This window comes from Typopeltis vanoorti, chromosome 21, assembly GCF_054136105.1.
Source record: "Typopeltis vanoorti isolate ZY-2024b chromosome 21, IOZ_Tvanoo_1.0, whole genome shotgun sequence".
Lineage (NCBI taxonomy): Eukaryota > Metazoa > Arthropoda > Arachnida > Uropygi > Thelyphonidae > Typopeltis > Typopeltis vanoorti.
Genome location: NC_143569.1, coordinates 102,657,314 through 102,729,402, shown reverse-complemented (window position 1 = coordinate 102,729,402; position 72,089 = coordinate 102,657,314). Strand labels below are relative to the sequence as shown.

General features: G+C 37.3%; 2 protein-coding genes across 5 annotated transcripts in view; both read left to right on the top strand.

Annotated features, from left to right (window-relative positions):
* Positions 1 to 18,003: 18,003 nt before the first annotated feature.
* LOC150095164 (uncharacterized) lies at positions 18,004 to 31,225 on the top strand. 2 transcript variants are annotated; one of them, XM_090411477.1, is made up of 3 exons: positions 18,007 to 18,118; positions 18,741 to 18,888; positions 29,533 to 31,225. In XM_090411477.1, exon 3 carries the CDS (start codon positions 30,037 to 30,039, stop codon positions 31,090 to 31,092), a length of 1,056 nt encoding a protein of 351 aa, XP_090267603.1. In that variant the 5' UTR covers positions 18,007 to 18,118; positions 18,741 to 18,888; positions 29,533 to 30,036; the 3' UTR covers positions 31,093 to 31,225. The 2 variants fall into 2 exon arrangements, with proteins under 2 accessions (XP_090267602.1, XP_090267603.1); XM_090411476.1 differs by lacking the exon at positions 18,741 to 18,888 and having other exon boundaries at positions 18,004 to 18,118.
* Positions 31,226 to 65,948: 34,723 nt separating this feature from the next.
* Positions 65,949 to 72,089, top strand: part of LOC150095163 (uncharacterized) — a 20,941-nt gene continuing 14,800 nt past the window's right edge. For 2 of the 3 annotated variants that reach the window (XM_090411117.1, XM_090411114.1), the window contains exon 1: positions 65,949 to 66,033. The gene's annotated coding sequence lies outside the window, so the exon portion shown is untranslated. Of the gene's footprint in view, positions 66,034 to 69,520; positions 69,608 to 72,089 lie in introns of those variants that run through there. The other variant, XM_090411115.1, reaches the window with a different exon arrangement.

Here is a 72,089-nt window from a genome sequence, read left to right as displayed (position 1 = left end):
GAATTTCTATGCCTGTCTCCTCGAGGTTAGATGTATTAGTCTTCTTAATCTCATTATAGCGGATGTTTCTTCTGACAAAGATGGCAGTGCCTCCACCTTTGGCATTGAATCTGTCATTTCTAAGTAATGAGTAGTTTCTGAGTTTGGGATTATCTCAGGGACGTAGGTGAGTCTCATTAATGAGGAGAATATCAATTTGTAAGTGATCTATAAGTTCCTGTAATTCCAAAATTTTGTTGTTGAGACCGTTTGCATTCCAGAATATTATCTGTATAGAATTTGATGTTGAAGCTGGATTAGTCATTAATCATGGAGAAGATGACTTGAGTATTCCTAAGGAATTTGTTGGTATCGGCCTGGCTTGGATTTGTTTTGCTGAAGGCCATTAGCATCTCCCCTAGTGAGGCAACGAGAATTGCTGAGGAATTTTGACTGCTAGCTGCAGGGAGTACCTCTGTGTTATGTGAGGAAACCACAGAAGCATAAGATTTATCTGGTGTAACTTTTCGTGCTTTGATTTCAGGCACAGATCTCACAATATTTTTCTGTGTGGGCTGAATTAACTCCTGTCTAGGTTTTTGAAGGTTGGATGGGTGGAGAGAACAACCCTTGTAATTAGCAGGATGTGGGCCACTGCAGTTCGCACATTTAGCAGGTGTGGACTTTGGCTTGACGCAAGTGTGCGAGGGATGGTTGCCACCGCACTTCACACACTTGTAGTCTGCTCTGCATAACATTTGTGCATGCCCAAATTTTTGGCAGCGATGGCATTGACCAGCCGACGCCTTTCTTCTCAGTGGCTCGGTCTTGATGACCAAGTTGCAGACTATTTTAAGATCATAAATTTCTCTCTTATCTTTACTGGTCTCTACTAAGACCAGAGGCATGGGGCGCTTGTCTGCTCGATACATTCGAGAAATCTTGATTGGTTCCAAGCCTTGTAATCTGAGATCAGTAGCTATCTCCTCTGATGTTATGTTTTCCACCAAACCTCTGATCACTACCTTAAGGTTCTTTTCACTTTTTAGTTGGTAAGTATGATAAGGGAATTTATGATCATCCATAAGTCTGGTGAGCTGGCGGTAGTCCGTTGTTCCTTCGGGCTGTATGCAGACTCCATCATCTGTGTTTTTGGCTGATGAGAACTTGATGTTATTGTTCTTCATCGTCTCTGCAAGCAACGACCATTTTTACTTAGATCGCAAGACAATTGGTGGAATCCTCTCTTTTGGCCGTGTCGATATATTTGTCTCTGTTCTTGCACTAGATAGTGCTGATGTGTCCATTTGAGGTGCAAATTCAGGTTCATCAGCAAGAGACTCTTTCTTTCTCTTCTTTCTGCTGACTTCCTGATAATCATTGGAATCTATGTCAGTTGTTGTGACGTTGTCATGTGTACTGTGAGGAGAAATTTCGGAGGTTTGAGGGTCTTCTGTCTCGACCTCCATAATCTGATGAACTTCAACTCTTCCTGGCCATTTCGTGTGCAAAATGTTACCAATTTGCCGAAAAATAGCTAGAAGTTCTTTGAAAGAGAGATCCTCATATGGTGAATCCATAATTAAATCTAGACTTGAAGTGGGGGGGAAGGATCTGCCTTGTCCCTTCAACCACCAAGTGCTGCACAGGGCAGGGAACAGGAGAGGGCCTGAAAAATGTTTTTGAAGATGAAATAAAAGTCTTACCTGCTCTGATGATCGAGCACTCTGTTGACTCTGGATAATGCACTGACGAAAATTAAGCGACTGTTTATAACAGCAAGCTATTAACTACTATTACAATGAATAAACATAAAAAATCGCTAAAACATATCAATTAAATTCACAATTCATCATCAATAATACACGATATTATTGATGATGAATAACGATATTATTGATGATGACGAAACACTAACCGAATTCACTAATTGATAATCGAATTCGACTCATAATTAGCATGAAAACGTTATAATTAATTAATAATTAATAATTCCAGCGTTCGTCGCTTATATATCTGTTTTTTTCCCTAAATTGCTCACGTCATCCTTTCTAAAACTCTTTTCAATAAACCTCACGTGGTGTTCCAAAACGTGCTCGCTCACTTGCATACGTTTCCATGACAACAAAACAAAATATAATAAAATTGAGCTATTACATAACGTTAAACTTTACAAACAGGAATAAATAGAGAATATTTACATTTCAAATAATGCACAGTTAAATTATCAAATACAAGTTCTTATAATATTAACATAATAATAATTAAAATAGCTTAATAATAATTAAAATAGCTTAATAATAATTAAAATAGCTTAATAATAATTAAAATAGCTTAATAATATTTAATACAGTCTTATCACTATTAATACATATATCTTTGATTAAATAATTAGATATTAGACAAAATTAAAGTAGTTATATGAATATTAAATTGTAAAATAAGTTGTTTACATTAAACATTATTTACAAGTCTAGTCTTTGTGATGGAAGATCATGTTGGATTCTGAAGCAAATAATAATTACTCTAATCTCTACATAATCAGAATCCAACACAAGTATAATATGCCTGAAAAGAAAAAAGACTTCGAGAATATTCGTTTGTCGAGACGTGCTGTTGTCCGACGGATAGAAATTATGGCTGATGATATCAGAAAAACTTTAAAAGAGAAGATCGCTAGATTGGATGACAGCACCAATGCCTCCGATACAGCACAACAAGCAATATTTATTCGAGGAGTTGATGCGGATTTCAACATCACAGAAGAATTATTGGCGCTTCTGCCGTTAAAAGGAACAACTACAGGTGAAGATATATTTGAAACAGTCAACACAGTCTTCGAGAGATTTGGGCCTTAAATGGAGTTCACTATCTGGCATATGCACTGATGGAGCCCCTGCAATGGTGCACAGAAGGGATTTATTGGAATAGTTCATGAAAGAGCAATAGAACTACAGATCGATCCGGAAAATTTAACAAATTTTCACTGCATTATCCTCCAACAAAATCTGTGTGTGCAAAATCGCCGCCAATTTAAAGAGTATTTGGCAGACCTATTTTCGGATTATGAAGATATGTCTTATTATTGTGAAGTGAGGTGTTTTAGTAAAGGTAAAATGTTAAAACGATTTTATGATCTGAGACAAGACATTGCAGATTTTATGGACATAAAAGGAAACACAATTAACCAAGTGAAAGATGACGAGCGGGTGTGTGATTTAGCATTCTTTGTAGATGTCACTGGATACCTAAACGAACTGAATCTTAAATTGCAAAAACAAGGGCAATTGGTTCATATACTGCATAGACATGTTAAAGCTTTTTGTAATAAACTAAGATTGTTGGAAAGCCAGATAAGAGCTAAAAATTGTTATAATTTTCCTACTCTAGCAACTCATAAAAATATCCCTTATAATTGCTATGGAGATGAACTGAAGGCACTAATAGACTCCACATTCGGTATATTTGCTCGTCCTATGGATGCTGATGTAAATAATGTGCCAGAAAACTTACAGATGGAACTTATTGAGCTTCAGGTGGATTTAGTGCTAAAATCACAATTTAACAACATTGCTTTGACGGATTTTTATAAATTTTATTTGGTGGAAGAAAAATATACAAATTTACTAGCCTTTTCAATAAAAATCATTTGTCTTTTCGGCAGCAAGTATATGTGTGAACAGTTTCTTCGAGGATGAAATACAAAAATTCAAAAATTTGGACAAGAATAACGGACGAAAACCTCGAAAATTCTATTCGATTATCCTTAAGTAATATTAACGTCAATATTGATAGTCTCGTAGTTGTGCAAGGCCAATCTCCACATTAAATTGTTATGTCGTTCATTATATTATAAAATTTATGTAGAGCTTTATACTAAAGCATTATATTATAAATAAATGAAATATGAAGTAGCAACTTGTTTTAAATCATTTAATATTAATTTATTTTATTTAATAATTTGGTCCGGCCCTTGACTCGGAGACAGAATAATAATTTGCCCCCAGAACTAGGAAAGGTTGCCCATGCCTGATTTATAGGGACAGTGAAAAGGCAGAGGCTCTTGCAGATGCATTAGAACTTCAGTGCAGTCCGAACGTACGTATATGCGGACTTGCCCATCATTGAGAAAATCCACCGACGCGTTCGTATTGCGCTTTGTTAACCCTGCAACCGTGAAAATATTTGTGATACCTCGCCTAAAGAAGTTTACTCAATAATTAGAAAACTTAATAATAAAAAGGCCCCCGGTCCTGATGAGATTACTAACAAGACTATTAAGGCCCTTCCGCACAAAGCTGTTATGCATTTGGTGACCATTATAAATGCAATACTCAAATTAAATTATTTGCCCGTCCAATGGAAACAAGCAGACATAATCCTCATTCATAAGCCAGGAAAAGCGCGTCAATTACCACAAAGTTACAGACCCATCAGTCTCCTTTCATGTTTGGCGAAAATTGCGGAAAACGTCATCCTCAATCGGCTTCAAGATGTGGTGAACAAAAACAACATAATTCCAAAAAAACAGTTTGGGTTTCGAACCGGGCACAGTACTATACAACAGATTCACGGATTGACGGAATTCATCACAACCGGTTTTAACTGGCGACAACATACAGCAGCTATCTTTTTAGATGTTCTAAAAGCCTTTAATAAAAGTTTGGCACAAAGGCCTCATCTATAAATTGTTTACAGCCAACGTTCCACTATACCTTACTAAGCTTATTGGCTCCTTTCTAAAAAACCGGAAATTTCAGGTCAAGTTAAGATGACCCAAATCCTCTTCGAAAAGAATCACTGCAGGTGTTTCCCAAGGTTCGTTGCTCTCGCCGCTGCTTTTTAACAACTTTGTTGCTGACGTCCCTAGCACGACATCAACCACCATAGCTTGCTATGGGACGGCATAGCAATTCTGAGCAGATCTCTCAGACTGTACTTAGCTATGCAGCTCTTACAAACCGCAGCAACAAACCTAGAAAAATGGCTCAGGAAATGGAGAATAGCTGTGAATGCTGACAAAAGCACTGCCATTCTCTTCACAAGAATGGCAGTGCATCCCACTACAGAGAAGTCAAACTTGTCAACACAGCTATCCCATGTAAATCCAGCACCAAATATCTAGGTATTCAACTAGATAACCGTCTCAACTTTAACTCTCACAATGATTATGCCTGCAGCGAGTCAAACTCCGCAATTATGCAACTTTACTCTCTTCTCAACCGAAGAAGCCGTGTCAGCACCGAAAACAAACTACAGATCTACAAAGCAATCATTAGACCCGCATTAATTTACGGATCTCCGACTTGGGGTCACACCTCCCCTAGCAACATCAAAAAGCTACAGGTCATCCAGAACAAATGTCTTCGTATGATATTCAATGCTCCGTGGTTTGTCAGGAATATTTTCCTCCACCGAGACGCTGACATTCCGGATATTCTCATGTTTCTCCGTGATACTGCCATTACATATTTCACCAAAGCAGCTGTTCATTCGAATCAACTCATTCGAGAGTCATCTAACTACGATGAAAAGGATAGGTGGAAACACATGCGCCCTAAATCGGCCCTGCTCATCGGTACAGACGCTCCTACACTGCCCTAAAATGGGTGAGCCAAGTGCTCGATAAACTCTCATTAATTTATGCCATTTTTCATAGAGATGAAGGGATTATAATCCATGGGATTGGGGTCTATCCAGCCACAAAAGTTATGTTTAAAATTGTCAGGAAGAGAAGAAAATTGAATAGATGGCGTTATTAGCGTATACGTGTATTTATTATTAGTCTCGCGTTTTGATTAGCATGATATTTTCGGGGATTTCCGAATGATATTTAGAGATAAACTTTCTTCATTTTGTAGCTATTTTTGCGATTATATATTGTTTAGCTGGTAGATTCTTGCGTGAGTCTATGGAATTTCCCAGTATACCCTCCAAGGTAGACAGGAATATTCAAAGATATTGGAATATTCCTTGATTACAAACGGTGTGCAACGATAGAGAACATAAAAGACATTAAGGATGCCATTCAAAATTTAAACAAAGATATGTCACTTGACATTCTTAAATTCGTCCTAAAGAAATTTGAAAAGGAATATCCTGGTTGTCTGAATCTTTTCCCTCAAATTAATGACACGGAAGAAGATGATGTGTACATGGAAGGGGACTTTACACCTGTTCCGCCTACAAAGACTCTCAGACAGTTCGATTGCTCTAAGGAAGAGCAATCTAATAAAAGACGAAGAACATCTGTAGATGAAATGGAAGAGGAAGCAACAACACTCGACACTCAAGTCACCCAAGATAGAAAAGAATAGGTCCCTCCACTTATCCTTCGAGATAAAGAAAAATGGACCACATTCTAAAGATCTCTAGGGGAACAAAATATCAATTTCTCTTAGGCAAGAAATACCGACAAGGGTGTAAAGATTCATCTTACCGCTGTTTTAGATTACCGCATGATGACGAAAATGCTGGACCACTCCAAGTTACCCTTCTACACCTTCGCGCTAGCTAGTGAGAAAAATGTAAAAATGGTTCTAAGAGGGGTTGCAGAGTGCATCTCAACTGATGAGATCACAGCTGACCTCATCAGTTAAGGACTGACCTCAATCAAAGTCATCAGGATGCTGAGGTCAGATAAAAGGCCAATGCCGCTGGTATTGGTCGAAATCAGTAACACACACAAAAGAATTTATGAAATAACTGATATTTGTAAACTCAAAATTACAACCAAACCTCTAATGAAGACAGTATAAGCAGGGCAGTGTCACAGATGCCAGAGGGTCGGGCAAGCCCAAAAGCTGTGCAGAGCTGCCTACAGATGCCAACTCCTGCACCAAGTCCTGATCCACACCTGCCTGTTGTGCCAACTGTAGAGGACCACATCCCGCAAATTACAAGGGATGCTTTTCCATCCAAAAAACCGTGGATCAGCAAGAACGAACCACGCTCCTCCAAGCAATGACACCATAAACAACCAAGCAGGTCGCCCTCCAAATCATAACACCTTACACTGCAGCACAGGAAGGCACTCGAACTTCATCCATGTCCAAATCATATGCGGAGGCGGTACGAATTGAGACTCCTTCATCGCAAGAGCAATCAAGCTCCAAACTCACATCAGCTCTAACCTCTTCACTTGCAACAATGCTTCAAAAATTCAGCGAAGCAAGCACCTCGCCATCTTCAAGAAAGAGATTTTATCTAGAAACCCAATCCATATTAACAGCTCTCTATAATGTTTAAAAAATTCAAACCGAATTCCCTCATGATAACACATGGAATGCCAACGGCTTAACAAATAAAATTCTTGAGCTTCAAGAATTTGCAAAGAGATACAATCCAGACATAATATTGATCAGTGAATCCCACCTCAGAGCATCAAACAACCCAAGACTAAGAGGTTATATTCTATATAGAACAGAGAGACTTAACTCTAGTGGTGGTGGCGGCACAGCTATTTTTATTAAAAATTATTTGATCCACAATGCATTGACTAACAATCAAACTGTAAACTTTGAAGTAACAGGTGTAGAGGTCCACACAAATAACGTAGGCAAACTCAAAATCTACGCAGGATACAATCCTCCCAGCATTCCTCTATTGACAGCAGACTTAGATTCCATTCCCGGCTCCACGGATTCCATAATTATAGCAGGAGACCTCAACTTCATAGTTATCCTCAGGAACATCAGATATCAATACCAGCTGGAGGCATTAGAAGAGCTTAACTCAGATCATAATCCCATCCTTCTCAAGCTAGGACTTCAGGAGCAGCTCTGTCCCGATTATTCTTTCTTAGCATGGGACAATCTCTAAGGTTATCCCAGGCGACATCGGCCCACCTCCTGTCATTCGCAAAAAAAGAACACATAGACCTAGCTGTAAGCACTTTATCTAGGCAAATCAGCACAGCAATTGCATGAGCTACTCAAACCACTGTTTTCCATGCATCCAACTGAATTCCAGAAGAGATAATGGACCTGATTAGGGCCAAAAACAAACCCAGAAAGCGATATCACAACACTAGAGCCTGCAGGACAAAACAACATTAAACAACCTGAACAGACAGGTTCGAGAAGCCTGCCAGATACACAGGATTTCCAAATAGAAATCCAAACTCAACGAAATCAACCCAGAAGATAACTCCATGTGGAAATTTGTAAAATCTCTTCGTACCAAAAGACAACCCCTTCCTCTCTATGAAGACCAAACTTGGAATTGCACACTCAGATGAAGAAAAAGTAGAAGCCCTAATTGACAATCAAGAAAATCAATGCAGCCCATCTTATGAAAACTTGAATATTAATCTCATTTGCAAGTTCATCGTAAAGTTAGAAAAGCATTAACACAGCCTTAGGATGATTCATATATCATCACCCCCACATCTCCAACAGAAATAATCAATATTATATCCCATCTGAAGAACAAAAAGGCTCCCGGCTCCGACGGCATTACCAATAGATTAATAAAGCTACTCCCAAGGAAAGCCATAATTCATCTAGTTAATATTACCAATTCCATTTTAACAATCCAGTACTTTCCCACAGATTGGAAAATCGCTGACTTTATACCTCTGAAAACGCCTGGTAATAACCCACAACTTTTCCAAAGCTACAGGCCCATCACTCTTCTTTCCTGCCTTTGCAAAGTAACAGAAAATGTCATCCTATCAAGACTACAATCAGCAGTGAACAAACAGAAAATAATTCCAAATGAGCAATTTGGGTTTCGCAAAGCTCACAACACAGTGCAACAAATTCATCGACTAACAGAACATATCACCCATGGTTTTAACTAGCACCTTCACACTGCTGCTTTATTTTTGGATGTTGCCAAGGCCTTTGATAAAGTCTGGCATCAAGGCCTTATCTTCAAACTAATTGAAAACAATATCCCAATTAAACTAGTGAAACTCATATACTCATACATTAGTGAAAGATACATGCAAGTAAATCTCAACGGAATTGTCTCATCAAGGCGCAAAATCCTGGCTGAAGTACCTCAGGGTTCTCTTCTGGCCCCCGTACGTTTCACAACTTAAGTATCAGCCATCCCTTTTAACTTAAGAACAACCATTACGGCCCTTTATGCCGATGACACCGCTATTCTAGGAAGGTCGCTCAGCCCTCGCCTAGCAATCACTAGACTCCAAGAAAGTATCAATGCACTAGAAAACTGGTTCACTAACTGGAGGATTCAGGTGAGCCCCTCAAAAGTTCAGCTATGCTTTTCACCAGAAGAAAGGACCTCATTAAAGAAGATATATTGCTCTCTGGTCAAAGGATTCCGTGGCAATCTGAGACCAAATACCTTGAGTATTATTGGACAAGAAACGCCTTTTTAGATACTGCGAAAGTCATTGCGCAGCTCTACCCAATGATCAACCACAAGAGCAAATTAAACTTGCAAAATAAATTACTACTTTACCGTATGGTCATATATCCTGTCATTACCTACGCCTCACCAGCATGTCCCACTTCACGATCAAATATTTCAAAACTATAAAGAATCCAAATTAGATCCTGGACGCCCCGTGGTTCATCAGAAATTCACAGATTCATCGAGAATCCGACATTCCATACATTTCCTCCCTTTTCCGCGTCACGCAGAAAAATCCTTCGTCAAGTCAAGTTTACATTCAAATCCGATGATCGTACAAGCTGTCAATTATAACGAAACAGATTACCACAAATATAAAAGACCAAAGGCTATTCTACTCCCATCTGATCATACCTAATACAATTTCTCCCAGAGAACGAGCTTAATTGCTCACAAAACTTCCTTTCTCAATTATCTCTCATTACAGACAAAGGGAAATATTAAAAGCACTTGTGCTTCACCCATCCTAACAGTAGCGTTAATGGTAATGGTAATTGTCGGGAAGTGATTGATGAGGGGAATCTCGATGCGAATAGACGTATTTTATTTGCTGTGCTTGAAAACCGCACTCTTTTAGGCTGTACTACACAATTTACGGAGTTATTCCGTGAATCTTGTATTGCACTGGCTCTAACGTTCCCCGAATTCCGACTATCTCACCTATACATAGAAACGTGTATGAGGTCAATGGCCACATAGGCCCCACCCGCAATTGATGACAAGTGGTGGATGTATGGTTTTAGGGAGGTAGGAAATCCGAGCTGAGCCAAGTAGTTTCACGGTCTCTTCCCACAACACAACACAACACCGCTTCTCGATCTTTGCTAGTTGACTGTTCCAGTCAACAAGATTGTGCTGGCAGGTCCTTAGGCCTGCGGGAATTAATTGTAGGCTCACCATCCAACTTTATTATCAAGTCTTTCACAGCCATCAAATAACTCCAGGAGACCCGATTGGCATATAGGGCATCAAGGAACAGATCCGGACTCTAAACAAGGGGGTGTCACTAGAAGTGCTAAAGTTCATCATGACAAAGTTTGAGACTGACTGGCTGGGTTATTTGAACCTGTACGCCCAAACAAACGATCCAAAAGGAGAGGATGAGGAATCTCAAGGGGAATTCATTACTGTTCAGCCAACTCACAGGGGAGCATTCAAACAAATGGCGAAGAACAACAGATCTTATGAAGAAGGACTCACCCACACAGGACGCTCCGAAAAATTAGGTGAAAGTCACCCAGTCATATTACGGGATAAGGAGAAATGGACTTCTGTCACATCAGCCCTCAGAGAGCACAATATCACATACTCCTGGGCGAAAATCTCAGATGAGGGAGTCAAAATCCAGCCAGGTTCTGTTACTGACTATAGGCAGATGACAAGGCTAATGGGTATCAAAAATCTCCCCTACCATACCTTTGCTTTACCAAGCGAAAATACCCTAAAGGTGGTGATAGGCGGTGTCTCAGAAGAAATCATCCCAAAGAAATCTAAGCAACTAGAGTCTGACCCCATTCAAAGTGAATAGGTTGCTCAGGTCTGACAAAAGGCCGATGCCTTTAGTACTTGTAGAGATTGATAACACTCAGAAGAAGATAGATGTACTGACTTCTATTTGTGGCCTCAAAATTACCACGGAACCTCTAAGGAAAAGTGCGTCAGCAGGCAGTGCCACAGATGTCAGCGGTTTGGGCATGCCCAAAAACTATGCCAGGCCAACAAATTTCAGGTGCTTAAAGTGCGGCGAAGACCATCACATGCACCAAACCAAGATCTACGCCGGCTAAGTGCGCAAACTGCGAAGGTCTCCATCCCCCACCTATAAAGGGTGCATAGCACACCCAAAGAACCGCGGGTCAACAAAAGTCACCCATCCACCGTTCAGCAGTGACACTCCAGGCAACCGTGCAGATCACCATGCAACCTAGTCCAAACAACCTCCACATTGACAACTCAGGAAGGAAAACAACCTGAAACCAGGACCAAAACATGTGCTGAGGATACACAAGCCAAGGACACCTCTTCCAACGAATTCATAGGCTCCAACCTAACATCAGTACTAACTGCCTCACTAGTTAGCATGCTTCGGGAATTCAGCAAAACTAATGCTACGCCATCCTCAGCGAAAAAATTCCTGCAAGATACCCATTCAATTTAGACATCCCTCAATCATGAATAAAAGGAAATATAAGCCTAACTTCCTTATCATAACTGCGTGGAATGCAAATGGACTGAACAACAAAATCCTGGAACTGCAGGAATTCACACGCAGATACAATCCTGATATAATATTAGTAAATGACACACATCTCAGGCCAGCTAATATTCCTAAATTACGGAGCTACATATTGTACAAAACAGACAGACTCACCACCGGCGGAAGAAGTACAGCCATATACATTAAAAACTATCTAAGACACAACGTCCTGACCAATCTGCAAACCAAAAAGCTAGAGATGACAGGTATTGATGTTCATACAAACAACGTTGGCAATATCAAAATCTATGCTGTATACAATCCACGCAGCATTCCATTACTGATATTTGACTTGGACTCCATTCTTGGCTCCACAGAATCCATCATCATGGCTGGAGACTAATGCCAAGCATACAGCTTGGTTCAGCTCCACAATCAATGACGAAGGTCGTATTCTAAACCATTACTCAACTCGAAACTCTATTATTATAGCCAGACCACATAGCCTACCCATCACAGCCCAACTGGAAGCTCAGATGTACTCGACATCGCCATTCTCAGACACATTAGACACCAATATCAACCGGAAACGTTAAACGAGTAATCATCTGATCACAATCCCATCCTGCGTAAGTTTGGTGCACAAGGGAAATTCTCTCCTCCACACTCCTTTATATCTTGAGACAAGTTCTCCAGAACTCTCTCAGATCACATCGGCCCAGTGCCTATTATCCACAGTAAAGAGGAAATAGACATAGCCGTAAACAACCTTACCAGCCAAATCAAAAAAAGCAGTTGTATCAGTTACGCAAACCGCAGTCTTTCACCATAGCGGTAGATCCCTGAGGAAATCATGGACCTAATCAGATTAAAAAAACAAAGCCAGAAAGAGGTGTCATAATACAAGAGCCCCACAAGATAAAACAACTCTGAATAATTTAAATAGACAAGTCCGTGAAGCTCTGCAAAAACATCGAAATCAAAATTGGGAAACCAAACTTACTAATCTAAACCCAGAGGACAGCTTCATCTTGGAATTCTTGAGAACCCTCCAAAAGCTAACCTATACCCCCAATACAGACCATTAAAGGAATTGCTCACACAGATAAAGAAAAAGTCGAAGCTCTAATTGACAGCCTGGAAACTCAATGTAAACCCTCTTATGAAAATCTGGACATCAATCTTATCTACAAGATTCACCGCCGAGTCAAGCAGGTCTTAAGTCAACAAAAGGATAACTCAGAACCTATCACACCCACTTCTCCAGCAGAAGTTACAAATATCATAACCCATCTAAACAACAACAAGGATGCAGGTCCAGATGGAATCGCAAACAGAATAATCAAACTACTCCCCAGAAAAGTCATTCTGCATCTAGTCAATATAATCAATGCCATCCTCAGATTCAAGCATTTTCCCATAACTTGGAAGACTGCGGATATCACACCAATCAAAAAGATTGGAAAGAACTTCAACTACCCGAAAGCTACAGACGTATCAGTCTTCTATCAAGCCTTGGAAAGGTTGCAGAAAAAGTCGTCCTTACAAGGCTTCAATCAGCAACGGATAAATTAGGTATTATTCCAAATGAGCAGTTCTGATTCAGTGAAAACCATAGCACTGTACAACAAATACACGGCTGATCGAATATATCACAAAAGGTTTCAACTGGATTCTCCACACAGCTGCAGTCTTTATAGATGCTGCGAAGGCATTTCATAAGGTGTGGCTTTAGGGTCTTCTCTACAAACTCATCAAATTCAATATAACAATTAATTTAAAAAAATAATTGACACATACCTCAAAGACAGATGCAATCAGATCAAAATAAATGAAAGTGTATCAGCCAGATGCAAGATCCTGGCAGGTGTGCCACAGGACTCACTTCTGCCCCCCCCCTGCTATTTTCTATCTACATAGCTAATATCCCTCAAAACCCAAGTTCAGCAATCACTGCATTATATGCAGAAAGAGACTACAAAGTAGTATTCATACACTAGAGAAGTGGCTGATGGACCGGAGGATACAAGCAAACCTCCAGAAGAATTCAGCCATACTGTTCTCCAATAAGAAGATCCAGACCAAGGAGGACATACACCTGCTAGGAGTCAAGATTTCATGGCAGACTGAAGTCAAATATCTCGGTGTGATGCTTGACAAAAAAACTCCAATTCACGAGTCATGTAAAACACATAAGCTCGAAGACATCCAAAGTAATCGCGCAACTCTACCCCCATGATCAACAGAAGAACAAACTGGCTGCTTAGAGCAAACTACTGATATACAGGGTGGTAATAAGCCCAGTCATCATTTACGCATCTCCTGCATGGTGTCATACCTCGGATACAAACATTCAAAAACCGCAGAGGATACAGAATAAATGCCTGAGAATGATTCTGGACGCCCCATTGTTCATTTGAAACTCCGAGATTCACAGAGAAGTCAACATTACCTACATCTCATCCCTGCGTCATGATCTAGCAGAAAAGTTCTTTACCAAGACAAGCAATCATCCAAATCCGCTAATCAAGCAAGCTTCAGATTATAATGAAGCAGAATTCTACAAATACAGGAGACCTAAGCTTAGAGCTTAATAACTCTCTGCTCAAAGAACTTCCCTCTCAGACAAAGGGGAATATGAAAAGCACCATATGCTTCACCCATCAAACCAGTAACGTTCTGCGAATTGTCGGGATATTTAATCTGTAAGATGTTTAAAAAATTTCAAACTTCACCAATGGGATACAATCGATGTTATACGAATTTTAATCGATTGCTCGCGGTCGCAGTTTGATTTGAAGTACTCATAGGTGTCTACTCAGTAAAGTCGGTTTTGAAGTCCAGTGTTTTTATTAATTTTATTAAAAAACTTGTTCAGTTCTTCATCAAAAATATTATTATTTAGATTTTCCCTTTAAACATGAACAAGTGGCAAGAAAAACTTTCTAAATTTAAGTTAGATTCTAAATCTTAGGGGAAAAAGTGTAGTGCATCAGTGAGGAGAGTACATAAACGACCCATTGAAAGTAGATCTTAATGCAGGCCCTTCCCACTCATAAGAAACCACTTCTGACACAGGTAATTCAGATAAAAGAGAAAGTGATGCTAGTTGTGATTCTAATTCAGATTCAGGTCTACAAAGTTCTTCTAAAAAGATCAAAAAATTACATAAGCAAAAATTCAAAGAAGACTGGTTGGAGGATCCCATTCTTAAATCACGGATCATTTCAGGTAAAAGTAAAGAACAAACAGCTTATTGTAAATTTGTGATAAAAGCATTAATGGTAGCAAAAGTCTAATGATTCGTCATGCAAACACTCCAAAACACAAGCAGAATGTAGATTCTAAAAGAAGCACACCGGGTATAATGACATTGTTTAAATCCAGTCCCAAATACGTCGGAAAAACAAATTAGAGAGGCAGAATTAAGATTATGTGCATATGTTGTAGAATACAATCTGCTTTTGAGGCTTGTGGATACTCTTTCAATTCTATTGAAAACAATTGCTCCTGATAGTGAAATTGCTAAGAAAATACACTGTGCACGTACTAAATGTAACTATCTTATAGAAATGTTTTGGCTGTAGATTCACTCAATGAAATCTCAAAAAAATTCAAAATACTTATTTTTCTTTAATTATTGATGAGTCAACTGACATTACAGTAAATACATCTCTAGCAGTAGTGGTTCGTTACTGTGATGATTCCACAAAATCAGCAAAGGATTCGTTTTTGAATATCATATATGTTAGTGATGAAACAAGTTCAGCTTTGTTTGAAGCTCTAATAGAATTATTAAACAAGTTAAAAGTGTCTCTTGCAAACTTACTAGGCTTTGCTGCTGACAATGCTTCAGTTATGATGGGACAACATTCTGGCATTCAGGCTCGCCTTAAATCATTAAATGGACATTTATATGTCACCAGATGCATATGTCACAGCTTTAATTTATGTGCAGTTGAAGCATGTAAGAAACTACCAAATTCGTTAGAAGAACTATGTGCAGATATTTACAATTTCATACACAAGAAACCGAAAAGATTAGCAGAATTTAAACAAATTCAGGAACTATCAAACTTAAAACCACACAATTTGCTGAGGTTGGGTAAAACTCGTTGGCTCTCAATGCATGATGTTGTGCAAAGAATAGTAGAACAATGGAATGCTTTGGTTTCATACTTCATCTTGAGTGCCAAATCAGTTTTAACTGCACTACAAAATCCCTTAATTAAGGCATATTTTCGCTTTCTAGCATTCATCCTACCAACAGTAGTAAATCTAAATTTAGATTACCAAGGCACTAAATATCATCTTCATCTTCTAATTTCATCAGTAGGAGATAAGGTGAAAATGATCATGAAATTATTATTATTATTCGTGATACCTCCAAGGAGTCCGAAGACTCATCGCGGGAGAACACCTACAACTGTCTCAACCACTACACCGAACCTACTACGAATCATCTCCATCAACGCCATCTACCGCCCACCTTCACCACTATCACGACTAGTACTTTTTGTCTGTAAATTGCGTGTGTTCTGAAGGGCCGATTTGTCTGTATGCGGGATGAAAAACCCGAGTTTCCGGGAGAAAAACCCTGCTACCTCCGTATGAGATCGGCTAACTCACCTTCGATTGAAATCGTCCAGACAAAGATTCCTCCCGTCGCGACGGGAATCGAACTTAGGCCTATTCCAATCGAAGGGCGCAATGTACCGTTGTTCTTCCAATTGCGCTACGGAGGCGCTTAAATATTTCATAAAATCTCAATATGTTACAAATACACCAATTGAAAAGATAAATCCACATGACAATGGTCAGTTTTTAGACATAGAAAATGTATATCTATGCTGTAGATTTTCCTAATGTTGTTGAAGAAAATAGTTATGAAGACCTCGAAAGAGAATGGCAACTACTGAAGACTGTAGAAGCATTGGGAAAAGGTCAAGAATTCATGGGTATTTTTTGGAATAAAGTTTTTGAAATAGGAGCCCGTGTAGCTCAATGGATGCGGCGTTTGCACACCACGGCGTTTGACCACACGAAGGAAGACTTTGTTTCGAATCTAGTCGTCGACAAGAGGAAATTTTTGTAAGCCTTTATTCGACCGGTTCACGACTTAGTCGATTTCTGGCACGGGCAAGCGGGGTTTTTTTTTTCAGGAAACTCGGGTTTTTCGTCCCGTAAACTCAAGAAAATCAACAGTAGAACCCACATTATTTCAGACATTAAATATATTGTGGTATGGTTAGAGACCACGAGGTGGCGGCACTTGTTGAGCCGTCTCTCTTCACTCCGTGCTCCTTAATTAGTGATAGCCTTGGGCCAGCTATCTCTGATTGGCTGCCAGTGGAGATTGAACTGCCCACTCAGTCTCCAAAAGTTAGATAGGGCTAAACGGCCTCGCCTACTCCCTATGTACGGGAAGAAAAAGACGTTAGCTGATTTTTTTTTTGTTTTGTTTTTGAAATGAAAAATGCGGTAGGAGAAAAAAGGTTTCCTAAATTAACAACATTAGTTAAAATCAGTGGCACATCCAGAGGGGGGGCCTGGCACCCCCCCAAAGAAATAGAAAACAAAACACTAGAAAATTTTCCAAAAATCTTTTCCGAATTAAAATTTATTTTTTTATTTATGTTGTGTCGTGTCGTGTCTTCTATTTCTCTACTACTTATGAATTAGCGATCATTGTAGATGCTCAGTCAGAGGTCGTATGCGATGCGTAGTATGTATTCTCAAATCGTCTACTCAACTCGTCCCCTCCAAGATTAAATCCCGAGTGCGCTACTTGTTAAAGCTGTACTGTGCCTCCCTCATTCACCAGCAGCAACTGAAAAAATATTTTCAACAGTGACCATAAATAAAAATAAAATAAGAAATCAACTACAGACTCCCTTGATGAGTAGACTCCTTTTGACAAAAGAAAAATTGAAACAATCATCAGCTACAGACTTTACTATTTCTGAAGAGTTAATTAATTTAGCAAAATCTGTTTAAAATAATGAATAAATACTTCCAGTGTTTTTCTTGTGAGTTGTAACCCCTGTATATAATATGTAAATAACATATTAAATAACTGAAAATTTAATGTTACATAAAAATCTAGTACTCTTTTTTCAGATTTAGTACCTCTTTCCTGCATAAGTTGGTACACATTTTTTTTTTTTTTTTTTGCTCGGTGGTCACCCTGTGTAGAATCCTGTCAGATGCCTCTGCAGATTTCAACGGTATCAAGCAGTCATTTCTTTTTTCCAACTGAACTGTCACTTGATTATTAAAAGTAAGTATAACAAATGAAAAATCTGGAAAACAGTAATTGCATCGTTTGTTTTCTTTTGTTCTTAGATTGTTTAACATCACCAAGGAGAGAGAGAGGGCGCTGAAATAGGGAATCATTCTCACTTTCCCTTTTTTCATTTATTTATTTTTTAAGTGAAAGGTGCTGGCGATTGTATTTTTTTCATAAAGTGTGGTGCAGATGTTATACGTTGGGAGTAAAACTAGTTGAAAATTACATACTGTACTTTTTCTCCTTCCGTTGACTGTCGGAAGCCTGTGGTAAGTTTCTTCGATAAACGTGTTGCATAATATAGTGAAGTTGTATTTCGCAGCTTTGGTATGGACTCAGTTTGACATTTACTTTTGTTCATGTTTGAAAAAAAAAAAAAGCATCACCATGAATTTTGTAACATTATCAATACCCATGTGAGACTCACTTTTGAATTTTTGGTAGGTCCAGTGTCATCATTCTACACAAAATTCTTGTTTTGCAACAAGCATAGCTGAAATTTAAAAAAAAAAAAAAAAAAAATTATATATATATATATATATATATATATATATATATATATTATTTATTTATTTATTTATTTATTTATATATATATATAAAGACAACTTGCATTCACAGTGAGTAGATCGAGTCTCTCAAAACTAATGTAGGAAGCCATGTGAACCTTCGGATGGTCTAAGGACAAGCTGATGGTGATGAGTCCAAGTAAAACTGCCTTAGGTATCACATGTAAAAAGTCTGTGATCCTTTCATAAAGAGATCCAGCTGTTCTAATGTGGAAACCCATGTGCTTACTTTTCAGTACTTCATTGGTTATTGGAGCATTATTTCCTCTTATTTGAAAAGAAAAAAAAAAGTTTCATATTTTCTTCTTCTTTTTTCTCACTAGAAATAGTTCAAGTTAAAGATTAATAACAGGAGTTCGTACATATGACTATTCAGATGTGAAAAATCAAACGCGGGCACTTTGATAATGGTCAGCCTTGAAGGTGTTGGTTTCCTTGAAGTAAAGCAGGGGGAAAAAAGTGTTATTGCATGTGAGTCCTTTCTGTATTGTTACCTATATAATTATTGCAGTGTTTGTTGAATTACATCTTGGCTGTGGTTTTTTATACATAAACTTTTACTGTCAACATCCGAAAATAGATTGAAGACCATAAGACTCTTTAATAATAAATTTAGTTTAATCCTTTATCCAAGTGTAAGCAAACAAAAAAATATCTTCAGGACTGAGGTAAGGTGGTGCAACACCAGGGAACTCTGAGCAAAGGTGGACCAAGCTCTCATCACTCCTTGTCTCAGTATCTCCCATAATGCAAAGCACATCTCCTTGCAGACATGTATACTGCTATGCATTAAGGGAAGGGCCACTAGTGCTATGCATTAAGGAGATGTGCTTTGCTTTATGGGAGATACTGAGACAAAGAGTGATGAGAGCTTGGTCCACTTTTGCTCGGAGTTGCCTGGTGATGCACCACCTTACCTCAGTCCTGAAGATATTTTCAGGAGCAAACTTTTTTTGCTTACACTTGGATAAAGGATTAAACTTAATTTATTATAGTCTAACCAAGTTCAAAATAAACTTCCAACATAAGACTCTTTATTACCTCGACACGAAACCTCAAACATATTATTGATGTTGTTACATGAAATATATGTATGTCTATACTTGTATATGTGTGTATATGTATGTTTTTTTTTATGTTTATATCTATGAAATGTATGTTTGTTTATGTTTATGTTCACATGTATGAAATATGTTTATAAATAAATTCATTCTGTATATGGGCGAAATCAGAAATTAAAACAAATGTTTGGAGCATCACACATAAATAACCATGTTAGGTGTTTGTCTCCTGTGTTTATCTTTGTTAAAAAGAAGTGACACATCTTCATTTCTTCATAAACATAGCTTCTAAAGGTATTTTTTATTTAATTATTTGGTATTACAATTAATATTTCTACAGTAACTTAACTTATTTGTATTGTATAAATATGAACAGCATTTCTGTTTCAATCAGAGATCCATACTTCAGGAGAATCAAAACATTTTAGGATTTTTAATATTCCTTCTTTTATTAGCTGTAGAATGAAGAGTCTTAAATATTATGATTCTGAGGTGAGATTATTTTTAGTACTGTATTTTTTTCCTCTCATTTGAAACTCTTAGTACATTTAAAGGGTATGTTGTTATTGTGAAAAACAAAAAGTTTTTCTAGTGTGTTGCAAGTGCTCATTAAAGCATCAGTGTGATATCATCTTGATGGCTGATTAGAAATGGTATACTTAAGGAGCCTCAGCTAACATAGGCATGTCAGCCTACATGAGTAGACATCAGAAAAATTTATATGAAAAATAATAATAAAATAAGCAATTTGTTTATAAACAGAATTTTTATACACTTGAAATGAAAAGAATAAACAGAAATTTTGTTTCAAAATTGTATGAAAAACTTTTCAGCAATAATTTTGACGAGTGTGCCCAAATACTTTTGCATACACTATCTAATTGTTCCTGGATTGAAAAAATTTTAAATATCTGTCAGAAAACCAAAGTACAACTGTGATCATAAATTCTGTATAAGTTACATGTAGACATTGTTGAAAAATATTTAATTAAGATAGATTAATTATCCTGTCTTTAAAAAAATTTAGGAAATCAAGAGAATGGTAAAATCAAGCAAGCAGTGTTACAAAAGAAGTGTTATGATGAAAGTACAACACAGTATACAGTGAACAGATTCATGAAGTATATAAACCACTGGCCAAAAAAGTGACAAGCATGGTTAAAATATATATATGTATGAGAGGAGATTGGCCAGTCAGGTCACAGCTAATCCAAGGAATTTTTCTGCAATGTGACAAGAAAGAGGAAAAATAATTATGGTAGGTTGACACTGGCGAACAATTATGATAGCAGAGTAACCATAGCAAATGATATAGTGGAATTATTTAGTAAACAGTTTATTAGTGTATATCATAATGGTGTGAATGATGCTGTGCAATATGTGGAAGGAAGGCAAGGATTAGGAGAATTAAGGGGAAAGGATCATAGATGTATCAAGTGTTGCTTGTTAGATGTTAATAAGGCTGTGGGAATGGGTGATATATCACCACATATTTTTAAAGAATGTGCAAAAAAGTTAGACATGCCCTTCTCCTGGTTATTTAATTAAAGCCTTGAAGTGGATAAGGTTCCTAAGGTGTAGAAAGAAAGCAAAATAATACCTCTCCACAAGCATAGTTTGAGAACAGAAGTTTCCAATTATAGACTGGTCTGTGTATCTGCAGTTGTGATCAAAGTGTTGGAAAACTTAGGAAATATATTGACCATGAGGTGATTACTTGGGTGGTTGCCAGCAGTGCAAGGACCCCAGTGAAAAAAGGGTATATGTGGAACTACAAGGGGGGTGATTATGAAGAGCTCAGGAGACAGCTTGCAGGTGTAGCATGGAATGAGGAGTTAGCTGGAAAAGAGATCAATGCAGCTTGGAGGATTTTCAAAAAATATTTAGTGGATGCAATGTCAAAATGTATACCACGGGTGAGAAGGTTAAATAAGTTAGGTGTGAGATGGATGAATAAAGAGATTAAGCATGCAATACAGAGAAAAAGGGCATTGTGGAGGCAGCATAAGAGAAGTGGAAGTAACCAATTTCATGAGTTCTACAAAGACCAGGCAAGGAGAGTGACTTGGTTGGTGAGAGTAGCTAAAGAGAGGTATGAACAGCAGTTAGCTAATGAAGCTAAAAAGAATCCTAGGGAGTTCTTTCGATATGTAGCCAGCAAAAGAAAGAATGATTATGGAAGGATGACATTGATTGGAGGAAATGGTATAAAGACAGCTGTTGCAGAATGTGTGGTGGAGATACTTAATGAACAGTTCATAAAGATCTTTCAATCTTGTGAATGTGACTTCATGGAGAGATTAAGAGCAGTTGATGATGGGGAGGAGAGACTGACTGTAAGTGAGGAAGAGGTGTTTGGGGAGTTGAGTAAACTAGATGTAAATAAGGCTGTGGGACTTGATAATATATCACCGCGTATTCTGAAGGAATGTGCCAGAGAGTTGACACCTGCCTTGACATATTTTTTTAATACGAGTCTTGCACTTGGTCAAATCCCTAAAGAGTGGAAGGAGGGCAAGATTGTGCCACTTCATAAAGGAGGTGATCGAACTCAAGCATCAAACTATAGGCCTATCTGTGTGTCAGGTGTTGTGGTTAAGTTGTTGGAGAAGCTTGTGAGAACTAGGATCCAGAGTTGGGTTGACAACAATGGTATAATCTTTGATGGACAGCATGGATTTGCTAAAGGGAGGTCGTGTTTTAGTAATCTACTTACTTATTACAATAAAGTGACTGCTTCCTTGGACAGAGGAGAAGGATACACAGTAATATATTTGGATTTTGCAAAAGCTTTTGATAGAGTACCTCATGATAAGTTGACAGTCAAACTAGAGCAGATGGGATTGGATATTAGATTAGTGCATTGGATTGGAGACTGGCTATCTGATAGGTATCAACAAGTTGTGTATGGGGGTGCAATATCCAGGAAAAGGAAAGTCACTAGTGGAGTGCCTCAGGGATCTGTTTTAGGGCCATTACTATTTAACTTGTATATTAATGATATTGGCAAAGATTTGGATGGAGATATTCAGTTGTTTGCAGATGATGCAAAGTTGGGACGAACCATAAAGAGTAGTGAAGATGTTGTGGTCTTGCAAGAAGACTTGAATAAATTGAGTGATTGGGCAAGCAAATGGGGATGTGAGTTCAATGTTGCAAAATGTAAGGTTTTAAAATTTGGAAAACAAAGATGGGATGCAGAATTTATGCTTGGTAAGAATATATTGTTGGAAGTAGAGGAAATAAGAGATCTGGGAGTGATAGTGGATAAGGATCTAAAATTTAGGGGGCACATCGCCAAAATTGTGAAGACAACACAAAGACTTCTGGGAATGATGAGGAGGACACTGACGTGTAGAAGTAGGGAGATTCTTGTTCCATTGTATAAGGCTTTGATTAGGCCACACATGGACTATTGTGCCCAGATTTGGTCACCTGGTTTTCAGAAGGATGAAGAGATGTTGGAAAGGGTCCAAAGGCGACTGACTAAGGTAGTTTCTGACCTCTGGAATGTCGAGTATGAGGAAAGATTGAAAAGATGTAATTTGCAGAGTCTAGTGGAGAGAAGGAAGAGGGGAGATATGATAGAGACCTACAAGTTGGTGAGGGGTTGTTATAGGATCAATGGTGGAGAAGTTCTACAGAGAATAGTGGGAGATCAGGGGAGAACCAGAGGTCATGCCTGGAAACTGTATAAAGAGGGTGTGAGTAGGGGAGTGAGAGGCAGGTTTTTTTCGTGCAGAGTTGTGAATGATTGGAATGCCTTGCCTGAGAGTGTGGTGTCTGCAAGGAGTTTGAATGTGTTTAAGACCCGGTATGATGAGATGTGTGTGAGATAAAAGGACCTCCTAGATGAGTCTTTGACTCCATGAGGTCTTGTTTAATAATAATAATAATAATAATAATAATAAAAGTTACTTAGAAATAGAATACAGGATTGGGTCGATGAACATAGAATTCTCTATGATGGTCAGCATGGGTTTGTGAAGGGCAGGTCTTGTTTTAGCAGTCTGCTTATGTTTTATGATAAGGTGATGAATGTGTTAGATAAGGGAGAATTATATACAATGATATGCTCAGACTTTGCAAAAGCATTTGATAGGTTACCACATGATAAGTTTGGTGTACAAGCTGCAGAGGATAGGAATAGATAATATATTGGTTAGATGGATCGGAGATTGACTCTCTGAATGATACCAGCAAGTTATGTATAATGAAGCCATGTCTCAGAAAAGGAAGGTGATCAGTGTCATGCCTCATGATTCTGTTCTTGAACCCTACTGTTTAACTTATTTGTTAATGATATTTCATATGGATTGATGTGGAATCTTCAAATGTTTGCCAATTATGCAAAGTTAGGTAGAATTATCAGGAGTATTGTTGCTATTAATTCTCGACAGGAAGATTTGAATAGTCTTTTAGCTTGAAATGAAGAGTTGGGGGTTGTAGTTTTAATATTAATAAATGCAAGGAGTTATACTTTGGGGTACAGATATAAGGCTATGTACTATATTGGTTGAGCTAAGAAAGTTAATGAGATTTGTAAGACATGGAGGGTTGTTAGTTAGTGAGTGGAATGCAGGTATTTTAAATAACTTCAAAGCTTATTGTGATAGGCATATTGCTGGTTGAGGCGAAGGCCCACTCAACTAGCAATCATTGAGTGGGCCTTTCTTGAGTCCATGGAGTTTACCAAAATAATAACAAGGATAATAAAATTATTTTGAACAACTATACTCTGTAATTATATAAGTTTGTATTACATGTACACACACATATCAATTGATCCTAATAATATTGGTTATTAGAATCTCTCTCCCCCTCTCTCTCTCTTCATTTAAAGAGAGAGAGATTCCATTCTCCATATACCTTCATTGTTGTTTAATATTTTTTATTTCCAGCTGTATGACACTGAGGATGATCCTCAATATACAAATCGAAATACTTGTTTTAATCTTTCTTAATTAGATGTTTTCCGCTGTCTACACCTATACAGAATGAATGACACACAGTTATCTCTCGGTAAACATATTATTCTGTAAATGGATCATGCAGACTGTGGATGAGTTTAAGGAGTAGTATCATAGACTTTGTTTTGGCAAGTGTTGACCTCGCACAATGAGTTTTGTGGCCCCATCATGATCAGGAAAATAATAATGATGATAATGTGTTCCCTACATCTTCACAAAAAAGATATCATGATAATCCCACTCACAAGAAGTTATATAATCTACAGTATGTTATTCAACTTTCTGTCCATCTATAAATGAGCATAAAGTAGACATTTGTTTTAACAAGAAAGCACTTGTTAAAAGTCATTTTGAACAATTGCAGATTGTACTCTTTAAGGAATACACAGGGGTAAAGCTGTCCCAAAGGACAGCTGCAAAAGTATTGAATGAAGAGTAAGAAAACTTGTTCTGTTAGTTTAGAATTGAATTGTTCTGAAGGAATGTTAAATCTGCCTCATGTGTCTTAGATTTAGAGTGAGGATGCCAGCTCTCATGAATAATGACCATGGAAATATTTGCAGACAATGCAGGCAAGACAAATCAAACATCCATTAAAAGAAGCAGAGTAAATTGTTAAGAGATTGGTAATTAATCAATCTAATTTCTCTCTTCTATACAATAATAAGATTTTTACACAACATCATTCCTAAATGTGAGACCAATATTTAAAGATTTGATGGATCTGTGATTTGTAAAGAGTTAACGGCCTTTTGCAAAAGAGAGGAAACATAATTTCTTGGATGTTGCAGAAGTTGTATTTGTAATATCTATTCCGGATTTCAGGTTAGTTATTCAAAAAGAGAACTCTCTCATCTTGTCCAGAAGTGTTGTTTGGAAATAATACATGCTTAATGTGTGCAGAATGTCTCCAAAATTAATTAATATCAACTCCTGTTTTAATATGTGCTAAAATATGCACAACTGGATATTGTAACACTGTTAATACTTTTACTAAGCTTTTAGTCTATATGTAATTGGAAGAATGAGAGTGCATTTCACCTTTCAGTTGGAAAAGAACTAAGTTTGATTCTCATCATGACATGATTTACAGACAGCAGGTGGTGGTGAGAAGTGGATGACGATGTGTGTGTTGGTGGTGGTAGTACTGTGTGGTCGAAGGATTGAATAAGAGAAATGTTTATTATATAGTAAAACCTGTGGAGTATTCATAACTAAAAATTCACATTGTACCACAGTAATTAAGTGTTAATAATATGTGGATATTTCATTTTAAGTATCTTAAATCATAACTGTAACTTGTAATAACTGTACTGATGATGTCTTAAGATATTTAAGACTTTTTAAAATATCTACATATTATTAAAATTCAATTACTGTGGTTCCTTTTGAATGGTTCCCTCAAAGATACCTTTAAATGTAATTCCTAGCATTGTTTGTAATAACTGTACTGATGATGTCTTAAGATACTTAAGACAAAATATCTACATATTATTAAAATTTAATTACTGTGGTACACATGTGAATTTTTAGTTATAAGAGAAATGGTTAGTTGTAGTAGAATGGTGTGGCATCCCATTATCAGTCCTTAGACTCATTAGAGGTTCACATAATAATAATTATTATTATTTATAGATAATTTCAAGAATGTTAGCCTAAGTTCTATTTTGCACAAAAAATAAATAAAATAAAATAAAATATGCTTTCTAAGTCTGCAAGACTCTTAGTAACTGTCTTTTAGAATAGTGAAGGCATTATTTTTGCGGTTCTTCCCCCCCCCCTTTCCTCTTGCTCTCAACTCTAGTTGTTTGCTTTAACTCTGAAAAATTTTAATCAGAGTTTTAACCAGAATCAAAGTAGATACACAGTGGACAGCATAGCTAATAAGGATTATCTAGATAAATACATGTTGATCTATGTAATAATAGTAGAGGTTCAGTGTAGTTTGTAGATGAAGTGGTGGAGATGGAGAGTTATCAACATATTAAGATTTAATATTAAGTGAATATCAAATCCAGTATTATTTCTACAAAGAATAGTTCAACAGTAATCACTATGCCATTTTCCAAAATGATTTCAGTGTCTAGGTTAAGAGTCATATGTATGAAACAGCTGTCAGGCCAGTGAAACTTTATCAAAATGTACCAATAGGAGGCGAATAGATGGACGCTGTCATAGCGGGTATATCTCCTATAAGGTCTGGCTAGGGCAACTCGTAAATACCAGCGAGTGTATTCGCGTAAGCTCTCTGGTCAAATTTCATATAAAACTTTTATAGTTTCTGTATTTGCCTTTGAATAATGCTGGATTTAATATCCAGTTAATTTTTATAAATTTATACAAAGCCCTTGGGCAAATTTAAATTTTCATGACTTCTATTATGTATATGACAAAATTAGTCAGTAAAAAACAATATATACTAAAAGTGACTGATTGATTTTATTGTAGCTTAGCAAAAAAATTCCCCCTGAGGTCAATGTCTGGTGTGCATTAGAAAAAGACCCCATAACTGAACCATTATTTTTGAAGGATGAGTTGTAAATAGTGAGAGTTATTTGGAAATTCTGTGGAATTATTTTATTCATATATTAGCATGGTTATGACATATAGATGATAGTGTTTCAGCAAGATGGTGAACCTTGTCACTTTGCTCTGAGCATTAGGCAGTTTCTGATTGAAAAGTTTCCTAACAGATGGATTAAAAGCTGTGGACTGATCTGTTGGCCACCAAATTCACCTGATTTGAGTCCACTGGATTTTTTTTTCTGTAGGAACATGTTAAGAGTATTGTTTATTCTATAAAACCTTGCTTATTACATGATCTAGAATAATCGTGAATAAGGATATTATTATTATTATTCAGGCCTCCATGGAGTCAAAAGACTCATCGCGGGAGGTCCTTCCTAGGAAACACAAAGTCTATCATATCACTCCTTAAACTCATTGACCATTCTTGTTCTCACCACTCTATCAGGCAATGCATTCCATGGTTCAACTCCCCTCCATGCAAAGAAACTACCCCTCACCCTCTTGCTCACAGTTTCCTTTCATAACTTCTAGGGATGGGGCCCCTTGTCATCCCTCCTTCCTGCTGTTCAACCAAGCGAAAGAACTCCCCAGTGTCAACCCTGTAACCACCTCTCAGCAGTTTAAAGGTCTCAATCATATCACCTCTCCTTCTTCTATCCACCAAACTCTGCAGTCCACATTCCCTCAGCCAATCCTCATAACTAACATTGTACAGTCCTGAAGCCATCTTTGTTATCTTTATTATCTCTGTTATCAGAGTCTTATACAATGGAATGATAACCCTTTTTATCTCTGCAGGTCAGTGTCATTATTGCGGCAATCCTCTCTGTTACCTTCACCGCCTTTGCAATATGTCCCCTAAAGTTCAGGGTTCTATCAATCATCAACCCCAGATCTTTTTTCTCCCCAACTTCCTCCAGTTTAACTCCTCCCATAGTGTATGCAGCATCCCATCAATGTGTCCCAAACCTCAAGACCTTACATTTTGCTGCATTAAACCGACACCCTAATCCTTTGCCCATATGTCTAGCTTATTCAAATCCTCTTGCAGGGCTACCACATCTGCACTATTAATAATAACCCTTCCCAGCTTCTGCAAACAACTGAATATCCCCTGCAATCCACTGACAATGTCATTGATAAAAAGGTTAAACAATATGGGTCCCAAAACTGAGCGCTGTGGGACCCCCCACACACACACTTGTAACCCTCTGCCTCCTTGAAACTGCCCCACCATGCACAACTCTCTGATACCTATTGGGCTGTAATTACTGATATTACTGAAAATCAACTGCAAAAAGTACAGGTAATCCTCGTAGAACACGGTACTTATACAACATGGTTTCGATATAACACTATCTACAAATTAGTAATCCTTTATATTTTCATATATTTTTCATAATGCAGCTTAAAAATTAAATTTTATCATCATTAAATTTGTGTTTGCCCATATCGGGCATGTAGTTATAAATAGCAAAATTATATTAGGGGAAATACCCTTTAGCATGCATGTACATCAATTGTTTATCATATAAAGTGTTTATTGTTGAAAATTGTCTTTGTTTTATGCCAGGAAATCGTATTAAAAATCATAAGTGTGTTAATCTCAAGCTGAACACTTTATTTTCTGATGAATTACATACAATATATAATGTTTTTTTTTTTTTTTTAATGTAAAAATTTATTTTTATAGTAATGGCCACCTGGGACTTTTGCGATATAGTTGAAAACGAAATTAGTGAATCAATTGATGGGGAAATAGATTTAAATGAGGAGGAACTGGTACAATTAATAGATGACGTCGAACCAACTAGCAGGGAAAGTTCTGCTGAAGATTCTGATTGTGATAAATCCATTAAAGAATTTAGTTTAAAAAATTAGCAGAAGGATTGAACTTGGCAAGAAAGTTAAGAAAGTATTTTGTGGATAATGAACCCTGAATGGAGCACTCCGTAAAATTCACGAGACAATTGGATATTTGTTTAGCTTCATATTATGACTTAATAAAAAATTGCAGCATAGTGGAAAGTAGCCAAAGTATGCAATGAGAATTTTACAAATAAGGTCCAAGGAATTTCAAGTGATGACGTCCAGCCACTCGTAAAAAGTTTACGTACAATTTGTAATTTTGTAAGTTTATACTATGTATTTGTTTCATAGTTTATGTTTTCTTAACTTACATGAATTATCTGAATGAAATAAAAATATATTTTTGTTCGATATGTTGTTGTTTATATAATTAAAAAAAACAATTTCGGAACATAACCATACTTTTTCTATGTGATCTAAGTCTCGCATAATGGGATTTATATAACTCACTATTTCTATGGAACCTAACATCCGTGTTATACGAGGGTTACCTGTATCTGTTGCTCTTCAGAATCATATTTTAATTTGTATACTTAATGATGATTGACATGTTAATATTTATCAATCCCAAGAATAAATTCTTACCCTTTAAAAATAATACATTTACTTTTATTTTTTTAATAATATGTGTGCATTATTAACCAGCAATATAATTTATCTTAATATTTTTGTTTTATTTTTTGCAGAGAGGAAAAGGAAGATGTAAGGTAAGCATGTCAACAACGAGGAATGAAGAAAATTGGTATTCAGAAGTCATTCAGCACATGTAATTCAACAACATATATGTTCGTTCCTTGCAATACATGCCATTAATAAGTTCAAGAATATCATATGATCAAAACATGATATTCAGTGATAAAGGTATATATGTTCATAATTTAAATGCTTTCAGTAAATTTAAGAAAAATCTCATAGAAAAGTAAACTTCTTATGCATCTCTGAAGTGAACAAAATTATATATTTTGGAATTCACAGAAATATAAGTTTGGAATACACTGAAATATGTGTTCTATAAGGGAGCTCCAAGAAACAAGATCTGTGGATTCATTCCTATTGAATGATTATAAGAAAAAAATGAAGATTGTGCATTAACCAGAAAAATTTCTTGTTTTCTTCTGGAAGTGTATTTTTGGATATATGAATGTTTACTAATTCATTCCCTGGAGATCCCCTTCTTGCAATTGCTTGAAATGGCATTTTCATCATCTACTAATCTGCAAAGACACTTGATAGTTTATAATCAGAAAAAACGGTTTTCTTGTGAAATGTGTGGCAAGGCATTTTTACAATCAGGAGATCTAAAAAGGCATTTACTAGTGCATACTCAAGAAAAACCATTCACTTGTGAAACATGTGGCAAGGGATTTTCCCAAACACGTACTCTGAAAAGGCATATGTCAGTTCATACTCAGGAAAAGCCCTTTTCTTGTGAAATATGTGGTAAGGCATTTTCACAATCAGGTAATCTGAAAACTCATGTCTTAATTCATACAAAAGAAAAACCCTTTTCCTGTGACATATGTGGTAGAGCATTTTCACAGTCAAGTAACCTAAAAACACATTTATTAGTACATTCTCAGAAAAAATCCTTTTGTTGTGAAATGTGTGGCAAGGCATTCACACATTCAAGTAATCTGAAAACACATTTATTAGTTCATACACAAGAACAGCCCTTTTCGTGTGAAATATGTGGTAAGGCATTCTCACAGTCGAGTAACCTGAAAACTCATTTATTAGTTCATACTCGCAAAAAATCCTTTTCTTGTGAAACATGTGGTAAGACGTTTTCGCAGTCAAGTAATCTAAAAACGCATCTATTAGTTCACACTAAAGAGAAACCTTTTTCCTGTGAAATATGTGGTAAGGCATTTTCACAGTCAGGTAACTTAAAAACACATATATTAGTTCATACTAGGAAGAAATCCTTTTTTTGTGAAATATGTGGTAAGGAATTTTTACATTCAAGTAGTCTAAAAAGACATTTATTATTTCATAGCCAAGAAAAACCCTTTTCCTGTAAAGCATGTGATAAGGCATTTTCACAATCAAGTGACTTGAAAAGACATTTATTATATCATACTCAGGAGAAACCCTTTTCTTGTAAAACATGTGGTAAGGCATATTCACAATCAGGTGACTTGAAAAGACACTTATTATCCCATACTAAGAAAATGCTATTTTCTTCTGAAATGTGTGACAAGGAAATGCCTGTGCATTCTATGAATTTAAAAAAACAGAACTGTTAGTATATTCTGAGGAGAAACCTGATTCTGGTTGAATATTTGCAAATTGTTTCAGGATTATTTCAAATGAAGAGATGCTGTTGGTTACATTACTACTGCATATGTGAAAAATAATTTTTCTTGGTAATTATACCTTTTAAACAGACATTGTCATTGAAGATCCAGTATTGGTATAATAAAATAACTAATATGGTATTAATGATTTTCATATTCGCATAATATGCATTATTTACATTTTGGTACATTCTGATTACTACTCAATTCAAAGGAAAGTAATAATAGCTATATTATCTTGTATGCTGTACATATTTAAGTTTTGCAGTGATTAAGAATTTTTCAACATTATTTGGTTCTCTTTACTCTACTAAACATGTGAAAATATCTGTTATAATAATAAATATGTTCAAGCTTCTTTTTTTAAATTCAAGACCTTTAGCCTCTGTAGGCTGGTGAAAGAATGGCTAGCAACTGTTTTCCAATTTATTAAGCAACATATTTTCATTAGAGTAGTGCTTATGGTTCAAAGCTGTATATCTGAGAGAAGACCTTCACTTAGCCTTTAAAAGAATGCAGAGAACCAACCAGAACTTCTGACCAAATGCCCAATCCTCACATTCTTGTGGTGAGGATTGGGCATTTAGTATCTATCTGGATACTGAATAAATAAGGATGAGCTGGTAATTTGGGATTTAGCCAACCAAATTATATTCTTATTGGTTTAAATCACAATATCAAATGATGGTACAACATGACAGAATTTCATGCTGGCTGTGACATCACCTGGTTAAATAAGACCCCATTATTTTCACCAGGAAACCATGGCAAATAGTGATAAGTCAACTATTGGAAAAAATCCTGAAACACATCCCAACTCAACATCACCAGGGTTCAAAGTTGGCACTATCATCATAAGAATTCTGAATGGCAAAGAAATGGAGCTAGCTGAGGAAATGGATGAGTACCAGATCAAAATAATAAGGATAACTGAAATGAAAAGGCAAAAACGTGAGATCTTTCTGCACAATAAATACAAAATGTTATGTTCAGGCAATAACAATCAGGGAAAAGAAGGATTAGCAATTAGTTATAGCATACAGCACTAAATACAAGGCTAATCTTCTTGAATGGCAGGCAATATCAAGTAGAGTAATATGGGCAAATATCAGAATGGGGAACTGGACAATGAGACTTATTTGTGCCAATTATCCCACAGAAGGTTCCACTAACATAGAAGCAGAGGGATTTTTATTATTATTATTATTATTACGGGTATCTCCATGGAGTCAGTAGACTCATCGCGGGAGACCCAAACTAGCAAAACAATATCTGTCATATCTCTTCTTGAATTCATTTACAGACGAAGAGCTCACAACTAAGTCAGGCAATGAATTCCACTCATTCACCACCCTCCAGGCAAAAAACCTTGTTCTGACACCTTTGTTAACCACACTCTTCTTTAATTTCCAGAGATGACCTCTTGTTCTTCCATCACTATCACACAGCTGAAACATTTCCCCTGCATCAATCCTATAAAAACCTTTTAGTAATTTGAATGTTTCTATCATATCACCTCTTCTTCGCCTATCAACCAATCTCTGCAATCCACAAGCTCTCAATCTATCAATGTAGGGAGTATTTTTTATATCACTCACCAACTTGGTCACTCTTCTCTGAACCCTCTCCACAGCCTCCTGATCTCCAAGGAATCCAGGTGACCAGACCTGAGCAGAGTAATCCAAATGTGGAAGTATCAATGCTTTATAAAGGGGAATAATAACCTCTTTATCTCTGGATGTCAGTGTGTTCCTCAACAACCAAGTAATCCTATGTGCAATCTTGGACACCTTAGCAATGTGTCCTCTGAACTTCATCTCCCTATCTACCAATACCCCTAAGTCCCTAGCCTCATCAATCTCTTGGAGTACCTTTCCATCGATGTAGTACACAGCTGGTAATCTTTTAATCCCAAAATGCATGACTTTACACTTTTCCACATTGAACTGACATCCATTTTCTTTTGCCCATTTTACCAGCTTATTTAAATCCTCCTGCAAACTTTCAACATCAGCTTGATTTTTTATTGCACTACACAACTTTGCATCATCAGCAAACAACTGAATATCTCCCTTTAAGCCGTTTCCTATATCATTTATATACAAATTAAACAACATTGGCCCAAGCACAGAGCCCTGAGGTACACCACTGGTCACTTGCCTCATTCTGGACTCGGCTCCTCCATACACCACCTTATGGTATCTCTCCCTGAGCCATTCTCCTATCCATATCACCAATTTAATATCCATTCCCATCTGCTCCAATTTGCGTAACAGTGTTCTATGGGGTATCCTGTCAAAAGCCTTAGCAAAATCCAGAAGTACCACTGTGTAGCCAGTTCCTTTGTCCAACTTGGATGTTATTCTATTATGAATAGTTAATAGATTGCTAAGGCAGGATCTACCTTTAACAAAACCATGTTGGCCTCTATAGAGTATCATATCCTGATCCACCCATTCTTGAATTTTGTCTTTAACCAACTTTTCCAATACTTTTACCACTACTCCTGAGATGGTGATTGGTCTGTAATTCAATACCGCAGTTTTAGAGCCACCCTTATGCAAAGGAACCACTTTGCCTAACTTCCACTCCCTAGGGACCATACCAGAGTTCAAACTTAAATTAAATATCCAGGTAAGAGGGGTTGACAATTCATTTGCACATTCACGCAACACCCGAGCTGATATTCCATCTAAGCCTACCGCAGTGTTTGCATTTAAGTTTTGCAATATATTTAATACCTCTGATTCTTTAGCTTCAATTCTCACATTAGGTATTGCTATAGGTATAGAGATATCCTCACTTGGGTGATAGACTTTTGAGAAGTGATCACTCAGTAACTCGACTATTACATCTGATTTTGTCACCTCAATACCATCAGCACCCACTAAGGTTATCCTTCCGAAGTCATTCTTCCTCTTACTTGCCACATAGCGGAAGAACTCTTTGGGATTACCCTTGATCTCTTTGGCTAAGGTCTTCTCATAATATGATTTAGCTTTTCTTACTATGCTGGTAACCTTCCTAGCTTGAGCCTTGTACTGCTCATGGGTGTCCTGATCGCCCTTCTCCTTGTAAATTCTCCATAACATTTTCTTTTTTTGCAGTTCAAGCTTGATACTACTGCTCATCCATCTAATGCCTGCCTTGTTTGACCTCCTGACCATAGGGACACAATCTGATATTGCTTTCCTCAGATACCCGCTGATTTTATCCCAAGCACTGCTAACATCTTTCCCTTGCAATATGTTTTGCCATGGGATGGCTGCAAGCTCACTCCGAAGCTTGTTATAATTGCCTAACCTGTAGTTCCGTACATACCCCTTCTTAATAGAAAAATCCACAGATTTTGCAACCTCCCAAGTCAATACCACATGATCGCTTTCACCAACTGGAGGTAACGAGGACACCTTACTTATGCATATAACCTCTGAACCAATAACCAGGTCCAACACTCTCACACCACGTGTCCCTTCAGTTACGTGCTGTTTCAAGTAATTATCTCGTAGAAGATGTATGAACTCCATTTCCTTTTTGCTACGTGATATTTCCTCCTTCCAATTGATATCACCATAATTAAAATCCCCCATAATAATCACTAAGTCTTCACTCATTGCACTAAGTTGCTGATGCATGAATTCAATATCTTCCCCCGTACTCCCTGGCCTATAGCAGCATCCAACTCTATATTTGGTTACGTTGGTCACTATTTCGCACCAGACTGCCTCAAATGAACTCTCATTCACATGTCTATCATCATGATATACTACTTTCTTTGGCTGCAACACATCGGCTATCATCAACAGTACTCCTCCTCCTGTTCTATCTTCTCTATCCTCCCTGAAAATACTGTACCCTTCACATTCAATTCCAGTGACCACATCTTCTGCTGACAGCCAAGTTTCACTAATGCCTACAACTTTTGGTGAGATTTCACTGACTAATGCCAAAAATTCTTCTCTCTTATTTCGAATGCTTCTAGCATTGGTATACAAAAATTGCAGATTCCCTCTAGATCTTGTACCGGCTTTAGAACTGATATATAAGTCACTAACTACCGTAGTCCTATGCCGATTTTTATCCCCTCTCTTCTGCAATTTATTCTGCCTATAAGGATCAATAAATACACAATCAGTGCTAAAGTTTCTCTCTCTTACACTCAACCTTTTCAATATTAGTTTCCCTGCCCAATAACTTCAACCTGTTCAGAAAACAATAACTCCTTCAATCGCTTATGTCCTTCCATGTTAAGATGCAGTCCATCTCTAGCATACAACTGCCTTTTTCCTTCAAACACACTCCAAACATCAACAAACTCCAGACCTCTTTTTCTGCACATTCTTGCAATCATATCATTCATTATCATTGCTCGTCTACTTAACTCGTAATTGTCAAAACGAGGCAGCACGCACACTATTCTCCCATTGACACTTTTCCTCTTCACAATATCTAATAATGTTCTTAAATCTTTTCCTACCCGATTTATACTACCTCTCAGGTCATTCGTACCCACCATAACTATCATCTTGTCTGTTTCATGCCCTCTCTTTATCGCTAAAGCCACTCTTTCTATTGTCCCATCAGCCCAGCACTCCTCATGCATACCACTCTCCATACCCTTAATCATAGAATCACCATATATTTTACCACTCTTAACTTCATTCAAGTCCACACTCATGGACTCATTCTCTACACTATTCAGCATGACTCTCCCAGCTTCATTACTCAACTCTCTATTACTTACCCCCCCCCCACTCTCACTACATCTCATTTCTTCTAGGCCACTTGTGGTTTTATTATGTTGACTCCCAATCACTCCCATACTATTTATTACTGAATCATTCAAAGACTCACCCATATGTAATCCTGTTCTAGTTATTTCAGCTAAAGTAATCTCTATAGTCCTAATTTCTCTGTTTAACACATTAAACTCAGCTTTAACTTCCAGAATCTCCTTACCGATCACTTCCACTTCCTCATGAAGAAGATGAAGGTCATTTTTCATTTTCATAAACTCCCGCCGAAGTTCTTCCGCTACGGTCCCGATGTCTGCTTCCATTCCTAAACGCTCCAAATTTTTGATTTTTGAGGCTTTAGGGAAAGTCACACATAATGAAAAAGGAAAAGTTGGTCCTTGTTGGGGATCTAAATACCAGATTAGGAAATGATTGTCAGACACAAAAATATTTTGGGAAAATTTGGAGAAAAGAGCAAAGCTAATAATGGCAAATACCTGTTGGATTTCTGCTCAGGACATGGACTGGTTATTATTAACACCATGTTCCAACATAAAAATGTGCAAAAATTCACATGGAGAGAAGAAGCAATAAATAAGAAAAGTCTCATTGACTGTTATTGTTGCTAGTGATGTTTTCTCCCTGATGCAGGACACCAGGTGTACAGAGGATTTGAAATTGGAAGTGATCATTATTTTTGTCTTGAACAGGATAAAATTGAATTTCATATTGAAAAGAATAACATGTAAGAAAGTTTTAAAGCAAATAAAAGTTGAGCAGCTCTCAGATGTGAATTGTAGACTAGAATACACAAAGATTATTGAAGAAAAATGAAAGAGTTTCAGAATAGGAACCAAACCTTTGAGATTCAGTGGCAAGCCTTGAAGAAAACCCTGACTGATTCAGCCAGAGAGGCATGTGGTGAGGTTGTCTGCATAGAAAAATCGAAACTCCATGGTGGACACATGAAGTTAAAGAGGCAGTGAAGGAAAAGAAGAAAGCATATCAAAAGTTCCTGGCAAATAAGTCAGCTTGTACTCTTAGAGAATACAGAGACAAATGTAAGGAAGCTAAACACTCTGTAAAACTAGCTAAACAAAAGTCATGGAAAGACTTTGGTAAGAACATAAAAAATAAATATCAAGAAGTTGGAAAGATATTCTGGAAGTTATTGAAAAAACTCAAAAATAGAGGAAAGATTGCTGTAAAGGGAATTAAAGATAATAAAGATGACATGAAAACTGGAGAAAAAGATATCCTTGATGTATGAAGCAATTACTTCGAAAAATTGCTAAATGTAACAAGCAGTGACAGCACATTATTAAAAAAAACACTCAACAGGCCTGCAGTCAAGAATACATATCAATACCTGAAAACTCTGAAATGTGCAAAGGCAGCTGGAGTAGATGATATTTGATCAGAAATCCTCAAGTATGGAGGTATAAAAGTCTTATAGTGGCTGCACTGGATAGTTCAGAAGCCTGGACAACAGGACGAATTCCAGATGAGTGCAGTAGTGCTCTCATAGTACCTATATATATAAAAAGGGGAAAAAATAACTGAATTTGAGAATTACAGAGGTATTTCCCTACTGAGTTTTCCCAGTAAGATTTTTACAGGAATACTTGAGAAGGATTGTGGAAGGAAAGCTTGGTGAAGAACAAGCTGGATTCAGACTGAATAGAGGCTGCCAGGATCAGATTTTCACTTTACAACAAATAGTTGAGAAATCATGGGAATATAACAAAGATATCTGTATTTAAGTTTTGTAGATCTGGAAAAGGTATATGACAAGATGACAAGGGAAAAGCTATTCAAAAAAACTACAGTATGGTGTTAATGAGACATTATATCAAGCAATAATAAGTCTTTATTTGAGTTATAAGTCATCAATTAGAATTGAAGGAAATACAGGAAGATGGTTTGATGTTAAATCTAGTGTCTGAGATGGATTTACATTATCCCCTCTTTATTCATTATCTATATGGATCACATTATGAAGGAAAGCTGTAGCCTTTTAATTCAAGCTGTATTAAAAGATTCACTAGGTGCAAGTCTGCAAGATTCCCTGACTAAATTTAATGTTGTAATAGATTTGGTATAAAGGTCAGCAATAACAAGACAAAGATATTGAAAATATCAACTGCATTGTGAATGGAGAACCTATAGAACATTTCAGCTATTTAGGCATGATTTTTAGTGAAGATGGTAAATCAAATATGGAAATAGACTACAGAACAAATAAAACACCTGACCAAAGACTAGAGACCACAGATATGTGAGTCCTGAGAAAGATTAGAGGCATGAACAGATGGCATCAGTGGCAATATCATATTAAAAACAAGATATTAGGAAAGAACTTGGCATTGTTAGCATCCAGGAATGTGTTAGCAAAGTTAGGTGGTATTGTCACTTAGACAGAATGGGAGAGGAAAGATTAGCAAAACAAGTGTTCTCTGCCTGGTTGGCAGGAGGAAGACCAAGATATAGGTGGATTGATACAGTAAAAAGTTCTTAGAAGGTAGAAATATAAGATCTGATAATGTTGGAGTCTTGACAGTCAACAGACTGATTTGGAGGAAAATTGTAGGTGGGAAGTTAGTAATGATGTCAGTTTTTCATGTAGTGCTATCATATCCTATACACTCCCTTGAGGGTACATGTCAGGAATTTGATGATGATCGTTAGGAAACTTTCTTTCATGATTTTAGTACAGTGTATCTTGCACACATTTCTTTTGTTGTTGTTGTTGTTGTTTATAGTAATCTGGAAACTTTTTTATTTTATTGCTTGCAAGCTGGACAATTTAAAAAAAGATATTTTATTTCAGAATACAAGATTTGATGATACAATTATTGAAAATGAAAAATGAAATGAGGAATATGCAGAGTGGTATTAGACATTTAGTGTAAAGTAATAAAAGTGTGTAAAGAATAGAATAAAAATAAAAAAGGCTAAAAGAGGTGATGAGTGATCAGAAAAGCAGTGTATGGAGAATCCGTAGTTAGAGAATTAGTCAATGAGAGAGTCCATAAAGTCTGCTATCCAGAAGGGAGAACGAGTAGGATAATTGAGGTGTTGAACAAGGAAGAAACAAGCAAGAGAATTAGTGATGGTTGTGGAGACAGGTAATCTAAGTGGACATAAGGAGCATGCAAGGGCAACTATCAGGAGGTTATTGAGAAGAGTGAAACATGACAGTGTAGTGGGAAAGGTTGTCAGTGTGTTGCTGAGTTATGACAGCAATGAGTTGAGATGGAGAGCTGGAATCATGAATGGTATGATAGCAGAGCAGTGTGACGAGAAGAGAGTACAGTTTGTAGATGTATAGCATATGTTTGAGGGAAGAATGGAATTATACAGGTGAGATGGGTTACATTTGAATGGCTTTGAAGTGAGTGTACTGGAGAAAGTTGCTAGATGGAAGTGGAGTGTGTGATGCATGCCAGAGATCAGAAGTGAGAGATGAAGTGAAAGATCAGGAGAGTGGTATTGAAGAGGCAGGAGTGCACTTGGCAGTGAAACAGTAGTAGTGTGAGAGATGAAGAGAAAATGGGAATGCAAGAGGAATAGCGAAATGGGAAGGAGCCAAGGTGGACAGAGAGACATGCTATAGAGAGAGAGAGAGAGAGAGGATGTTGAAAGTAGTAGTGAATGTATATATGGAGATGGAATACATTGCAATATGGTTGGGAAGTTGAGACTGAATGGATATATGTGGTAAGCAGTGATAAAGTAATTCGGCAGGCGTGGTGAGGAAATCACAATCCACAAGTGGCTTGGATAGGACTGGATATAGACCTAAAAATTGAACTGTATTTGTTTACAAATGCCAGAAGTATCAGAAATAAGAGAGATGAAATGATTTCACTGATTGAGTTTATTTGGCCCAAAATCATTGTAACAAGTGAAACATGGTTGATTGAAGATGATATCCTAACAGGAATAGAAATTGAAGGATACAGTAATTTTTTGCAAGGTTAGAAAGGACAAGAAGGGAGGAGGAGTGCTGCTAATGATGGCAGGGGAATTAAGGTCTGCATAAGGTTGACATGAAAGAAGGGAATAGTGGCAATGGTTATGAGGCAGTGTGGTGCAAGGTGGTGGTTCACAGGAAGGCATATTTTTTTGAATGTTGCTATAGAGCAAATAATGTGGAAAGAGTGATGGAGAAATGTATTATTATTATTATTATTATTATTCCTGATACCTCCAAGGAGTCCGAAGACTCATCGCGGGAGGACACCTACAACTGTCTCTACACCTAACCTCTACTACGAATCATCTCCATCAACGCCATCTACCGCCCACCTCCAACACCACCACAACTAGTAATTTTTGTCTGTAAATTGCGTGTGTTCTGAAGGGCCGATTTGTATGTATGCGGGATGAAAAACTCGAGTTTCCGGGAGAAAAAACCCTGCTACCTCCGTATGTAAAAGACTTAGATTAGTAAACAAAGAAAGGTTAATTATTATGGTTGACTTTAATTATGACAGTATGGATTGGAATGAAGAGATAGCATTTGGCAATAAGGAAAACGAATTTCTCAAGTTCTTGAGAGATAACTATCTTGGGCTGCATGTAAAGGAAGGCACACAATGATCAAGAGTTTTAGATGTGTTCATTTCATCAGAGGATGTAATTGTGAGTGAGGTTTTGCACTTCCCTCCAGTTGATGAGAGCGTGAAGTGAGCACCTGTTTTGTGGCTAGCCATATGCAGACTTTTGTGAGGAAAAGAATATATGTGGAAGTACAAGGCTGCTGATTATGACAAGCTAAGGAGACAGACTGGAGCTATAGCATGGAATGAGGAGTTGAATGGTAAGAAAATGGATGCTGCTTAGGAACTTACAAAGATATACATAACAGCCTCAATGTGAATGTATTCCAAAAGCCAAATGGCTGAATTAAATAGGTGTGAAATGGATGAATGAGGGGCTTAAGCATGAAATCTGAAAGGAGGCAGTACAAGAAGAATAATAGTAATAATCAGTTACATGAAGAGTATAAAGAACAAGCCAGGAGAGTGACTCAGTGATGAAACAAAAGTGGAGTATGAGCAGAAATTGGCAAATCAGGCAAAGAAAACCCTAGAGAGCTTCTGCTTCTTTAGATATGTTTTTTAAACTTGAATAGATTGCATGAATGGGCACGTAAGTGGAACTGTCAGATCAATTTTGCAGAGTGTAAGGTTTTGAAATTTGACAAACATCAATGGGATGCGAAGTATATGCTTGGTGGGGAAACTTTAAAGAAGGTAGAGGAGATTAGAGATCTGGGAGTGGTGGTGAATAAAGACCTGAAATTCAAGGGCCACATTGCACAAGTTGTGAAGACATCACATCGGATAATAGCAGTGATATGGATACCCTCACATGCAGAAGCAAAGAGGTTATGATGCCATTGTATAAGGCCTTCATCAGGCCTCATATGGATTATTGTGCACAGATTTGGGTCGTGTGTTTTATGGTGATGAGGATATGTTAGAAAGGGTCCAGAGAAGATTTACAAATGTGGACTATGAGGACAGATTGATAGAATGTAAATTGCAAAGCCTCATGAATAGGAGGAAGGGGGAATATGATTGAGATACATAAGCTAGTCAGGGGTTGTTATCAGGTTGACATAGAGGAAATTTTTCATAGAATGGGAGAGGAGTGTAGAACAAGAAGTGATCCCTGGAAATTGTATAAAGCAAGTGTGAGCAGGCGAGTGAGGAGAAGGTTCTGTGGTTGGTGAGTGGAATGCATTGCCTGAGTGTGTTGTGAATGGAGACAGATTGAATCAATTTAAGGCATGGTTGGATGAGCTTCCCAAGAGTAAAGTCATCTTCCCTGGAGGCTGTGGTGTTCACAACTCCAACTGGGATTTCAGGCTTTTCCTTTACAAAATGCACTCATCTAATGTGAAGCAATGCTGAGACATTTGCTACCACCATTGATCTCATACAGGTTGTTCACACATCTACCAGAATGCCAGATAACCATCTTCTCTCCAAACACACTATGATCTCTTCCTCACTAGTGGCCCTTCTAAATATGGTTTGTATACTGTTTGTCCTCTGGCAATTATAACTATAATCTGTTAATTTCTTGCATGGAGTCTCACATAGCCTCTCTCATTTATGTTATCTCTGCCATTATGTGAGAGTATTTGGCATAATGATCCCCATGATCTCTGTGCTTCATTTTCTTTATTGGATTATTGATTTTGATCTGATCCTAGCATTTGCACCAAATGCATCACTGAAACTTTTCTTATTAAGATATTAGAGATTATTCTTCAGATTAAGATATTACAAGCTCTGTGATACACTAATGAGCATTTTGGTGTTCATAACTGCTGTGAATAACATATCTGAATGTACCACTGCCATGTCACATGAACAAGACTGGCGAGATCTCACCTATTCACATGAGGAACAAAATAGAAGATTACAGCAACAACTTAAAGAAAAACGGCAATGTGAGATGACACATGGGTAATCAATTATTAAAAGAGTATAATAAATTTAGTTTAATCCTTTATCCAAGTGTGAGCAAACAAAGTTTGCACCTGAAAATATCTTCAGGACTGGGGTAAGGTAGTACAACACCGGGAAACTCGCAGCAAAGGTGGAGCAAGCTAACATCACTCCTATCTCAGTATCTCCCATAATGCAAAACACATATCCTTATGGATATGTATAATGTTATGCATTAAGGGAAGGGCCACTACTCAGACTAGTTTCGACCTTTATTGAGGTCTCTTCAGTGGGAACCAGGCCCAGAGGTGGAGATACCAGGCAGAAGCAATGGCAGGTCATCTTTACCTATAGGAGTTGCCAAGCGGTGTGCCACCTTTTTATTAAATTACTCTGGATTTAGAGAAAGATGTTGAAAGTTTATTTTTCACTTGTTTGGTAACTCCTATAGATAAAGATGACCTGCCATTGCTTCTACCTGGTATTTCCACCTCTGGGCCTGGCTCCCACTGAAGAGACCTCAATAAAAGTCAAAACTAATCTGGGTAGTGGCCATTAATGCATAACATTATACATATCTGTAAGGATATGTTTTGTATTATGGGAGATACTGAGATAGGAGTGATGTTAGCTTGCAAAAAAAAAAAAAAAATTGTTTTCTTTTTCCTTCAAGCTATTGTTGTAATTTCCAACAACTTCTAACTTTATACAATCACAGATCCATCCCACCATTGAACAAGAAAAGAACACAAACATTTTCGCGAATGCTGGATCTTCATCCTAGTCAAAGTTTACAAAAAAATAAAATAAAATAAAACCAATCAATCAAGTCTCTAAAACTGTGTGCCAGAAATAGCTGCATATCTAACCACATTCATCAAACAAAGTAATATTTCTTGATTTTCAAAAAAGTAAAATTAAACGAAGAATATGTGACGACATAGTAACAAAAATATTCCAACACTATTAATGTCCATTGCCACTCTGAAGTTTGCAACTTCAGCACATAATGCAAGAAACGTTCTACCAATGAATACATCTCAACTCATTGATATGTGTGTATATATAGTATACACTACTAACTCCCACTTTTTTTTGAAGATAGCACACCAAAACAGTCTTTCTTCTATAAGGCCTTATAAACGAAGTGCGTTCTTCTTGATAAGCTTGTTTATCTACAAACATTGATATTTAATGTCTGCTTATTTATTTATTTATTATCCAAACACAAGTGGTGCTGTAATAAATTATTGGTACAACATTATTTACAACTAATTAGGATATATTACAAATGAGAACAGCTTAAATTTAATAGGTAAATTATAAAACGAATAATAGGTAAAATATAAATGGAATGGAAAACTATATACAAGTTATACAATAAATATAGTCAAATATTCCTCCAGTATCTTGAGCAATCAGCTGCTCTTTCTGTACAAGATGTAAGTCCTCTTTGGTGCAAGATTATTGAAGAAGGGGCAAGAAAGGTGTTCCATGGACTAGGTTGTTCCATACTCAGTTATCAGGTCCAGTGAGGAAGCCCCATTTGATGAGATTTTGTTTGCAATGTCCTATCGCTCATAGACTTCAGACTTTTCCAAATGTTCCAGTCCCAGTGAGCACCAGGTGGAAGATGTTCAGCTATCGGAATACCAGCATTACTCCCAGGGTACAGTATACCATTGTTGAAGCCTTGTCTCTGGAGAGGGTTTTGAGTGGTTCAACAGTTGCTAGAAAGCTATGTCAAGATATTAGTCTTTGAGGCACTAGAATCTGGCAAATAGTGCGTGGCACTCATCATTTGTCTGCTTCTTTCATCAACTGAAAATGCATATCTTTGGATTGAAGGAGGACCAATACTGGCCAAATTATACAGTTCTTAATTGTTGGTTTCAGGCATCCTGTTATTGAGCAGCAACTCTCATTTAATGCTTGGTTCAGTTTTTCAGCATAACAGGATCTGGCCTATACAGGGCAGGCATATTCAGCAGGTGAATAGTAAAGGGCCAAGGCTGAAGATCTCATTGTACCAGGGTCTGCACCCCATTTGGAGAAAGTAAGCTTTCTTAGTAATTTGTTTCTTGCATTATCTTTTGCCTTGATTTTTTCTGTGTGTGTTTTATATGAAAAAGTGCAATCGAGTGTCACATCAAGGTAGACTGATGAGACTGGGTTCCAAGAATGTTCTATATGGGATCCTTCCCAAGAAATCTGTAGCTTCTGTTAGATCGTGAATGAGGCCTGCCTTTACTAGACAGGCACTCATTCATGATCTAACAATGAAAGGAGCTTTAAACCAGAGAAAATACCTGTACTGCTGGTCAATATTGTATTGGAAAGAAATAAGGAAGGGGGGATAAAGTAAAGTGTAATATATAATTGTGTATTGAGTGTGTATCTAATTATTAAGTGTGTATCCATTTACTTATTGAAAGGGGAAGATTGTGAAATATTTAATATGTGTAATTTTAGTAAAGGAAAACAATGTGTATAAATCGAAATAAAGGAATAGTATGAGTAAGCTACGGCAAACAAAGAAAATGTGATGACTAAGAGCCTAAAGGGCATGACCTTGACAAGCCCATATTGGAACCTTACAAGCAAGGATTAGCTAATTCTCTGAGAGGAGCTCTCTCATGGGTTTGCAATGAAGCAATTTGATGTGACCATGAATGTAAGCTCCTTGGAAGAAAAAGGTGAATGATCTAAAGAAAGGGGAGACAGAGAGTGAGGGACACGAGGTTAGAAAACAAGGAAAGAAAAGCAGGTAAAAAGTGAGGATGATCTCCGACTAGAAAGGGAAAGCTCGGGTCTAAGTGAAACTCGAACCGTGATGTTTCCCCTTCAAGGATCCAGAAATCCCAGAAAAGCACCTCAGATGTTCCCAGCTAACGGCGAAATTTCAGTGCGCATGAATCCATGAGATGGGAAGGAAAAGAATCTGCAGTGTGAACAAGGATCCAACCAGGATGCACACGTTACTCGCACATGGTGATTCAGTGAAACAGTGAGCAGCCAGAAACGATAATGCAATTTTGTCCTTTCTAAAGTTAAGTGAGAGCGCTGAAGGAAACCACGTTACGCAGTGTCGCTAAAAGTAAAACTGAAACTAATTTATTTGTTAGAGTAGCTTTAGGAACATTGGACTGGTAGTCCAAAGAACCATGTCAAGTGATTCTTGCTCAATCTAGTATGCAAATATTACCTTAGCTCTTTTGCCTGAGATTTTGGTCTAGATAAATTTGTATTAATTGTCCAAGTGGATGCCTTTCTTAGAGAATGATAAATGTGTTAATTTGTGAGATTTTCATATGATATGGTTTGAATGTGGTTTAATCGAATTAAGATAACAGAAGAATTGATTCATATTTAATGTAATTTTATTAGTGTAAAATAAAACTTTGTTTTGTCATTTGAAATCCTGGTATTAAATTTGTGTTTGAGACCGACATTTGCCACTCACTAAACTACGAACCGTGATTAAGGGGAAAGAAAGATATAACCAAATAAGAAAGAGAAGGGGCCACGACTGCAACATTTTATGAGAGCCCCGAACATATCTAGGGTATAATAACTCTAACTGGTGCAGTATAAATATAAATTTGTTAGGGTTTGTTACCCAGGGAAAACCTTACAATCCCTGACCACAAAGAAAGTAGTTGTAAGACACATTCAGAATTAAGTAATATTAATACCCCAAAGTACAATCTAACAATGGCACAACAGTCGACAGGATGTGACTAGATTCTAAGAAAAGTAATAATTTGGATCTATCACAGCGAGCAGGTCTCGACCTCAATCACAAAGCCCAGGTAGAAAATATATATATATACATATATATAACAATAGATAGAATAGAACTAAGAGTATGGGTATGGCCACACCATCGAGTTCAGAGCTGAGTAACCCCAACTTCTTCAAAAACACTAGCCCCAAACAGATATGTCCAAAATTAGAAGGGAATGATGACATGGGATCTTTCTTTTGGTACGTAGAGGAGCTAAGAGAGGCTGCCAAATGGAGTGAAGCTCAACTCCTGTCCGTAATACGTAGTGGGCTTGTAGGAAAAGCAAAAAAGCATGTTCCACTCCCATCCCACCTTGAGACGAGCTCTAAAGTATGAGGATTTCAAAAGGACGTTGACCTCTGAATTTAAAGAAAGGGGCCAAATCAGCCAAACATTAAAAAATTTCTACAGTTGTCTACAAAAAAAGGGGAGAGGGTGACAAATTACTTTAACAGGCTGTCAACCCTTGCCCACGACATAAAAACATCAACACACGATGAGGAACATATTGAATGGCTGACTCTGCAACAGTTTCAGGCAAGCCTCTCCCCTGAGCTATAATAAATTGCATACATGAAGGAAACAAACAGCCTGGATGAGTGCTACATAGCAGCCAGAGAGAGAGAAAAATTAATAGCACATGTGACTGAAGCCTATGAATGCAGAGAAATGATACTAACAGAAAAAAAAGGGAAGAGACACGAAAATTTTCTAAAGGACCACATCGCCTCTCCTAGAGATCATGAGGGCATACATTATAGGTTGCAAAACACTAACATAACAGGGGCAGACCCTAAGGAGAACCTTGCCCTCGTTAAGGGACTCATAGAGGAGACCCCATGTGATTTCCTGCTAGACACTGGGGCCCAACATATCGGTCATCCCTAATGCACTTTTCAGGAAGCTCGACATGTCACATGACAACATGCTAGTCCCACTCCAACAACCCCACAAAATAACAGGAATAGTCAGAATAGAGCTGCTATCCTTCACAAAAGTGAGAGTGCAAATATCAATACCCCTTTTTTCCCATCAACCACACACGAGTTGATAGTCCTCCCTGAGCTTCCTGGTGACACAAACAACCAAGTTGTTTTAGGACAAGATTTCCTGAAAACGAACCGATTTGTAGGTGACTTTGAAAACCAGTCAATATCACTCTGTGGGAAGACCTACCACCCCAATCCCAGCCCATACAGTGACATCCACGGGAGCAGGACCATTGAACCCAAGCTGATTTCTGCAAATGAACCAAGAGGGTACCAAGACATATGGAAGGAAAGACTAATAAATAGTACCATAAACAAGCACAACTCTGGTCACACCAGACAAGAAATAAGGACGTTCTTTGACTTGGCATGCAGACAGTACCCTGAGGTGTTCACAGAAGGGATAAGCGCCCTTACCTGCACAAACGTGGTGGAACACAGTACAAATAACCTCTGACTCGCCCATACATGTAAGACAATACCCAACACCCCTAAAACACATGGACAAATTAGAGAAGCTCATGGAGGATTATGAGAGCAGGGATAATTGAAAAATCAGTATCCCTTTGGAACAGCCCGTTCATACTGGTTGAAATGGCGAGTGGTGACCTAAGATTCGTGCTGGATCTAAGGGAGGTGAACAAGGTCACCAACCCTATTGATTTCCCCATATATACAATTGAAGAGCTGTTGGTCGGACTGGAAGTAGCGAGAATTTTCTCAAAGCTTAACCTAAACTCTGGCTATTTCCAGATTCCCTAAGGAAGAAGGCCAGGAACTCAGCCATGAGTTTCCAGTGCCTCGTGAATAATGTGCTGGATGGTTTGTTAGGCAGAGGTGTTTTGTGCTTCCAGGACGACCTACTGATATACTCCACCAACATAAAGGAACACACTGACACCCTGTTAAAGGTATTAGATAGACTAGATAAGGCCAGACTGTCACTGAAATGCTCGAAATGCGAATTTTTCCTCAAGGAAGTAGAATACCTCGGCCCTATCGTAAGGGGGGGGCTGAGATAAGAATTTTCTCAGCCCCCCCTTACGATAGGGCCGAGGTATTCTACTTCCTTGATTCTTCCAGATATCAAGGTATTCTAATTCCTTGATATTTCCAGATTCCCCTAAGGAAGAAGGCCAGGAACTCAGCCATGAGTTTCCAGTGCCTCGTGAATAATGTGCTGGATGGTTTGTTAGGCAGAGGTGTTTTATGCTTCCAGGACGACCTACTGATATACTCCACCAACATAAAGGAACACACTGACACCCTGTTAAAGGTATTAGATAGACTAGATAAGGCCAGACTGTCACTGAAATGCTCGAAATGCGAATTTTTCCTCAAGGAAGTAGAATACCTCGGCCCTATCGTAAGGGGGGGCTGAGATAAGAGTTTTCTCAGCCCCCCTTACGATAGGGCCGAGGTATTCTACTTCCTTGATTCTTCCAGATATCAAGGTATTCTAATTCCTTGATATTTCCAGATTCCCCTAAGGAAGAAGGCCAGGAACTCAGCCATGAGTTTCCAGTGCCTCGTGAATAATGTGCTGGATGGTTTGTTAGGCAGAGGTGTTTTATGCTTCCAGGACGACCTACTGATATACTCCACCAACATAAAGGAACACACTGACACCCTGTTAAAGGTATTAGATAGACTAGATAAGGCCAGACTGTCACTGAAATGCTCGAAATGCGAATTTTTCCTCAAGGAAGTAGAATACCTCGGCCCTATCGTAAGGGGGGGCTGAGATAAGATCTTCCCAGAACAATGTAAACGCCATACTGAACTTGAAATCCCTTTTTACAATCAGGCAGGTCAGACGATATCTGAGTATGGTGAATTTTTACCATAAGTTTATTCTCCAGTGCTCCGAGACGATGAAATCCATGGTAAACTTAACTAAGAAAGGAACAAAGTTTGCTTGAAAGGAGGACCAGTAAGAAGCGTTTCAGGCATTAACCATGGCTTCCATTCTTGCCTATTCTAAACTAGGATAAACCTTCTACCTTGCTGATGCATCCAAGGACACCATCGGTGCAGTGCTGGAGCAAGTGGAAGGGGAATCTTTCAAACCAATCGCATTCATCAGCAGGAGGTTATCTCTTTCGGAGAGGAATTACTCCGTGATAGAAAGGGAGGCACTGGCAATTGTATACCGCCTCAGGAAGCTCCATCACATACTGCGGGGACAAAACATCATCCTCAGATCAGATCACAATATGGGAAGATCATTGACATAGATGTTGAAAAGTAATGATGATAAGTCATTTCCCTGGGAATTCTCTTTCTTGGCAAAAAAAAAGCATCTGTTTTCTAAGAGTGATTGAATCAGGAGGACAGGGCAATAGTCTAGTTATTTCATAGAGTTCATTTCTGAGTGAGATGGTTTATGATATCGTATGCTGCAGTTAAGTCTACAACGACTGCTCCTGTGGATAGATTTTGCTCATAACGATTTTCTATATATGTTGAGTGAGATTGAGAATTTGTGATGTACAGGATTTGCCTGGTCTAAAATCAGCCTGCTCAGCAATACGGTGAGATTCGATTAGGGGTTGTACCTATTCAAGAATAATCGTTCGCAGAGTTTAAAGAGGTTGCTGTGTAGAGATATAGGTCTGTAATTTTTTGCTTTTGGCATTTTCCCTGGTTTCAGAAAGGTCACCACTCAGGCATGCCTCCAGATGGTATCCTTAGGGTGTTGAGGCAAGTTTAGTAGCCACTCTTTAGATCTGGATCCAAAATGTTTAATTTGTTAATTACAGATACCATCGAGGCCTGCAGATTTTCTGGGTTTTATTTATTATTATTATTATTACATGACATCTCCAGGGAGTCAAGACTCATCAAGGGAGGTCACCTACTCTACAGCTCTGTCTCCACTCAGTTCACCAAATATACAACGAACCGCAACTACATCAACGCCGTCTACCGACCGCCGTCACCACTATTATTTTCACAGACAATCACAAATATCCATGCCCATGGCGGGATTCGAACCCGCAGCCTTTTGACTGGAGAGCGGATATGCTAAAAGTTCCTCTGGTCTGCTGCTAGAATTGAATTTACAACGCTATTTATTCGGACGATGTAGTGCAGTGGACGGCACACGCAACTTCCACTGAGCTACACAGGTGCGTTAAAACTTGACGGACGTATATTCATGTTTGAATATGCGTCCGTGAAGGCGGATTTGAAAACTGACGTATGGATCACTGAATTGTCACCTACAGCCACCGCTCTGCCAAATGAGTTTGTGCAACAAAGAAAAGCTTTTTATCGTAGAATTGCAAATGATACAGCAGCGTTGTAACAAGTGTACAACACTTCTTGAGGAATATGCAGAATAATGTGTAAGTTACGTGGTTCTACCTCAGTAGCTTCGTGAATATCACAAGTTTTCAGCATACAGACACACACACACACACACACACCCTCGTATAATATCTAAGGATTTTCTTAAACGAAAAACGCATTTTCCAAGTCATAAACACGTGCAAAACTTCTCACGTCATTATCCCTCTAATAACATTCTGAAAGTTAGAATTGAAATGCCAAGAAAAAATTTTCTCCTAACGAAATCAACACTGTTTAACCGCAATATAGAGCTTAGAATACGCCTGGTTAAATGCGTACTCTATGTATGTTCTGTACTCTTGTACAGCGTAGAAACTCGGACTTTGATGACAACATCGATAAAAAAAAAAAAAAAAATTTAAAAACTTGAAGCTTTTGAGATGTGGTTATAGAGATGAATGTTAAAAATCTCATGGACAGCAAAAACGTCCAATGAAGAAGTACTGGAACAAATGGGGAAATCATGTCAGATTTTAGATACCATAAAAATAAGAAAAATTGCATACCTTGGTCACCTATTTTGTAATGAAAAATATAAGATATTCAGTTGGTTATAAAAGGGAAGATAAATGGAAGAAGATGACAAGTAATATGAAGAAAATCTTGGCTGGCAGACATCAAACAGTGGACTGGCATGAACTCGACGACTGTTCACAGTAGCTGACGATCGTTCAAAACTTGCCAAGGTGGTCGATGACCTCCGACAGGAGATAATCGACAAACAAAAAAGCATTCTGAAGTTTGGGACCCTATGATCCGACGAATATGCCTCTTAATTCGACTACCAATTACTACTCCATTTACAATATACAAAGAGATAGTAATCGCCGTTGATTCGAGATATGATCAGATTCGTAAACATCTATGCTCCATATATATAGGCAAGGCTGATAGACCTGTTTGTAAAGTTGCTGTAGTCGTCGACTAGAATGGAACTTGCGATGCCCTTCCACAGCTACACAGGCGCTTTTGTGCAAGTTAAAAACGACTCAAAATAATTTGTAGTTATATAGCAAGTAAATTAAAGAATGAGTATGGAACTCCAACTATAGAATGCATATGGTATCTAGGTGACAGATACAGGTGATGCTGTTCAACTAATGACTAGCCTTTTTGCAAAATAAGCTATCAATATTGAGCTCACTGCTACCCATTGCTTGTTGAAGAAACTTAGGTGTATGAAGAGACGGTGCACGTACTGGCGAATGAATTAGAAACCATTATGCAGATATACGTAAATGTCACTTACGCAATGTACACGTATATGCAAAATACACTGTTGTCCAAAAATCCTAAGGACACTATTTCTAAAGATTAGAATCATTAGATGGCATTGATGGAGATGATTGGTAGTAGAGGTTCAGTGTAGTGATGGAGACAGTTGTGTAGTAGGTGTCCTTCCCGATGAGTCTTCGAACTCCTTGGAGGCGTCACAAATAATAATAATATACAATAATCCAATTGACATGACTGCTGCAAATATTGATGTATCTAACTACTTACCAATCAAAACCTTTGGAGTAATGGTGAAAAGTTTGATACAGTTGGTAACAGCTTGCATGCAGAAATGATTTGATATAGAATCTATACTTTGTAATGAACAGCGCGGATTTGTTATGGAAAAGTCACGTTTGAGCAACTTTGCTTATAATGTTATAATTTTATTATGTTACCGATGAATTAGACAAGGAAAATGGACACCATGATGTTTTGGATTTTGTTAATACTTTTGACAGTATACAGCATGGAAGACTACTACATAAGGAGATATGGAATTGGGCTTTATTAGCGTCGTTAAGTGAATGGCTGATTAACAGATAAGGGACGTGAGTGTGCAAGATTTAAGGTAAAGCCGATATAGACATGGTAACTAGAAATGCAACTGCCATAAAGTACTTGCAATATTATTTGAATAGGCTAGAATTGTAGGCATGTAAAATTGCTCTTAGTTCAATGTTATGAAATGCAGAGTTTCGCACTTTGGAGTGATGAAATATCCATTTGCATGTTATTATTACTATTATTACGGGCAACTCCAGGGAGTCATTGGACTCATCGAGGGAGGCCCCAAATCATATTCATCACAACTATTTGACATTCATACAGTATCTATCATACCTCACCTTAAACTCATTCACTGTCACAGCATCCACCACAGACTCAGGGAGCGCATTCCACTCATTCACTACTCTAAAAGTAAAGAACCCAGCTCTAACACCTTTACTAACCACACTTTTGCCCAGTTTCCATGGATGTCCCCTAGTCCTCCCACAACCAGCCCTGTTCTCAAAAATATCTTCTGAATCAATTTTATAGAAACCCTTCAGTAATTTGAATGTCTCAATCATATCTCCCCTCCTCCGCCTATCAACCAATTTTTGCAACCCACAAATCCTCAACCTGTTCTCATACGGTTCATTCCACAGACCTGCTATCATCTTGGTCACTCGCCTCTGGATCCTCTCCACCTCCTCCCCATCAAGAAGAAACCTAGGTGACCAAATCTGAGCACAGTAGTCTAGATGGGGTCTTATCAAGGCTCGATACAGAGGAACAATAACCTACTTGTCATCGTATTCTTCAGCAACCAAGTGATTTGATGAGCTGTTTTGGTCACTTTTGCAATGTGTCCCCTAAATTTCAATTCCTTATCTACCAACACTCCTAAATCTCGTGCCTCATCAATTTCCTGGAGCACGGTTCCACCAATGCAGTAAACTGCCGCCAATCTTTTCACCCCAAAATGCATAACCTTACATTTTGCCACATTAAACTGACATCCATTCTCCTTAGCCCAGACCTCCAATCTATCCAAATCATCCTGCAAAATTTTGACGTCATCTGCATTCACTATTGCCCTACCCAACTTCGCATCATCCGCAAACAAATGAACTGTTCCTCTCAGATCCTTTCCTATATCATTTATGAACAAATTAAACAGCAGTGGTCCAAGAACAGATCCTTGTGGCACACCACTAGTCACAGGCCGTCTTGTGGACTCTACTCCCGAGTAAACCACTCTCTGATATCTCTCCGTCAACCACCCTCCTATCCATCTCACCAACCCTATGTCCATTCCCATATGCTGCAATTTACTGATTAGAATTCCATGTGGAATCCTGTCATAGGCCTTGGCAAGGTCCAGTAGAATCACCGTAAACCCATTACCCTTATCCAGTTCAGCCGTCACTGTGTTATAATACGTGAGCAAGTTACTGAGGCATGACCTACCCTTCACGAAACCATGCTGTCCCCGATACAGTATCCCATTTTCTTCTATCCAATCTTGTATTTTCCTCTTGACTATTTTCTCTAAGACATTGACAATGATTCCTGATATGCTAATCGGTCGGTAATTTACTACAGCAGTCTTGGAACCACCTTTATGCAGTGGAACTATTTTCCCCTCTTTCCACCCGCTCGGGACTAACCCAGACCCGAGACTCAAATTAAACAAAATGGTCAAGGGTACTGACAATTCTTTAGCTGCTTCTCGTACAACACGAGCTGGTATACCATCCAATCCCACAGATGTATTGACATTGAGGTTATGCAATAGACTACTCACCTCCACTTCATTAACCACAATTCCCGTATAATCTACTGGTTTATTCGTTTCTGCAATGTCACCACCTGGATGATATACTTTTGCAAAGTGCTCACTCAGTAACTCAACTATCTCAACTGATTCAGTTACCTCCCTACCATCGGCATTCTTTAAAATCAATCTGCCATGTACATTTTTCCTTTTACTTGCTACATATCTAAAAAACTGTTTAGGATTCTCTTTAGCCTGCATGGCCAATGTTCTTTCGTAATCCTTTTTTGCTTTTCTTACCACACTCGTCACCCTTCTGGCCTGTGCTTTATACCGTTCATGTGCCTGCCGGCCACCCTTCTCCTTAAATTCCCTCCATAGTTGTTTCTTTTTTTGCAACTCAAGCTTAATGGTGTTATTCATCCATTTAACCCCTACTTGATTTATTATTCGGACTCTAGGTATACAGTCAGCCATTGCTTCTTGCAAGCACTTCTTAACTACCTCCCATGCACTATCAACTTCTAGTCCTTGCAGTTGTATATGCCATGGCACTGAACCAATCAAACTCCTAAGCTTGTCATACTTTCCAGCCCGATAATTCCACATGTACCCTGTCTTAATTGAAAATTCTACACCTTTAGCCACCTCCCAAGTTAAGACCCTATGATCACTCTCACCGATTGGTGGCAATGTGGTCATATTTGTTACAGCCAAATCCTCAGATGTAATTACTAGGTCAAGTACTCTCTGACCCTTAGTATTTTCCATTACATGCTGTCGCAGATAGTTATCCCTTAATAACCGCATAAAATCTAGTTCCTTCCTCCCGTGTGTCCTCTCCTCACTCCAATCAATGCGACCATAGTTGAAATCTCCCATAATAATCACCCTCCTTCCACCCATTTCTTCTACTTGCTTGTGCATACTGTCACCACAATCTTTTCCATCACCTGGTCTATAGCAGCACCCAATTGTATATTTAGTTCTGCTAGCCACAATCTCACACCAAATGGCCTCAAATGTGCTCTTTTCTCTATCCTGCAATTCAACTTCTATTCTCCTTGGCTGGAGCTCATCAGCTATCATCAACAATACTCCTCCCCCCATTTTATTCTCTCTGTCATTCCTGAACACACTATACCCATCACATTCAATCCCACATTATATTGGTGTTATTATGCTAGAAGAATCGATCAGGTTAGGTATCTGGTTTAGTAAATAGCAAGTTGAAATTTAAGGGCCGTCTAGCAAAGATTTCAAATGCATTCCTGAAACGAACTATGACATAAGGAAATAATTTTGCCTCTTTGCAAGTCCTTAATTCGACTTCACTTGGACTATTGTATGCAGGTCTAGTCTAGTCTGACCATATTTCCTTGAGACAAAAACTGGATATTGGGATGGCAAAAACGGGACGGGGGGTTATGTAATATTCTGTATTCATAAAAAAGTAAGACGATAAAAAAGTTTTACTTTGCCCAATATGTAGGGTGATAAAACGTTGGTAATTACTGCTTCTGATTTGGTACGTGCTGAAGAAAATTTTGGTTCGTAAATTTTATTGATCAATATCGACAAGCTGGCATTTGCGCGAAAACTTTAGCCATGACCCACAGTATGATAAGCAATAAGAGCTTCACTTGATGCAATTTTATCACTTTCGCTATCACCATCATGTCTCATCATAAATGAGCGGATGTTTTTAACTAAAGTCAGAGTCTTTTCAGCATCCTTATGTTTCTGGCTACGTAGATGTTGGTTGATGTCGCTTCTGCCTCCATGAGCAACGAAGAAATGGACATTACAATGTTGGCTTACCACTTTCGTTCTATCACTACACAGCTTGTCCAGTTTAATAAATTTGAATTCTTTCTGGAGATCGTCATTAAAAGTGCAGTTTCGCCTCTTTGACATTGCAAGAATAGGCTTAAAGGTTTAAAAAATAAAACTTTAAAATATATGAAATTAAAACCACTGGGATTGAATAACAAAGCCACTGGTCAGCATAGAGACAAAACAAAAACTAACGCTACAGCAGAACAGACGCCGCGTCTGAGACATGTTGGCGCATGTGTTGCCAACATGCATTTTCTATTTTCTCTGAATAAATCACTGCTGATATCGATATTTAGTATCGAACAATGCGATTCCATGGTTATACAAATTACTGGTATCCATTATATCGGTATATGATTAGAGGTTATGAATAATAATTTATGACTGACCAATATTAAAGTACATCTATAGGTTTTATTAAAAACGGGACAAAATTGGCATTTTTATTAAAACGACGAGACGGTCGGTAAATATGAAAAAAGCAGTCCTCTCCCGTTCAAAACAGTATATATGTATGGTCAGCCTAGTCTAGTCATTTCGTTTCTGTGATGATACTGATACGATGAAGAGAGAGTATTAAAGATGATATCGAGATTGTGGAATACAGATTATGAAGACATCAAGAATTTATGCGCCCACCTTCTTGACTGCATTCATGCTCAACTTCTATGAATTTCCTCTCCTTCCATAATATGAAAAATTCCATGAACTCTTCATGAAGCTTGTTTCAATCTCATTATACTTATTTATCGTGTTTTCTAGGTTCAATGAGATTGAAATTTACAAGCTTCATGAAGAGTAATGGAATTTTTCATATTATAGAAGAGGAGGAAACGAGAGGGAATTCATAGAAGTTGAGAATGAATGCAATCCAGAAGGTGGTGGTGAGCTAGATTTTCTGTTATAGAGTGGTGCATGATTAGAATTGATTATCTTTGGGAGGTGATGAGTGCAGGTACTGTGAGTGAATTCAAGAAAAGATATGACTGCTGATGCAGTGAGATACATGTTCCCTACATAAGTCCACGACTGCTTGGAGCTGTCGTGGACTTATTTTGAAAAAACTAAAATTTTAAAAAAATTAAAAATTCAAATCATCTACCACCTTTTATTCCTTTATAGGAAGTAGCGAGGCTTTTTAATCCTATCTAACTCTTGGAGACCAAGTGGACAGTTCATTCTCCACCGGTAGCCAATCAGATAGGCAGGCCCAAGACTATCACTGTTTATAAGCAGCAACCGATGAACAGACGGGTAAACAAGTGCTGGCATCTCTTGGTGTCTAACCCTAACAGGATATGTTATTGTCAGAAATAATAATATAAATAATAATCATAATTTTGTGACAAATGGTAATAAATTTATAAATGTTCACCATGCATGGTAAGGTTTCTAAATAAAACAAGTAAATTTTGTAACAGACTTACAAAAGGAATTTAGTTTAAGGAAATAAAATCTAACAATACACAAGAATGAATATGCGATATTAGTTTAACCAAAATTTCTATATATCTAATAGCGTTCGCGTCACCTCCATTTTCTGACGGTTTTCCTTTCTAAAAAAGTCAGTTTGTCTTCCTGCAAATCTCATTTTACTTCTAGTATGAGTAGATATGACAAGGTGGACTTCTTGGGAGAGGGATTATTGAGCTTCAGGAAAACTAAGATTGTATTTCGATTATCCTGTTTACCAATCGATTCCTTTCAACTTATCTGCAAATCAACTAATCTCGAATATGAGGTTTATCTATTATCTGCAATTTTATGAACCACTTGTTTTTTCGAAAAAATTACAATAAGATTTGTCTTGTCTGTAGAACCACACAATAGCATAATTTGTTAGAAATAACTAGATGGAGGAATTTTTCTCGTTTCTTCAATGGATGCCACCTAAAATTAGACATAATTTTGAGCCAGATATATCTGATTGGCTACCGATAGTGGTTAAACTGTCCACTCAGCCTCCAAAATCAGATAGGACTAAAACATCCCGTAAACGAAAAAAAAAAAAAAAAACCCTTATAACTTGTACTATATCACTATATCAGATAATAATAATAATAATAATATTTTTATTAGGATTGTGGGCCCATGAGGTGGATCCACTTGTTTTCGTCTCTCCATCAGAATCTGTTTAAAATAAATGAGTCTTAGATCAACTTACTCCAACTGCCTAACGAGGTCAAATTTCAGGTGCATTCCAAGGTCCAAAAGTTTGGTATGGCTGAAATCTACCTACTCCCTATTGGAATAAAAGACGTTAGGGGATTTTTTTGAATTTACTCAAAATGTTTACTCTAAACACTTGCTGAACTCATTTATGTGTTTGTTCTTTCACGTTTTCAACTAAGTTCTTTTCCAGAATGTTGTTAATTATTTATTATTATTAAGAGAGACCTCCAGGGAGTCAGAGACTCATCGAGGGAAGCCACATACTACACGCACTAATTATCATACTTATTTCTGAATTCAGTCACACTGCTTGCACTTATAACATCCAGTGGCAGTCCATTCCAATCAAGCATCAACCTGTGAGAGAAAATTCTAGCCTTCACCCCCTTCTTAGCGGCATTCATTCTCAGCTTCCAAGGATGCTCGCTTGTCCTTTCCTAACCTTCTGTAAAATGAAAAATTCCATCAACTGAAATCCTGTAAGACCCTTTCAGAAATGTGCAAATCTTAATCATATAACCTCTCTTTCTCCTATTTGCTAGTTTCTGCAGTCTACAAATTTTCAATCTGTCTTCATAACCAGTATTCCACAATCAAATCATTTTTAATACTCTCATTTGCACTCTCTCTCCACTTCATCGGAATCACCACAGAAACCAGGAGATCAGACCTGCACACAATAGTCTAAGTGAAGGTCTTATCAAGAAGCAAAATGACATCTTTATCTTTACATGTGTAAGTTCGTTTAGGCATTGCAATTAATGAATGATTTATTATACACAAAATGAAATATGTATACAATTTCCCCTGACATCACTGTTTTCATTTTCTGCCTGTCCCTGTGGAACACTCTTTCTACGTATTTGGAAAACCTCAGTAGGTTGGTCTCTGTCTATAAAACTTTATTTGAAATGGCCTAGTTTAAATACTGTCCGTGCGGTTAGCCCAGTAGCTGTGCTCTTCGCAACCATATTCCTGGGGCAGGAGTGTCCTAGGTTCGATTCCCGTTGATGACATGAGCTCAAGGATCTTCCTGAGACATAGCCAAGTTAGCTGATCTTGGGCGCGGTAGTAGGGTTTTTCTCCCAGTTAAGCTGGGGTTTTTGATCCCACAAGCAGGCAAACCGGTCCCGTGAACACACACGGACTACAGTCATTAATGCCTCCAAAAGGGACGCAGCAGAGGAGTGGCTTGCTGGCTGCATTATTTCACAGTGACTCCTCATTAGAAGAAGACCCAACCCGTCTGAATCAGATGGAAGGGAGAGAAAGACAAATAGTTTAAATACTGTTTAGGACGCGAAAAACGTCTGTTTTTTTTTTAACCTTCAGGCAGTCAGCAGACTGCCATTCATATGCAGACGAGACGTTTTCCATTCTGTAGCACAGGCAAATAAGCCAAAACACACTACATACGGGGTCTTTATTGCTTTAGTTGCTTCGCTTTTAATTCGAAACTTTGAAATACCTAACCATTGATGTCCATTTCGAAAGAATACAATAATGGTTTATACCATTATTGTATTTTAAGATCGATTTTCGGAGTTGTACAGTTAAAACCTTAATTTTGTTCTAAGATGGGTGGCCAAAACAAAAGATTTTCTTGTTAGTAACAAGAATCGAAGTTACTATGATAGTAACAACATTCTTTGTCCTGCTCTCTGAAATCTTATAAAGATCACTTATTTCACCATTAAAGATGGATAATTCACGATTGATTCTTTGACCAGTATAATATCGTTTCTTTTCTGTCTTTTATAGCGAACTGTCCGTTTTGTTTTCTCTCAAATATTCTTCTTGGATTTCCAGATATTCTACAAAAGATATGTGAAAGATATTGCAAGCTAAAAACATCCTCAAAGAATTCTATCGTTATGCGGCAAGTAAAATAAAGAATGTATGCGAAAGAAAAACTACTAAATGCAGATGGTGTGAGAGTAACATGCAGAAGAGGTTGTCCAACTCATGAGTGCTCATTTCACTACAAGCTATCAAACCTGGTGTATCCAACACTGATATCACTGCTATTTCCTCATACATACACACACTTGAGTTTCTTCATCCTCTAAATAAATAAACGCAAGTGCATGAAGAGGAGGTACTACAGCTATTTCCTAAATAGCTGGAGTACGTAAATAAGAATTCAGCAAGGATTCTGCTGAATTGGCTACTCCTTTGACCAGGCTATATACTTTTCAGTCTCAGAACACGGAATATTCCGCAGGAGTAGAGAGAATGTATGGTAATCCCATTGCAGAATTGTGCTGTAAAGACTGATGTATAGAATTATTGATCTTTCAGTATCTCAGGAGTAGTGGTGAAAATTTTAGAAGAGTCGGACAGGGATCACATTCAGAAATCGGTTGAGAGAAAAAGAATCTCTACTTTATAATGAACAGTTTACTAAGGGAAAATCGTCTTTGAACTACTTGACAACATTCAAAAATAATATTACCATTCAGTTAACGGAAATGGATAACCGTGAGGATTTTGCAGTTTTCTGAAGATTGTGAGAGAATACCCCACGGAAAACTTGCATAAATCGGGGATTATGAGATTGGATTATAAAATATTAGCCTGCATGGCTGAATGCTAGATATCAAAAAGTGGTATTATTATTATTATTACTGGAAATTCCAAGGAGTCGACAGACTCATCCAGGGAGGCCCTAACATCATTTCAAGAACAACTATTCGACATTCACACAGTATATCATACCTCGTTTTGAACACATTCACAGTCATGGCACCCACAACAGACTCTGGCAGCTTATTCAACTCATTCACCACTTCCCAAGTAAAAAACCCAGCTCTAACATCCTTGCTAACCACACTCTTGCCCAGCTTCCATATATGGCCCCTCGTCTTCCCACCACAAGTCCTATTCTCAAAAATATCTTCTGAATTAATCTTATAGAAACCCTTCAGTATTTGAATATCTCAATCATATCACCCCTTTTCTGCCTATCAACCAATTTCTGCAACCCACAAATCTTCAACCTGTTTTCATAAGGTTCATTCCATAGACCTGCTATAATCTTGGTCACTCGTCTCTGGATCCTCTCCACCTCCTCCCCATCAAGAAGAAACCATGACGGCCATATCAGGGCACAGTAGTCTAGATGGGGTCTTATCAAGGTTAGATACAGAGGAACAATAATCTGTTTGTCTCTGCAAGTATTTTTCAGCAACCAAGTGATTTGATGAGCTGATTTAGCCACTTTTGCGATGTGCCCCCCTAAACTTCAACTTCCTATCCACCAACACTCCCAAATCCCTGGCCTCGTCAATCTCCTGGAGTATGGTTCCACCAATATGATATACTGCTGCTAATCTTTTCACCCCAAAATGCACAACCTTACATTTTGCCACATTAAATTGACATCCATTCTCCTTAGCCCAGTCCCCCAAACTATCCAAATCATCTTGCAAAATTATGACATCCCCTTCACTCACTATTGCTCTACCTAACTTTGCATCATCAGCAAACAAATGAACACTGTCTCTCAGATCCTTTCCTATATCGTTAAACCAAATTGAACAATAGTGATCCAAGAACAGAACCCTGCGTCACACCACTAGTCACAGGCCGTCTTTTGGACTCCACTCCTGAATAAACCACTCTCTGGTATCTCTCCATCAACCACCCTCATTATATGGGTATATGGGGATCTTTTGTCTGCAAAACAAAATTCTCTCATAGAATAGTGCTTGCTTGGAATGGATTGCCATTGGATGACGTTCGTGTTAGTACTACTCTGACTGGATTCAAGAACAAGTGTGACAACTGGTAAGGGTAGCAAGTGGCTTTCCACAATGGGTTTCTGACTCCCTGGAGGTCAGAAACTCGTTTTTACTCCTTTCTAAAAATGGAACTTTCTAAAAGTTCCATTTTTAGAAACTCCTTTCTAAAAATGGAACTGGGACTTACTCAGACATTAGTTAAGGAGGAACTTAAAAGGCGCTATTACTCTATCATAACACTGATAATGTCTGATGACTCCCATTTTGATATGATGAAACAATGCAAAAACTGACAAAAGCTAATACTGCTTTCAGAAAATTAAATAATATATGGAAATCTTCAACATACCATAAAAACAAAATAAAGACCTTCAGTAGCAATGTAAGGCTGTATTATTTTATGCATCAGAGACATGGTATATATACTCCCACAGATTCGAGATCCTTCGACACTTCTGCGCATCATCAACAGAAGACGAATCCATTCCGATAATGGGGTAATCAATCCGTATTGTGATTTGAACGTCGGAAAATTAATTTCTCTTTTATGGTCGTTGTAGTTAACTATGTTACTTGTATAACAATTGGAAAAGTTTACCTACAAAGCACGTGATTTCGCGTGTTGGCGACCAATTCGTACATCCTTCATTTCTTTCTCCCCTTCAGCATGAATCGACTATTCTTGGTAAGTCTCCAAGAGAAGATCTCTAAAGCGTGGGCATACTACAGCTAACCAGAAAACAGGAAACTAAATTAAATCGTTTTCAAACAAAACGTCTCTTTAATATATTTTAAAAAAAATTGTTCCAGCATGTAACAAATAACATGTAATCTGACTTCGCAAAAAAAGCATTACCTATGAAATAAAAAAAAAATAAGAAACGGAGATGGAAATGGATTGGACACCTACTGAGAATGGACAGCCAAGAGATTCCTAAAATGGATTTGATATGGATCCCAAAAAAGAAAGGGGGAGGCCTAAATTGACTTGGCAGAGAATGACAGTGAAGGAATTTGCAGAAAAAAATTCAAGTCAGTATAAAAATCGTAAATTTCCAAAGGAAAGATCTATTGAAAATAATCCTGAGCTGTTTAATTAACCTCGACATACATTTATGCGCAAATGAGGAATATGTCATCAAGTGCTAGATATTATTTTAAAAATAGACTATTTACTTTTTCTCTATGACGAATTTAGTCATAAGATATATCCTCTCTGAGCTAGTGTAGCTCAGTGGATGTGGCGTTAGCATACCACGTCACTTGACCGCAGGAAAGAAGACTTGGTTTCGAATCTAGTTGGCGACTAGAAGAAATTTTTTCTAAGTCTTTTTTCGACAGCTTCCCGAGTTAGTCGATCTGTGGCACGAGCAAGTGGGTATTTTCTCCCAAAAACTCTGGTTTTTCGTCCCATAAACTCAAAAAAATCGACCGTAGAACCCACATTATTTCAGACATTAAACACGAGTGTTTAATATAATCACGAGATGACGGCACTTGTTGAGCTGTCTCTCTTCACTGCATGTTGCTTAATTAGTGATAGCCTTGGGCCAGCTATCTCTAATTGGTTACCAGTGGAGATTGAACTGCCCACTCAGTCTCCAAAAGTTAGATAGGGCTAAAACGGCCTCGCCTACTCTCTATATAGAGGAATGAAAAGGCGTTAGCTGATTTTTTTATATATATCCTCTACTATCACTGTTATCTCTTATTCAATCTTACCTTCATCAATATAAACACTAAGATTTGCAGTTTCTTACAATGATATCAGCTCTAATAATAATAATAATAATAATAATAATAATAATAATAATAATAATAATAATAATAACCACCTTACCGCCATTATGGATCAAATAAGCATCCTCATACGCTTCATATCCATCATATATTTAAATGTAATATCAATGGTATTACAATTTTAATATGCACTTCGCATCCATGATAAACTTGACGTCTATAAAGTCTTGGGCGGTAGCGTGGATAATATAACCTAGTGCCTTTTATTACCTTAAAGGGAATAGGCGAGGTCATTTAAGCCTATCTAGCTTTTCGAGACTGAGTGGGGACAGTCCAATTTCCACTGGTACCACATCAGATATAGATGGCCAATGACTATCACTAATTATAGGCGGCCACCGATGAAGTGATCAGCAAACAAGTGCTGTCATCGCTTAGTACCTAACCCTAACAGGATATGTTACTGTCTGAAATAATGTGTTTCTACGGTCGATTTTCTTGAATTTACGGGACGAAAAACCCGAGTTTCCAGGAGAAAAACACTGCTTGCACGGTTCTGCTTGCCTCAATCTTGGCTCTTCTAGCTGCTGTTATCTCAAGTTTAATTTTATAGCCTTTAATGAATGAGGTGGTAAATGATCGCTGTTTGCATTTATCATTCATACTAATCACGGGATTTTATTTTTCTGATTTATATATATTTTTACAAAGTTTTTCTTATTGGCATATAAGTTTGAAGACTTGAGTAATCAACAGATCGACTTCAAAATCAAAGTATATATCCGGATTAAGATTTCATTATATTATATATCTTTTTAATAAATGCATCTCATTTATTATTAGTGCTGTTTAACTGTTGACAGGTAAACAGCACTAACAGCGAACTGTCAACACATCCTCTTTTCCTTCTTTTATAAAACAGAAAATGAATATGAAAAGTTTCATCAAAGACAACTGTAATATGCAGTGCATTTATTGTACAGCCTTCACCTTGGAGTATCAAGACTTTGATCTCAAAAATTTAATGAAAAAGGAGTCATCTCCATTCTGCATCGAAAAATTGAGTTATAGGTTGGACAATATATTAAAAATCGCATCGCAGAATAGGTTAATGACAATGCATAAGGCATTGTAATTAATTATCTAGTTTTGGGGTCTAATTTGTCCAAGTCTTCTTTTGTCTAATCTATTATGCAAGTTGTGTATTGGACCCCTGGTATACCCCAAGAGTTCATTTCTCTAATTGAGTTTAATCTACTAAGTTTTAGTTTAAAACTTTTCTGGCTCTTTTAGTGTATTCTGCTGCTGCCTGTTGTTTAACTTTCGAGTGGAGAATATCACTGGCTTCTAATATTCCTAGGTATTTATAGTGTTCGTTAGTTGAAATTGCTTTTATATATTTCTCCTGGTCAAAACTAAAATAATTAGAATCCTTAATTTTACCTCGTTTAATAGATAAAATTGCACATTTATCCAAACCAAATTCTACTTTGATGTACCTAACTGAAATACGAACCGTGTTCAGTAGAGGGTCTATTTGCTGTGCCAATTTTCCATATAACTTTAAGTCATCTATGTATAGCAGATGAGAAATTTTAATATTATATTTAGGAGTATTATATCTAAGTTTTGTTTTCTTCAAAATCATAGACAAAAGTATCAAAGAAATGTCGAAGAGCAATGGTGACAAGGAATCAGCTCAAAAAGTTCCTCGTTTAATGCTATCACCGAATTGTTCATTATTGACTATTAAAGTTGTTTGTCATGATTTCATAGCAGCAGCCAAAACGAACATATATATTTGCTAATTCCAAATATTTTTAGTGATTTTAGGATCCAGGAGTGTGGGAGCGAATGGACTGCTTTCTTATAATCTATGTATGCCATGTTTAAGTTAGTGTTTCTTCTTTTTGAATTTCTGAGAATCATTTTATCAATAAGGATCTGGTCTTTTGTTCCTCTAGATCAGTGTTTCTCAACGTGGGACGTACGCCCCACGGGGGGGGGGATTTGAATATTTTGGGAGGCAATTAGAAACTGATGTTGTATTCGTCACCTCATCACTGATATACTCAAAACAAAAGACAAAACCATTGTCTTTTGTTAGGGGAATAAAATGTATTAGCTGATTTTCATTATTATTATTGAATGCCCACCTTCATGAACTCTAAGACTCTTCGTGGGAGACCCAAACTATCAGCACAATATCTATCGTAGCTGTTTTTTTTTTTTTTTTTTAATTTAAAATAGTTTAAATGTCAACACAGGGGTAAAAATAATAACTAAAATTAGCTTCTGGTATATAAACAAGGAAAATTTAGATGGAATTGCCATTACAAAATACTTTTTAAATTGTTAATTCTAGTGATAAAATGTATTCTGATTATCAGCGGAGTGCAAAAGTTTCGTTTTCTGTTTTGACGGCTGGCATGGGTGTGCGACTACATGTACACATGACGAGAGTAAAGCGTATCATAATGGCAGCATTGATGTATGCATATTGATTATTTACTTACGTTGAGGGCGTAAGTATTGAAATATATTTTCATGAATAAAGTTCATTGGATGCATTTAGTTGAAACTAAACGTGAATGTTATTTCATTAGTTACAATCCTGAAGTTTACATACATACATTTCCGAGTCACTATAGGGAAAATGAATATGTAAATATAGGTATTATTTCTGGGGAAACTCCCATGTACTCTTAAAAACTATTATTTTTATGGCTACTTTGTCTGCTTTTGTTTAGGAGTGCCCTTTTTTTTTAAATGTCATTGGCTTTTTTATCTACTTCTACTCAGGGTGACCACTCAGCAAAAATATTTAGTACAAAGTTATGCAGGAAAAAGGTACTAGATCTTAAAAAAAATACTAAATTTTTATTTGCTTTCGTTTCATTCACTCTATTTAGTGCATTTTACGGTATTACTACCTTATTATCATAGATGAACGCAATGTAAAACCGCTAACTTAACACATGTACGACATATATGAAAAAAAAAAAAGTCAAACCCACCTCACTGTAATCATCTAAGAGCTGCAGTAGTCAATCATCATAACAGAAGTCCCAATTGTATCTCTAGCACTTAACACGTGTATTAATTTACCATATAATTTTTGTCTCATTTTAGTGTTTAAAAAATGTAACATTAATATTATGACCTTTTTCTTGACTACTAGTATTAATAAATATATTAATAATCCTAGACGTCCTTATTAAGAAATAAACTGACAATAGCATCAACCTGTCAGTATATAGAAAACCTACTAACACTGGACGCTACTTTCATTTCGACTCATCTCACCACATATCCCAGAAACTCAGCATTATCCATATGCTCAAAAAAATAGCTATATGTACCACAGACCTTGGTGACCTACAAGAAGAATTAATGAAAATATCCAAAGATTTATCCCTAAATGGCTAACCTACAAGAATCATCAACAAAATTCTATTTAGTGACATACCTCAAAGACAACGAGATGAAACCCAATAGATCTGCTCTATAACAATTCCATTTGTTAGTGCCATATCCAGAAAATTAGCTCTTCTTCTAAAACCATATAATGTCAGAGTAACCTTCAAACCTATTGAGACCATTCAAAAGTTTATAAGATCACCAAAAGATAGCCATCCTTTCTACAAATACTATGGAGTTTATAGCATACCTTGTTCTTGCGGTATTAATTACATCGGACAGACATCTAGAAGTTTTGATACAAGAAAGAAAGAACACATAGACTATGTAAGGAATAACAGACAGGATATATCAGGCCTTTCTTCACACTTTGCCTCTACCAACCATAATATTGAATGGGATGTGAATCATATGCCCTACATAGAAGACAACTACCATTCCAGAACATTTAAAGAAGCTGCTACAGTTGCTCATTCAACAGGTAACTTAAATAAGAATCAAGGCCTAATCTTACCAGATATATGGAAAACTCTAATCAGATCATTTAACCAAAAAGAAATGAACTTTCATGAAAATTACATTAAATATCTCAACAAATAAAATGTTGCAGTTGCGACATGCATATTATATCATTTTATCACACACAGTGATAACTTTATATAATTTTTAGAATTGTCGATTAGTTTCCTAGTTTTTGTTACTTTGTATTGCTTATCGGTGTGTTCCTTTGAAAATGCTGACAGATATCAGTCAGTGAAACGTTGGATATTAAACTAATATTTACTTGACTAACATATTAAGTTTTAATTTATTAAGTTAAGTTATTAAATTTATTAAATTAAACATATTAAGTTAAGTTTTAATTTATTAAATTAAAGACTTAATTTAATAAATTAAATTAAGTCTTTCATTTATTAATTTAACATTACTCACAAGAAAAACACTGGAAGTATTTATTCATTATTTTTAACAGATTTTGCTAAATTAATTAACTCTTCAGAAATAGTAAAATCTGTAGCTGATAAATGTTTCAATTTTTCCTTTGTCAAAATTAGTCCATTCATCAAGGGAGTTTGTAGTTGATTTCTAATTTTATTCTTATTTATTTTCCCTGCTGAAAATATTCTTTCAGTTGCTGCTGATGAATGAGAGAGACACAGTAAAGCTTTAATATGGTGTTAAATTAGGAAACATTTGTTCTCCTACAGCATTTTTCATTTCAAAAACTTTATTCCAAAAAAAACATGAATTCTTGCCCATTTTTCAATGCTTTTACAGTTTTCAAAGTTGTTATTCTTTATGTACATTTTCTATGTCTAAAAACTGACCATTGTCGGCTGGATTTCTCTTTTCAGTGGGGTCCAAATCATGCTGTGCATCAATAAAAAGTGGTTATTCGTATTAAAATATTTAATTTTTCCACTTGTTTTCATTGTTGTAATGATCTTGTAACGCTGAGAAGTATTTGAATAGCAAAGAATATATTTTCATTGGCTAATACCAGTCAGATTGCATGAGTATAGGATCGGGGAGTGGAAGAGAAGGTTAGCGAACAGTGAGAAGGGGATAAAAAAAAAGAAAAATCATGTTTGTTTCACTGAATGTGACATATGGGGAGATGGGAGAAGAGAAAAATATTAAACTCATGTCTAACTCTCATATTGTTATTTTAATTATTATTATTATTATTCGGAAGGAAGGAAGTACTAGATCAGTTGATGAATGTACTAGAACACTAAAAATTTATAAAAAGTACTAGTGGTGGTCACCCTGCTTCTTCTGTTAGGGTGTTAAAAGCAGAGTGTGTGTGTAGGGGGGGGGGGGGGGCTTAGGCAATGTGGGTGAATTAATTTGGAAAAACCCAGGTTTTTTTTTTCTTTCACACACAAAGAAATATTAGAACACCACAATGTAGTCTACAAATTTCCCAAAAGATTGTGATATCACCTACAGAGGTCTTTATGGGCAAGACTACAAGAACATTTCCGTGACTGTGACATCCCTATTCCAGAACATTTAAACACTAAAAAATGCAACATCAAAAAGAAAAATAGAATACAAAGTACAGGGGAAACAGAAATAGCAGTTCACGCCCTTGAACAGAAACATGCCCCGCAAATTGACAAGGCCATCATAATAGACAGACAAGACAATGAAACAGTGCTTAGAATTTCAGAAACGATAGTCATAAAATGTGACGAGAACTCAATCAACGTCCACTGACCCTACATAATCTCCAAGTGTTGGGAGCTCCACAACATAAATATTAGGTCACAACTCTGACAATAGGTGATAACACAAACACTTCAAAGGCAGAAACACCAAGCTGACAACATCGCATCCACTTATTCCATAAGTTCAGATGATGACCTACACAGTCGAAATGGCTCGCACCCCATCAACCCTCTCCCCCGTCCCCTTTTCCCATAAACCCTTCCCCTTCCTCTAAAAAACAGTGTCTATTTTCAGCCCCCTTTTTCATTTTATCCCACCCTACAAAAAGAAGCGCTCTTCCCACCCTTAAAAATTATATCTATTATATAAAAAAAAAAAAACGGGTTTTTTTCAAATTAATTCTCCCACATTGCCTAAGTCCCCCCCTCCACTCCCTTTTTAATGCCATAACAGCAGACGTATGCACACGGCAGAAAGAAGACAGGAAACAACATCCAAGAAAAGGTATGTGCGAATTTTCTTGTATTATGCTACATATATTTGTCTCTAAAATACATCTGCAATGCCCTAAAAATTCTTGAGAAAAAAGCCAATGACATTAAAAAAAGGGCACTCCTGAACAAAAGCAGGCAAAATAGCCATAAAAATAATAATGAATATGTAATTTATATATTACGTGCAAATTAGTTTAGGAAGTTGATGAACTAAACATTATCATGTTTTAATTAAAGTATATATTATGATTTTATATTTCACTCAGGCTTCTTTATAGCGCTTTGGAAGTTATGTGGGCTAGCTGTTCACAAGCTCATCTTGATAGGGGTTTCGCCCTGCTATGGGATGAATAGTTGTAAAAACCTTACAGTGTTAGCTGATATCTTCACTGCCCATTGTGAAACTACATCCTCCTTAAGGGAGACCAGAAGTACCATCTAGAAAAAGTGAAAGAATCGACTCTCAATTCTAGCCATGGTTTCAATGTACAATAAATCTTGTTATTACCTGTCCAAATCAAGGTATCCAAGAACTCATCATGGGAGGATACCCTATACCACAGCTCACTAGCCATGCTACTTAATCCTCCATCTCTGCACATAATACTATCAACAAAAGGTTGATAACCCATCATTGGTGGTATTATGAATAGCCTCCTTGTACATAAAGATTGTTAACTTCACACAAGTTGTCTCAGCATCCCATAATTCAAAAACAGTATGGAGGGGTCACCACCCAACTGGTTTTAAGCTCTTTAGGGCTCATCACAATACTAGACTCAGCAAGATACCAAAGTAATAACTGTGCAGAAGTCATATAACTGAAAATATATCATGAAAATACTTCACACACAAACATTGTTTGCTGTTGGGAAAGAAAGTGAGATAACCCAGTGATAAACTTTTCTATAAATGACACAGAGCATTTGGTGATTAAGTTTTTTAACTTGTATATATATGCGTCTCCATAGCGCAATTGGAAGAATGATAGTATGTTGTGCCCTTCGATTGGAAAAGGCCTAAGTTAAAGTCTTGTCATGACAGGAGGAATCTTTATATGGACTTTTTCAATCGACGGTGAGTTAGCCGATCTCATACAGAGATAGCAGGGTTTTTTCTCCCGGAAACTCGGGTTTTAAGCACCTCCATAGCGCAGTTGGAAGAACAACGGTACATTGCGCCCTTCGATTGGAATAGGCCTAAGGTAGATTCTCGTTGCAACAAGAGGAAACTTTATGTAAACTTTTTCAATTTAAGGTGAGTTAGCTGATCTCATATGGAGGTAGCAGGGTTTTTTTTCTCCCAGAAACTCGAATTTTTCATCCTGCATACAGACAAATCGGCCCTTTAGAACACACGCAATTTACAGACAAAAAATTACTAGTTGTGGTGGCGTAGATGGTTGGTAGATGGCGTTGATAGAGATGATTGGTAGTAGAGGTTCGGTGTAGTACTAGGTTGAGACAGTTGTATAATAGTTGTCCTCCCGCGATGAGTCCTCGAACTCCTTGGAGGTGTCACGAATAATAATAATAATAATATAAAAAATATATAACTTCTGTATTGATTTAACCTTGATATCTTCCTCAATAAAGGTCAAAACTAGTCTAGGTAGTGATGCTTCCCACAGGGTTTTTGCATTATGGGATGCTGAGACAATTGATGTGAAGTCAGCAGCCTCTATATTCAAGTAGTTTTGAAGATACTTCACACAACTTTGTTTGCTTATGTTTGGCCAAAGCATTAAAACATTAATCTTTTATCAGAATTTCTTATCCAGTATAATAATACTTTATATAGACCTATCGCATTAACTAGCAGACTTTGTAAAATTACTGAAAGAATCATACACTTCAGGCTTATGCACTGGCTGACAAAAAATAAGAAAATCAACTACTACCAAACTGCCTATAGAACCTGTCATTCGACAAGAGATCAATTATTCCACTTCTGCCAAACAATAATAGACTCATTTCAGGAAAAACCAACAAAAAAGACAACTGCCATATTCCTTGATATGACTGCTGCTTTCGATCATGTTTGGAAAAAATTAATACAAACAGTACATGATATTGGAATTAGAGGAAACGCTTTAATATGGATGGCATTTAATCCAAATCTATGAGTTTCATATATACCAAAAAACTATCGACATAGATTCGTAGTTCTTGATCTTAGAGTTTTGCTTACTGGCAGTTGAACAACATGAGATTTGTATCCCCTTAATTATTATTAAGGATACCAGAAAAATAGCCGTTTGGCTTTCAATTTATGTTATAATATACAAACACACCTTTATGGCATTCGTATAGTAAAGGTATGCAAGTTCTTTTCACTTAAACCTTGTTGTCTTTCAGGTCTACCTACTCACTGATGAGACCTCAAAAAAAGTTGAAACCGGTCTGGGTAGCGACCTCTCCTCATAATGTAATTACAGTATTACATCCCTTAGGGGCTGTGTTTTTACATTATGAGAAAATATCAAGGATAGT

Coding starts and splice junctions, on each gene's coding strand:
- LOC150095164 (XM_090411476.1), top strand. CDS start 30,037: ATGGCATTTTCATCATCTACTAATCTGCAAAGACACTTGATAGTTTAT.